Source organism: Panicum hallii, chromosome 7 (assembly GCF_002211085.1).
Source record: "Panicum hallii strain FIL2 chromosome 7, PHallii_v3.1, whole genome shotgun sequence".
Classification (NCBI taxonomy): Eukaryota; Viridiplantae; Streptophyta; class Magnoliopsida; order Poales; family Poaceae; genus Panicum; species Panicum hallii.
In genome coordinates, this window is record NC_038048.1 from 14530353 (window position 1) to 14602441 (window position 72089).

Consider the following 72089-nt stretch of genomic DNA (forward strand, 5'->3'; position numbering starts at 1 on the left):
TGGAGCAGGTCCTAGCCGCTGGAAAACTGAATCCCTTGCTTCTGACTTCATTGGTCCACACTCTGGGCAATCCCTGATAGTAGGCAGCCGGCTCATACCTGAATCCCAATAGTACCTGAAGAACGGGCAGTGCCAATGATCACGGGCATCTTCGTGCTTCCTCAGGCGCTTTCCGGTGCGGCGCTCATATTCCTCTTCCTCAGATTCCCGTTGGAGGCGCTGCTGGTACTGGTATTCATATTTCCTGAGAAGATCAGAGGAAGTTGGCCGTTGATTCCTTACATACCTTACTTGTTTTCTGTGACGTACTCTTTCTTCTCTTTTTGGGGCCGATCGCTGGGATCAGCCTCTCTGTTCTTGCCCTGGCGGCGTGATGTCACCCCCGCCATGTTGATGCCAAGTGCGAAGTCCAGTTGTCGCCTTGCAGACCGGTCATAATTTTCCACCATGTTGACACCAGGGAACGGCTGAGTGTCGACTTTCATGGCGGTCTAGCCTAGGATCAATCGGCCCTGCTCAATACCCGATTGGATTTGCCGACGGAGCTCCTTGCAATCACTAGTGCTGTGGGTAAAAGAATCATGCCATTTACAATATGATCTTCCTTTTAACTCCTGCGCCGTGGGAGGTTTGTATCCTTCTAGAAACTTCAACTGCTTTTCTTTTAATAACAAGTCGAAAATTTGTTCAACTTTACTCACATCAAAATCAAACCCCTTCGCCGGCCCAGTTTGCTTTACCCACATGCATGGTACGGGATTTGCACCACGAGCCCATTCTGCAACTGATACTTCCATTTCTTCCCCGGAGTCATCGGCTTCTTCTGTATCAGCTAGCGCTACTTGGCGCTTAAATTTTTCTTGGTACAGCTCAGGGTGACGCTGCTCATGCATCGTCAACTTTTGGACTAGATGCGCCAAGGAAGTGAACTCCAATTGAAAAGCCAGATCTCTGATCAGCTTCAGTAATCCCAATGATGCCAACTCGACAGCTTCCTTTTCTGAGATCCGTGTTGAATAACACCTGTTCTTCATCTCCCTGAAGCATCAAATGAACTCTGCCACAGTTTCTCCATGCTTCTATCGGAGCTGCGCCAGATCAGCAATTCCTGCCTCTGCAGCTTCTGAATGGTACTGAATATGGAATTGTTCTTCCAGCTGCTTCCGGGTTCGGATGGAGTCAGGACCTAATGACGTATACCACCCAAAGGCCGGTCCTGTGAGCGATTGCGAGAAGAACCTTACTCGCAATGGATCTGATACAGAGATCATACCCAACTGTGCCAAATATCGGCTCACATGTTTGATAGAACTAGAACCTTCTGCTCCACTGAACTTGGTAAACTTAGGGAGCCGATACTTGGGCGGCAATGGGATTAGATCGTAGTCACTTGGATACGGCTTAGTATAGCCGATCACTTTCCTCTTTGGTAATATGCCAAACTGATCCCTCAGAATGGCGCTGATTTGCTCCGCTGTTTGTAATCCAGGGGCCGAGTGCATACTGTCATGACTTGGCCCGGTAGCATAAGTTGCTAGCCACGCTTGCTTGTCTGCGTTGGCTCCAGAAACCCCTCCAACTACTTTTTGTGCGGAATGTACCGGGTTATTGCTGTCCGGTATGTATGCACACATGTAGCCATGTGGGATTTTCTTGGGTGGCTCGCTGAAGAACTGGTGATCCATGGGATCACCTCCCACTTTATAAACCACATAAGCTGGAGCGCCATGTGATTCTGCAGCTGCAAGTGCATAAGGCAATGGAGGTCTGGTCTGGAATGGCAATTCTCCCTTATGACTTCCCAAAGTAGGCCCAGTTGGAGAATGCTAATGCTTCATAATTTCTTGGACCACTCGCAAAGCTACACGCTCAAAAGCGTTGACCAAACTTTCAGAATGCCGGTGCAATGAATGAGCCACTGTATAATTTACCTCCTGCCGCAAAGCTCTGGTACGATCTTCAGAAGGGGTAGACAGATCTACTCCATGAAGAGCACCCTCAGGTGAAAACCCTCTCCACCTGACACCGTGGTTGCGAGTCCTTTCAAAAGAGCCAATGAGGTCGGCTTCAGATTGAGCCTTGATTTTGTCGTATCTTTGCCTATGCTCAGCAGAGAGCTCTTCATAAGTGATTGGATCGTCTCTTGCCATTCTGCCGTCCGCGGTTGATGAAGTCAACGGTGATGATGAAGTTGATGAAGATGGTGATGACGAAGTCGATGAAGATAGTCCCACTGGGCGTGCCAGAATGTGTTGTCGGCCAAAATCCGCCGGTGGGCAGTGACTGGCAACACGAGGAGCCGGGAGGCTTCCGGGACGGCTGGTGGGCCCCAGTCCCTCTATCAACGGCCCAGCGATACGGCGTGCACCCTGGCTTGAAGTCGCTAGGCGTGCCACCTGATCCTGCACCTGATCAGGAAGGTGTGACATGTCAAACTCCTGCGTGCATAGACATATGTAAAGATTAGTCCGAGCCATGATCGGCTTATCACCTCCTCCCCGGTATCGGCTATAGAGAGCCGATTGCATCAATACCGGATCGGATCTTTGGAATAGGCAACATACAAACATATATATATTTAAATAAGTCTTGCTTCATCAATATCAATCTAATCCAACCCACAATAACTAAGCCCTCACTGCATGATCGGAACATCCTACACATGATTGAGCCTAACAGATACACAAAAGCATCGGAACAAACAATCTAAACAGAGATTAAAGAAACAACCGAAAAGCCGATTCCTATAGCAACCTCTATTCAAGCTACAAGCCGATACTAAAGCGTACTGCCGGAACATTCAACTCGTTTGCAAGGCCTAATCATGCACATATCGAACCAAGCCTCTAAATAAACAGAAACTAGCCATAACAGATCGGATCTACTGATAAAGACGAAACAAGATACAACCATCGCATCCGTGATCGAACATGACGATTAAGCACAGGAGAGCAACGGACAAAGCATGATTAAGATGCAAAAAGAATAACATCACTCTATGTGTGCTAGGATAACTAATGCTACTCGCCATCTACAAGGCTTCAGAACGAGCAACATATGAACAAACGAGCAAGGGTAATGCTACCCTGATCACGCAGAGCATGATCGGGGCCGCATGGCACTTACCCAATGAAAACCCTAAAACAGGGTAGGCGATGCACCGAGAGTTGTTGATGAATGATTCTGTCTTTCTTGTTTATTCATGGTACATATTTATAGTCCGTAGACTTATCCTCTTTAACTAACTCTAACCAAACACGACATGAATCTTAACTACTTATACCTAAATTGCACGGCCTTTCTGGCCTCAATCACCTGCACAGGGTCCGATTCGCAAGCTTATCATGACTGTCTTCTAGGCCCATCTTGCTCCATGGCCCACTTCTGGCCCGGTCAGATTATGGCGATAACATCTCCACAAGGGAAACAACAACCCGCTCTCACATCGGTATGTCTCCGTGAGCTGAGAGATGACCAGTTTTGAATCCCCAAAAACTTCTACTACTTCTGCTTGAGAAGTAACTCCATACCTTTGTGCACCGCTTCATACTCGGCTAAATTATTGGTGCAAGGTGTTGGCAATCTAATTGAAAAGGAATATATTGCCCCCCGAGGCGAGACGAGCAAGATACCTATGCCAGAACCATCTCCACAGACCGACCCATCAAAATACATGTGGCAGAACCAACCTGAATTATACCGGCTCAAGTACACGAGTCCACTCCCGAGGGCTCCAACGTCCTTCAAACGGTATAATCCCTTGGCCTGTCGGGTAACGTCCCGATAAACCACCGATACACAGGATCAAATAAGGTTACCTCATACGAAGGTGAGTCCAGAGATACAATCACCATCATATTTTACATCACAGGGAATTACATTACAAGAGTTTCCAAAAGAAGTACGAAGTTTCAAACTTCGAGAAATTATTACAAACTGATAAAGTTATGGTTTTTAGCAGCGGAAAACACACGTGATGATTCACAACGCGTCGTCGAGACGGATGTCATGCTAAGCCCGGGCACGACATCACTCGGTATCATCAGTGTTGGCCGAGGATGGATCCTATTCCAAGGGCCAACCGTCTGGAAGAGCTCCGGGCCAAGACAAGGGAAAGAGTAGGGGCTTCAAAGACTTTACCTGAAACACATAACTAGCAAGACTGAGTATACTAATACTCAGCAAGGCTTACCCGGGATTGGGTATACTTTAGCCCATAACTAGACTCATGAAGGCATTGTCAAGGCTCTGGGTTTATTTTCAGCTGAAAAGCAATAAAGAGTAGATCCTTAATGTCAACTTTTAGCATTTGAGTTCTATGTGATTATTCAATCATGGTAGAAACTTTTGTCAAACATCATCTTTGATAATCATATGATTGCTCTTATTACTCAATGTGGTAAAGGGGATAAGCAGTCTCATTCATCATGAGAGGTGGACAATTCCTGAATCGAAATTCAACCTTGCAAGGATAAACCTAACTCACACGCTTGGAACACCAAAGGGTCGTTTCGAAGCAACCGTTTGCCTTTCATTCCGACTCGTGGATCAAATCCACGACAAGCGACTGCAGGACCATACGCACTTCCAAAGTGCAGGACGTACGTCTATAGCGCAACTACAAAACCCGTACTCCTGGTTGCCCTTGCAATACGTATTCCCACACGTCGAACATAAGTAACCAGAAGAAGCAAGACGAGTGGTGGGAGGTATGTCCACTCCTCGGGCCGATTGGCTACTAGGCTTACCGCTTACCATATTTCGCGGCATGTGGTTAGTACTTTCAAACACTTAACCCGCACTACCACACGCTGCGACCTTATCAAGTTCAACAACACAGACGGGGTATCATCACAACCATGATACCTCATACAACTCCCATCCGTCATCCTTATAGTGATAACTGGAATGTAAACATTACAACTCCTATATCGCGCGAGTGATAGGAAATCACCCGACTTCTACCGGTCCTATTAGCAGAGCATCTATTCGATATGACCTCAGGTGCAATACATTGGTTCCTAGGATTCATGCATCTAGGGTTTCAAGCAATTCCTAGGAACTTAATGCATAGAATACGTAAATAGATATAGATTGCAGTGTAATAAAAATAGTAGGTTATGTCCGGGGCTTGCCTTTACTGGTGGGGCTGAAGTTAGAAATGTTAAATCTTCCGAACTTTGGTTCGGGGCTTCAGTTAATTCCTTGGTGACGTTCATTTGGTCTTCAGGAACATCCTCTGCAGACTCCTAGGAGATCTTGTAGGTACCGTCTGCGGAAGTAGTCGTATCTACATGTAATGCAACATTACATTCAAGTGTGCACACAAACATATTTTACTTCACAACAAAGTTGCAATTCAACACTCATTTAACATATTACTTACATAACAACCAAAAAGATTTGAACTAAACTTAGATAGAGCTTTAAGGAAACACTAATTAGAATCGGCTATTCATTAAGGATTACAACAGAGCCGATTGGAACCAACAGAGGTTAGCTGATTGATGAGCTTTGGTCATGCCCAACAGAGGCAAGTCTATTGTGCTACCTTACTGATCTAGGATTGTGTACTTTGGTCTGGGTAGCCGATTGATAGGTACACCGGTTTGGATCGGCCGATAGCAAGAATTCTAAGATTGTGTGTGCATCTCCGATGCATCGACTATGTGCAGTCGATGTAGGACAGAACAAAAGAGTTGTATCGGTGGTAGCCGATATTAGAAAGATAACAACCGTATCAGCTAACCAACCGATGGTAGAAACATATCAAAAGAAATGCATCGGTTGATAGTTTTTACACAGAAACATCATAGACTCAAAGGAAACGGATGCTTAGTGGCTGAGCTGATAGACGATGCTGAAACATAGCTGCCGAGATGTATTAGCTGAGCAGCAGATACACACAAACTAACAGGGATCCTTTTACAAAAAGGATCTTAAGGAAACGGCAATCAAGACAAGGTTAAAGTCTTGATGGCAGGGATAAGAGCACTCATATGAAAGGATTAACTAGACATCATACATCTCTATTTAAGACATATATTCTATGGCTTACTTTTCATCTATAACACAAGCATACAATATAAAGCACAATAAAACATTCATTCCCTAACATTTGACCTAAACCACACATCAAAGACTTCAACTCAAGATCACAACATAAAACTTGTAGAGTTTGACTTAGGGTTTCAAACGAAACTGATTTTACATTTTTATGAACTTCCTACGAAAATCTATAAAATGTAGAAGTTCACTAATTTGAAATAAAGAAAGCTTTGGAAATATTACAAAGGACACCCTAGAACTTTCTAAATCAAAGCAATTAAGTCCCTGGTCCAGGAAAACAGATAACAGGAAGATAATGACGATATTCCGGCAAAGGAATCGCCGGCATTAAGAAGATTCTGTGAATCAGGGCAAACCTTGGGGTAGCCTTGGTTATGAAGGAGAACACGCAGAAAGTGAATTCCTGCGGTGAATAGGATTGGCGATGAGAAGTACTCGACGGTGATGAGATTCCGTGGGTGACGAAGAAGTTTGTCGGGGAGGGTTGCCGTGGGTGGAAGATGGCCGAAGGAGTAGTCTCCATGGTGACTCGTGGTGATAGCGGTTGAGTGATCCATGAGGGGTAAGAACTGTTGGATGTCGTGGACCATGGGACGAGACGATGGAGCCGGATCGGTTCGCTATGCCATCTCCTCCGCGAACCTCAGGGTTTTCCTGCTCACGAGTTGAACTTCCTCTGCCCACGCACATGCGATGCTAAAGCATGGCCGACCGAACATCTTTGCTCGCATAAGAAACCCTCCTTGACCTGACTGCTCCGGTGCGTGCACTGCCGGCATACTTGCGCAACCATTCGCAAGGTCGCCGCTCCCGTTCCGCTTCCACACCATCGGCCTCCAACTTGCTTGCGGTGGTCTGTTGCTCTGCATACGCATGCGCCTGCAGAAACGAGCCGAGTCGGCCACCGGTAAAACACTCTCGCTCGCATCCATGGACGTGCTAGTCCAAATTCGTTCGGACCTTCGCCTTCGCTTCGCCACCTTTCCTCTGGCTCGCCGCACCATAACCGCCCCTCCGCCTCTGCAAGGATAAAGGGAGCTCGCTGTGCGTGGCTCCTTCGAGCTCGTCGCATCCGGTCGCCGCCCCGCACATTATCGCTCTGCACGTCATCGCCCTGCAGGGTTACTCTTCTTCCTCCTGTTGCCGGACCCGCTCTCCGTTCCGGCCTTATCATGTCGCAGGTCCCTCCGTGGCCACCCTCGCTAAACTACTGCCGTGCGCGGCCTTGCTGCCCTCCGTGCGGGTCTGCTCCGAGCTGCCGCACTTCAGTTTCATCTGCGCATGCCCGAGCCGCGCGCGTTCCTTGGTCTGCGTCGCGTCTTGCTTGCACCGCCCGTGTGCCGCGGCCGCCAGCCCCGCAGCCGTTGTCGCAGCTCCTCCCGTGCGCACGCGCTTGCGCGCTCCAGCTCCGCACAGTTGCTCCTCTTCCACGCTGTTACCGAACCCGTGGCCCCGGCCTTGCCGCTCCAGCGCTCGTGCACGTGCCGGTCCAGCTCTTGCACCTGCTCACGCCGCTAGCTTGGCGCCTGTTCACGCCGCTCGGGCCACGGCCAGCGCCACCAGCACCTGCACACGCTGCTGCTCCACCCCTGCACCACCGGCCCCGCTCCAGCACCTCAGCTCCCGCGCATCCACTCCTCCTGTGCCGCCTGCCAGTCGCCCAGCGCTCGCGCGCCACCCAAGCTGCTCCTGCTCCGGCCGAGCCACTCGTGCGCACGCCGCCAACCGCGCCTCCAGCGCCCTCCGCGCCCACGAGCCGTCCTGCCTGCGCTAGCTCGCCCGGCCGCCTGTGCTTGCTCCGGGCCGCACGCCCCCCCCGGGCCCCGCTCTTGCACTGTGCCGCACGCCTGCTGTGACATCTCAGGTATATGGGAGCCAGACATAGTGCATTGAGTGTAGGATGTGCTCTTGTATGCTATTTAAGGGCAAGATTTTAGAGTGTTTTCTATAATTTTAGAAAAATATAGGGCTTAATGTGCAAAATGTGTGTGAGGGTGGATAATTTTGAAATATAGGAAGGGCTGATTTGCAATGATGCTTTTACTTTTAAACCACTATAAAAAGTGAAAACAAACCAGGGAGCTTTTTGAACTGTAAAATTCAAATAGGTTTTAAAAGAAATTTGACTAGTTGTATGGTTTTTAAAATAACTTTGAAACCTCATCTCTCCTGAAGTTGAACCCTAAAGCAAAGTTGTAGAACTTTTTATTCTCTACACGTTTTGTTTTGGGAGCATTTTATTTGAGCTCTGGTTTGAAAGTTACTCAAGCTTTACAGTGAGCTCCCTGAACTTTTGAACATTTACAACCGGGTCCTCGTCGTCCACCTCCAGCTTCCCTGTTTTCCCCGTGAGCTCCTGCCACCGCCGCTTTAACTCCGGCGAGCTGCCCCGGCCGCCACCTGCCCCCGCGCCGCTCGCCAGTGCCACCTCCACCTCCAGCGCATCGCCCCCGCCGCTTGCCAGGCCCTGGTGGCCATTTTTCCGAGCCGCCACGCCATCCCCGAGCTCTCCACAGCCGCCACGACGTCACCAGCGTCCAGCTCCTCCTTGCCGCGCCCCAGTGCTTCTCCGAGTGTATAAAGCTCTTCAGTACCTCGTGAGCAACCCCTTTTGCCTTTTCCCCAAGCTCAAATCACCCCCGGTCATCTTCCTCCTCGCGCCGCCACCGTCCAAGCCATGCCGCCGTTCGGCCTCGCCATCGGCAGCCTCCTCCAGAGTCTCCCACCTTCGATCCAGACCTCCATCAGCACCATAGCTACTCCCTGAAGCTCATCGCACCGGCCATTTTCCTTTTCCCCCACCGGAGACATCTGCCAGCGAGCACGCCGGAGTTCTTCCTCCGCCGCCGCTCGGCCTCGTCGTCGTCCCACTCCTCCAGTACTCCCCAGCCCCGGCCAAGCACACCATCAGCACCACATCATCCTCACGAAGCTCCCCAGGCACTTCTCGTCCACCCTCCAGTCCTCCGGCCACCGGAACGCCGCCACCGAGCTTCCAAGCTCCACCGCCGCCTCTGTCACCGCCGTTCCGCCGCTACAGCTCCTCCCCAGCCCAACTTCAGCCACCCACGTGACCGCCGTAAGCCCCTGAGCATTTCCCCTCACTTTGCCCTCACCGCCGACGAGCTATCTCGCCGGAATTGGTCGCCGGTGATCTACCCCGAGAGGAAAACCGGCCAGGAACCTGATTGCTTTGTTTTAAAACTTTCCAGGGGCCTTTTTGTGAAGAATCAGTATCTTTTTTCCAATTCCATTTCAGCCAGCTTTGAAAATTCATAGGGAATTGTAGAAAAATCCAAAAATGGAAAAACCAGTTCTGTTGTGTTCATAAAAATGAGATCTGCAACTTTTGTTACCAAAGTATAGTTTCAAATCAATTATTTTTGAAGTTATTCAAATGTTTCCAAAAAGGGATCTTTTGTGTATAACTTGTGTGATTAAATTTTATTTCCTGTAATTCTTGGCTACTAGTTAGCTTAAGGAGTGTTTAGTTTTGTGTGAAAAATTCAAAACCACTACAATTTTGTAATTTGAGTAATTTCATTTTTGGTCAAATTAAGTTCAAATCAAGATAGGTTTAATTAAGTAAGTTTTTGATAAAATCATGCTTATATATCTTTATGTTAGAATCTTATGGACTTAATATGACCGCTAAAAATATTTGAAGAATTTTTTTTATCCATGTTTGAATCAAGTTTTAAATTTAAATTTTAAATTTGAATAGAATTCAAATTGCTTTAGGAAATATTAGCCAAAAATTAGGAAAAATTTATGGTAGGCCTATTTATTATTAATGAACCCACTTAGATAAAATTTGAGGTTACTTTCCATATAAGTTCAAATAACTAAGCTTTGGGTATAATTAATACTAAATGTGTTTAAACCTATGATTAGGAATAACTTGCCTTAGCTTTGTGATACTTACTTAAGGATAAATACTTAGCTACTTAATGAGTTTGTCAATTTGTTGTTGATGCTGGGTGTGTGTTGATTTGTTAAATTACAACTTTATCGTGAAGGAAAGGCTTAACATGTTTGTCACTAAGCATCAACCCTTGCATATCATGTAGACTCGCCGATACTTGAAGACGGAGACTACGCGTTGATCTTGGAACCCGAACCCGGGCTATCTGAAGACTCCGTCCAAGTTACTGAGGAAGTGACTGAAGCCCCGAACCAAGGTTCGGAAGTTTTTAACTCGTCTGACCCTAGCTTCGCTTCCGAAGGCAAGCCCCGTGGCATAACCCAGTTTTCCAATTACGCACTTACTTATTATTTCCGTATTGTGCATTTAAGTTCTAGGAATTGAAGTGAAACCCTAGATGCATGTATCCTAGGAACCTTTGTAATGCTTATCCCGAGTTCTATCTCATAGATGCCTTGCTAATAGGACCGGTAGAAGTCGGGTGATTTCCTGTCGCTCGCGCGATATAGGAGTTGATTGTTTATCAATTCTGTCAATCATTATAAGGATGACGGACGGGGTTATGGTTATGGTAGAAATGATAACGGCATACCCCGTCTGTGTTGATGAAATTTGTTCAGGTCGGAAAGTGTGGTAGTGGTAGTCAAGTGTTTGAAAGTACTAGCCGCATGCCATAAAATATGGTACACGGTAAGCCTATTACCTGATTGGCCCGGCAAGTGGACTTACCCCACCACTTGATGTTGACTTTTGTTGCACGCACCGACGGGCAGGAATACGTTCTGCATGGCAGATGGGAGTATGGTCATACAGTCGCGCTGTAAGAATACGTCCCGCACAGTGATGTGCGTATGGTCCTGCAGTCGCTTGTGGTGGCCCTGTTCCACGACCCGGAATATGATGGAAACGGTTGCCCGGAAAATTGAAGTTTCCGAGCGTGTGAGTTAGGATCCCTTGCAAGGTATTGAAATTCGATTCAGAATCGTCTGTTTCTCGCGGAGATTGAGACTACTTGACACTTTTGCCACACGGAGTAACAAGTGTAACATGAGGGATACAACTCTTTGTTTGATAAAGATCTACCTTGCTTGATTAGAAGTAATGCTCACCTAGAATGGATAAAACTACTAGAATTTGATGGCTAAAATATGAAAAATTAGTTCATACTCTTTGTTCCTTTTTCAGTAAAAGAAACTTAGAGCTTCCAACCAAGCATGGTCTAGTTACTGGGACTTTTCCTAGAACCCGGTTAAGTCTTGCTGAGTATCATTATACTCAGTCTTGCTAGAACTGCTTTCAGGTATGCCGATTGAGAACCAGGTCGATAGTGCGTCCTGCCCCTTTGCTGTTCCGCCTGGTTGGTCCGTGGAATGGGATCTGTCCCCGGCCGGCATTAACCCCTCGGAGTGACACCATTGACTGGGCTACGCATGGTACTGCTGATGGCGACGTTGTAGTCGCGTTGCCTTTCCGCTGTGACTTTGATCAACGGGTGTTTACCCGTTGCTTTTAAACAACCCTTTGTTAATTGCTCCAGTCAGGGTTGGAGAAAACTGGTTTGTAATAATGCTACTTACTCTGTGGTAAAGGCTTGCACTGTTATGTACCTGGAGCTCATCTTGTATGACTATAACCTACTTTGATCCTGTGTAACCGTGGTTGCATCGGGCGGTGACCCGACAGACCCATGGGTTGTTCCGTTTGAAGTGCACTTGAGATCATCTTGCCTTTGTAGCGATGATTAGTGCGCTTGAACCGGAATAATTCAGGCGGTTCTGCCATAGCTGCCCCGACCTGGTGCCGCGCTCCAGCTCCCGCACCGCCCATGAGCCGTGCCTACGCGCCCGCGCCTGCCTGCACGCGCGCCGCCAGCGCCGACCTCCGCGCCTGAGCCGAGCCGCCCGAGTGCCCGCGCTGCGCACGCTGCTCCCCCCCGCGCGCGCTCGCTCGCCGGCCAGCGCCGAGCCGCCGCGCTCCACCTGCGCCCGGCCCGCACTGCCGCGCGCCTCCTCCCCCGCTTGCGCTGCCGCCTGGAGCCACCCTGACGCCCTGTACCAGTGGAGGGAAGAGAGAGGGAGGGGAAAAGAGGGATTTTGCTAGAGCTGCTGCCGGTGGGGAAAGGATAAAGGCGCCAGAGAGAAGAGAACAGAGGAGAAGGAGAAATAGATTTCCCCAAGGACTTATGCGCAATTTTAGAAAACTGCAGGGACCTGTTTGTAAAGCAAAATTTCCCATCAATCTAAAACTCGAATGAAGAAATGCCCAAAACGAAAGTTGGAGAGTTTTTCAAGCTCTACAATATTGCTTTAGGGCTCAAGTTCAAAAACTCAAAACTTATACCTTTACACGTGAAGTTTTGAATAAAAGTTGGATTTGAATTACTTTTGTCCTAAAGAGTGAAATTTTATAAAATTCAGGACCTAAATGCAAGCATTTATGACATGTCATAATGACGGGATAGACTCGTCATAATGATTGGATAGACATGTCATGATGACTTGCACCTTTTACATTTTGGTCCTGAGTAACTTTGAAAGTTAATTTTGTAAATCAAATACTTGCACAAAAGGACTTATACTTTTATAAAATTACATAAACACCCTTATTTTTACCACTTTACCCAAAATTTTTACACACTTCAACACACACATTTCAAATGAAACTTTTGGATAAAAATAATATATATTTTTTTATAAGGGATAAAATAAGAAAAATATGTTTACAAAACCACCTTTTACTTATTTTGAAATTACCCTAATCCAAATACTTTTTGCAAAAACAACCCTAGGTTTTTCTGTAATTACAAAATACCCCTTTTTACTTGCACTTTAAATTTTCAAAAGCTTCACATAAACACACATGAGCTTTATACAAACAAACACATACTTCACACTAATAAATATATATCTAGCATTACAAGTACACGAACTGTCACAATACATTGCCCATGCGCGGATGGAAAGCGCTGCTATGTCTGAGCTGGTCCTTTCCGCAACGAGGTCAGCTAGCGCCTGCCCTTTGACTGCTTTTGCAGGCTGGTACCGGATATCAAACTCTAACAGAGCGAACATCCATTTACCGAGTCAGCCTTTCAACACCGGGGCCGGTAGCATATGCTTGATAATATCAGATTTGCAGATGACAATTGTCTCAGCAGAAAGCAGGATGTGATGGAGCTTCGTACAGGTAAAGAATAGATAAAAGCATAGTCTCTCAATTTCAGGGCATCTAGCATCCTCCTGCTGAGATAAAAAACAACTCTCTCCTTGCCATCCTGCACTTGTTTGATGACCGAAGCAATGGAAGTGTCACCCACTGACAGATAAACATAAAATGGCTTACCCTGCTGGGGTAGGACTAACACAGGCGGCTTGGATAAATATTCTTTGATTTCTTCAAACGCCTGTTGTTGCTCTGCCCCCCAGCGGAACTCGTCATTGGCTTTAATTTTCACCAACTCCATGAATGGCTCGATTCTTCCTGACAGATTGGAAATGAATCTCCTAACAAAATTTATCTTACCAATGAGTTGTTGGAGTTCCTTCTTTGTAGTAGGTGGCGCCATTATTTTTACAGCTTCTTGACTTTTTAGGCCAATCTCAATTCCCCGTTCATGAACCAGAAAACCCAAGAACTGACCGGCCGATACACCAAAGGCACACTTCTTAGGATTCATTCTATGCCTGAACTTCATAGTTCATTCCAGAACTCGCCGTAGATCTCCTAGATGTCCCTCAGCGGATGCAGATTTTACCACTACGTCATCAATATAGATTTCCACCAGCTTGCCGATCAAATCGTGAAACATATAGTTCATGGCCCGTTGGTATGTAGCGCCAGCATTTTTGAGCCCGAGAGTCATGACCACGTACTCAAATGATCCCACTGCACCTGGTACTCTGAATGCAGTCTTATGAATATCTTCTAGAGCCATAAAAATCTGGTTATAACCAGCGTTGCCATCCATGAAACTCAACATCTTGTGACCAGCAGCCGCATTAATCAACATTTCTGCAACTGGCATTAGATACTCATCTTTTGGTGTGGCTCTGTTAAGATCTCTGAAGTCTACACAGACTCTCCATCGGCCGTCCTTCTTCTGTATAGGCACAATACTGGAAATCCATTCAGCATAACTGCATGGCCTGATGAAGCATGCTGCTATCATCTTTTCGACTTCTTTCTTGACTTCTTCTAGGACTTTGGCCTTCATTTGCCGTGCTCGTTGCTGGAACGGCCGAAATCCTGGCTTAAGAGGGAGTCGATGCTCAACAATACTTGTATCCAACCCAGGCATCTCTGTGTAATCCCAGGCAAAACAGTCCGTATATTCTCTCAGCAGCATTATCATCGCCTCTCCCAACTCTGGATTTAACCTTTTGCTGATAAATGTTGGCCGTGGCTTATCCGCAGGACCAATATCGACTTCTTCAAGCTCGTCAGTAGATGTAAACCCGTATCCTAGCTTCCCTTCATCCATCAAGTCGATACTGCAAATAAACAGAGAATATGAAGCAGAAGGATTTGGCCGATCGCAGGGATCGGCCGAATTGTTCTTTAAATTAATGTGTATTATTTTACAATCACATGGCCGGCTGCTCGAGCAGGCCTCTTTGCGATCATTATAACAATGTAACATGGATGACAAAAACAACTCGATTCTATTTTTTGGGGGCCGATCGCGGGGATCGGCCTGTCCTGTTACTTTCCCATCTACTCTGTAAGGCCAGTGGATAAGAGCAGCCTCACCCCATTTTTTGTAGCTTCCACACGGTCGCAGCCCTCCAAGCTAATCCCTGAGATCGGTTCCTGGTCCTCCGCATCCCAGACACTCATGGCAGCATGTGAAACTTCAACAGAGTCATCCGCGTGGACCACTTCTACTTCATCTCCGTCCCATTGAATCAGACACTGGTGCATTGTTGACGGGATACAGCAATTGGCATGGATCCAATCTCTCCCAAGCAGAATGGTGTATGAGCCCTCCTACCATCAGATCCACGCTGAGGACTCCTTGCGCCTCTGAAGTTTGTCCGTTGAAGTCACTTAGCATGATGTTGGTTTTGATCAAGTCCCCAACAGAATGCCCCAACTTGCGCAGCACTAAATACGGCATTATATTAACCGCTGCTCCTGTATTGACTAGCATCCTGCTGACAGGCTGGCCGTTTATGTACCCCTTGAGATATAACGCCTTCAGGTGCCTGTAATTCTTTTCTCGGGGCTTCTCGAAAATGACTGGTCGTGGCCCCAAGTCAAGCTGAGCCACTGGCACCTCCTCATGTCTTTGTGCATGAAACTCTGCAGGAAGAACAAACACCATGTGTGCATCAGCTGATGTCTTCATATCGGCTTTCGACTTCTTGGTTCGCCATACCTTCTTGGAAGAACTCTCTGTTTTTTGAGGGTTGTGGACCTTTTCCGCTAAATATGGCCGCGCCTTCCTTAATGTTTCTAAGTATTGGGCCTCGGCTTCCTCCAGGCTGCGCAGCCGCTGTACCCTCCACTTCTGGGACCGGTTGAGCCCATCATTACACCAGCGTGGTCGGTGATATTTGTCCTCCTCATCTTCTGAGTTTCCCGCTGTATGTGTCGACTTGTCTTGTTCATGGCGGGGTTGCCCTGGTCCTAAATGTTGAAAAACCGAGGCGCTTCTTGTATCTTGCTTCTGAGAATTGCATTCTGGGCAATCCTCAAGGGTAGGTAGTCTTTTCATACCAGAATCCCAGCAATATTTGAAGAATGGGCAATGCCAATGATCTCGTGTATCCTCTCGCTTCCTGAGGCGTTTCCCAGTGCATCGCTCGTACTCTTCTTCCTCAGTCTCGCGTTGGAGACGCTGTTGATACTGATATTGGTATTTTCTCAGAAGATGAGAGGAAACCGGACGTTGATTCCTAACATGCCTGACCTGTTCTTCGGTGATATAGTTTCTTTCTTCTTTTTAGGGCCGATCGCGGGAATCGGCCTCTTGCCTCCTTGTATGTTGACCTGATATATGTCCTGCCATGTTGATACCGAGCATGAATTCCAGCTGACGACGTGTTGACCGATCGTACCCTTCTACCATGTTTACATTCGGGAATGGTTGAGTATCGACCTTCATGGCGTACTGCCCCAAGATTAATCGGCCTTGCTCAATAGCCGATTGTATTTATCGCCGGAGTTCCTTGCAGTCATCGGTACCGTGGGTGAAAGAGTTATGCCACTTGCAGTATAACCTCCCCTGGAGATCCTAGGCTATTGGGATCTTGAATCCTTCAGGGAACTTCAGCTGCTTTTCCTTCAAGAGTAGGTCGAATATCTGCTCGACTTTGCTTACATCAAAATCAAAACCTTTCAGAGGGCCCTGTTGTTTCACCCACTTGTAGGGCACGGGCTTTGCCCCCCGTGCCCACTCCACAACTGCGATCTCTTCGTCATCCTAAGAGTCTTCGGAATCTTCAGCGTCAACCATTACTACTTGACGCTTAAGCTTGTCTTGGTATAATTCTGGGTGACGTTGCTCGTATACTGTCATTTTCTGCACCAAATGTGCCAAAGAGTTGAACTCCAACCGGAAAACCAGATCACTGATTGGCTTTACCAATCCCAAAGTTGCCAATTCAACTGCCTCCTTCTCTGAAATTCGAATCGAGTAGCATCAATTCTTGACTTCCCTGAAACGCTGGATGTACTCTGCCACTGTTTCTCCCCGTTTCTGGCGGACCTGTGCCAAATCAGCAATCCCAGCTTCTGCAGCTTCTGAGTGATATTGTATATGGAACTATTCCTCTAGCTGCTTCCAGGTGCGGATAGAATCAGGGCCCAATGATGTATACCATCCAAAAGCCGGCCCTGTGAGAGACTGCGAGAAGAACCTTACTCGCAATGGATCCGACACCGAAATCATCCCCAACTGCGCTAGATATTGGCTTACGTGTTCTATGGAGCTGGATCCTTCTGCTCCGCTGAATTTGGTGAACTCAGGTAGCCAATACTTGGGCGGTAGAGGAATCAGGTTGTAGTCGCTTGGATACTACTTGGTGTAGCTGATCGCTCGCCTTCTTGGGAGAATGCTAAATTGATCTCTCAAAATGGTACTAATTTGATCCACTATACGAATTCCTGGGGCCGAGTGCGTACCTTCATGACTCGGCCCTGTTGCGTAGGTAGCCAGCCATGCCTGTTTGTCGGCATCGACTGCAGATGTTCCTCCAGTTGCTCTCTGCATGGGTTGCGCCGGGTTACCACCATCTGGTATATACGCCCAAACATATCCATGTGGTACCTCCTTGGGTGGTTCACTGAAGAATTGATGATCAGCAGGGTCACCTCCCACCTTGTATATGACATATGCTGGAGAATTCTATTGCTCTGGGGCGGCAAATGCGTAAGGCACTGGTGGTCTGGATTGAGAAGGCAACTCCCCTCTGTGACTTCCTAAAGCAGGTCCTGTTGGAGAGTACTGGTGTTTCATAATTTCCAGCACCACGCGCACCGCAACGCGCTCGAGGGTGTTCACCAAACTCTCAGAATGTCGATGTAATGAGTGAGCCACCATGTAGTTGACCTCCTGGCGGAGAGCTCGCGTACATTCCTCCGTAGGAGTAGATAGATCCACTTCGTCGAGTGCCCCTTCAGATGAAAATCCCTTCCATCTGATGCCATGGTGGTGAGTTCTTTCAAACAAGCCGATGAGATCGGCTTCAAAAGCAGCTTTTATTTCATTGTACCTCGGCTTGTGCTCATCGGACAACTCCTCAAAAGTAATCAGGTTCTCGTCCGGCATCTTGACAACGGAAGTCGATGAGCCGAAGAAGATGATGCAGCCAATTGTAGTCGATGTAGTCGAAGTAGTTACTGGAATAGCTGATGTAGTCGACGCAGTAGTCGATATAATTAGTGAAGTCGATGAAGTAGTCGATGAGGTCCCACCAGGCATGCCAGAATGTGTCGTCGGTCAAAACCCACCGGCGAGCAGCGACAGGCAACACGAGGAGCCGGGAGGCTTCCAGGACTGCTGGTGGGTCCCGATCCCTCGGTCAACGGCCCAGAAGTCCGACACACGCCCTGGCTTGGTGAAGTGCTAGGCGTGCCACCTGACCTATAACTGATCAGGAAGGTGTAGAAGTCATTCATCAGCTATTTTCTGCATGCACAGCCATATCAAATATTAGTCCGAGCCGTGATCGGCTCTTACAACGATCCTGAGATCAGCTAAATAAGCCGACGGAATCATTGTACTAGATCGGTCCTTCGGGTACCTTTCAGAATCGGCTACAAGAAGCCGATTGCCACACTTAACAGATCGGATCTACTAGCATGTGAATGTTTTGTATGAATCCGATAGAAAGATAAAAGCATGCTCTGTAACTGCCAAGCTAATCCAATCTGCGACGGTAAAAGCCTTCACCGCATGACCGGAACATCCTACGCGTGGTTAAGCCTAACGAACATGGAAGATAACAATACGCTAACCCATAGAGAGGCTTAAAAACCAACTAACAAGTCGATTCACGGAACAATCCCTCGTTAGGTTATCGTAAGACACCAAACATGCAGCCGGAACATTTAACCCGTTTGAAGGGCCTAATCATATGGATATTAAACCAATTTCTTGTAACACAAAGAACTACCATAACAGATTAGATCTACTAAGCAATAACAGAGCAAGGCGCTACCCTTGCACCTGAGATCATGTACAAGAGCAGCTAAACGATTACGAACAGCAAACACAACATGGATTTACTATTCAAAACCAATGCAGCATCATAATCGTTTAAGATAACTAGTGTTACTCGCCATCAAAAACGCTTCAGTAGGAGAAACACAAGATAAACAGATAAACGCAACACTGCTCCGACCATGCAGAACATGATCGGAGCAGCATGTCGATTACCTGGAGAATGCCCTTGGGGAAGGGGTGGCGATGCGCCGAGAGTTTGTTGTGAATGATTGATTGATTGTTTTATTGAATCTCACGATACATATTTATAGTCCGGAGACTTGCTCTTTTCTAACTAACCCTAGCTGATTACGATACAATCTCTAACTTACTATATTTAAACTATCCTTAGATACATGGCCATCCTGGCCCTTGACACGTTTGCACAGAAGCCGATTTGCAGACTGTTACCATGCTTTCCTTCAGCCCATGACACTCTCGGCTCATCCTTTGGCCCAGTCAAATTATGGCGATAACACCTTCCAACGAATACTCATGGGCCTCAAGCAACCCCTAGAGTGAAGAATTATGTCCGTCTCAATTAGAAGTGCAGTCATCCGACGGGCAAAGAACACCAAGCGTGCTAAACGTAGGCAGAACGCACAGGCTCATGCATAGAACCCACCTCACCACAGAAACCTAAATGATGCATTCGTCGTAGCCGATGATCGCCTGTACAACACTCTGATTGGGAACATCGCTGAAGCGGCCTTGCTAATTCACCCCCCAAAAACCCGGAGACCGAGAGGTTGCTATAGTTAACGCAGCACAACTGCTCAAGATCCGAGCGAGACCCCATGCCATCACTGCAGCACAACCGCTCAAGATCCGAGCGTCACGCCAGCTTCGTCCCCTAGGTTAGTCGCACCCCAGTAGGAAGACCCAACCCTCAAGGGAATGACAACCGCCAGCACAACCAAGACAACCAGGGTGGCCACGGTCACCAGCACGCCCAGCACTTCGCGTGTGGCCATGCAGACCAAGAAGTCCAACAACCTCCACGACAGTCGGGCAACCACCAGGTTGTGAGGCCTTGGGCTGGAGGTCACTCTGCGGGGGGCCAAGGCCACCACAGAGATCTTCGTGAATTGCCCACAGTCAAGCTGAGGCAGAAAATCAACAAAGGCCGTGACGCTCGAGACACCATCGACTTGAGACGCCACAAGTGTGGTGGTGATCTCCACGATATCTACGATAGTGATTGCTTCCTAGCATTCACTCGCAACATCAACACTCGTGATTAGCTGAAGGAGTTCAAACCAGTCGGCATCACCAAGTACGATGGCAAACAAGACACACGGAAGTGGATTCATTACTACTCCACCACCATTGAAGTGTTAGGCGGCTCCAACACCACCAAGGTTGTTTACTTCCTGATGGCATTGGAGTCTGCACCACTCACCTAGCTCAAGAGTCTCAACGAAAACTCCATTGACTCCTAGGAGGATCTGAAGAAGGTTTTCATCGACAACTTCCAAGGCTCCATGCTCTGAGCATGTATTCATCATGATTTATCCCAGGTCGAGGAAGAGGAAAATGAGACCTTGAGGTCATACACCTGACATTTCTTCGAGATGCGCGCCACCATCGCTAAAATTACCGACGAGGATGTCATCCACTGGTTCTAGAATGGCCTCGCCACAAAGAACATCTACCGTGACTTCGGGCCCAACCACCCCAAGGCTGCCATGGAACTCCGCAATATGATGCAACGATGGGCCGACCAAGACGATGAGGAGAATGTGCGCTTTCCCAAGTGTAACAACGACAAGCACAACAGTGACCACAGCTCCGACAAAGGTGAGCTAAACTACTTGGGATCTTCTTGAAAGCACAAACTAGACAATGAAGTTGTGGTTGTTGAGCGCAACCCGCGCGGCAAGAAGTCGGGGAACCAGCAGGACCAATACGAAAAGATCTTGCACAAGCAATGCCCGATGCGCCCGAAGTCCAAGCACACGCTCTTCCGGTGCATCACCCTCTGCAAGTCCCTCAACACACCTCCCATCAATCAGGACGGCGAAGGAGGATGACCAGGGAGACAAGTCGGGGGCACAAGGTTTCCAAGACCCTAGAAACTTCATCAACGTCATCTTCGGTGGTGACAGCAGTTTCCCCACCAAGCGCGGGTAGAAGCTTACTCTGCATGAGATCCTATCTGTTGAACCAGCCATACAGCAGCCTCTGAGATACAGCGAGGTCTTGATCTCTTTCTCCCGAGAGGATCGGTGGACCAGCTTCTCCAAGCCAGGAAAGTTCCCGCTCGTTCTGGACCCTGCAGTGGCGCGCTCACAGCTCCCCTATGTACTCATCGATGGCGGGAGTGACCTCAACCTACTTTTTGCGAGTACATTGAAGAAGATGGGGCTGAACATATCCGAGATGCTCACCCCCAGAAGGCTCCGTTCTACGGCATCGTCCCAAGGAACGCGGCTACAGCGATTGGCTCGGTGACCCTAGCAGTTACCTTTGGGACCAAATAAAACTACCGTACGGAGTACATCAAGTTTGAGGTGGTAGACTTTGAGTCATCGTACCACGCCATCCTCGGCAGGCCCGCTTTAGCCAAATTCATGGCCGTACCCCCACTATGTCTACTTGCTCCTCAAGTTGCCAGGCAAGACAAGGGTGCTTACCTTTCGCGGTGATTCAAAAAAGTCATACGACCATGACCAAGAGGCAATTGAGTACTCCTTGACAATCGTGTGCTAGAACCTTCAGGTGAAGTCTTCACGGCTGCGCAGCCGCTCTCTCAATCGAACATGGAGATTCCAACCATACATCAGAAAAAGGAAACTAAGCTAGTCCACAGTGAAACCCAACACTAGTGATGTCGGCCTAAAGACCATCCAACTACAGGAGGGCAACCCATCCAAGACGGCTCTAATCGGTGCAGGGGTGGATGACAAATAGGAAAGCATGCTTATCGACTTCCTTAGGGCTAACCGAGACATATTCGCATGGAAACCAGTGGATATACCAGGGGTGCTCAAGTAGTTGATTGAGCATTGCCTAAAAGTCAATCCAAAAGCCACCCCAAAGAAGCAACGACTATGTCGGTTCACTCCAAACAAGAGGGAGGCTATCAAGAAGGACATGGCAAAACTACTCGCAGTAGGTTTCATTAAACAAGTTTACCACCGAGAGTGGCTAGCTAACCCTGTAATCATTTTGAAAAAGAATAATAATGAATGGAGGGTGTGTATGGATTATACTGATCTCAATAGGCACTGCCTGAAAGATCCCTTCGCACTTCCATGCATTGACCAAGTCATTGAATCAATGGGTCGCTGCGTGCTGCTCTCATTCCTTGATTGCCCTCAAGGAAGAAGACCAGATCAAGACGGCATGGGTTTGGGGCATATGCCTACATGACTATGTCCTTCGGATTAAAGAACATAGGAGCCACATACCAGCGAGCCATCCAACTATGCCTCGCTGACCAGCTTCACCGCAATGTTGAAGCCTACATGGATGACATGGTCATCAAGACCAGAACCCACGACGAGTTCATCTCTAACCTCGAGGAAACCTTCAACAGCTTGCACAGATTCCGATGGAAGCTCAACCCGACTAAGTGCGTCTTCGGCATACTGCAAGGGAAACTACTCGGTTTCATCATCACTCACCGAGGAATTGAAGCCAACCCGAAAAAGATCACCGCCATCACCGACATGAGGGCTCCACAGACGATCAAGGATGTCCAGAAGCTCACAGGGTGCATGGCGGCCCTCAATAGATTCATCCCACAGCTTGGGGAACGAGGACTACCTTTCAAACTCTTGAAGTGGCAAGACAAGTTCCAGTGGACAGAGGAGGCGGAACAAGCACTAGAAGACCTCAAGCATCACCTTCAGTTAACCCCCATCCTCACGGCTCCATTACCAGATGAGAACCTGCTACTCTACATTGCCGTGACTATTCATGTCATCAGCACGACCATCGTGGTGGAGCGCTACGAGGAAGGCCATGCCTTTGGTGTGCAGCAGCCAGTGTATTTCGTTAGTGAAGTCCTTTATGAATCTAAGGTTCATTACCCATCATTTCATAAACTTCTCTATGCTATACTTATCACATCCAGGAAGCTTCGCCCCAACTTTGACGAGTACAAGATCTCAGTTGTCACCGATTTCCCACTGGCGGATATACTCTACAATCGGGATGCCACTGGACGTATCTCCAAGTGGGTAGTGGAACTAGGAGCTCTCAGCATCAACTTCAAGCCTTGCACAACCATCAAGTCGCAAGCACTAGTTGATTTCATGGCAGAATGGCGAGAAAATCAAGTTGCAGCTCCAGCTAGCATGCCAGAGCATTGTGCTCGAAAGTGGTGGCACAGGAGTCCTCTTCATCTCACCACAGGCGAACATCTCAAATACGTATTTCAGATACTATTTGAGGTCTCCAACAATGAAGCCGAGTATAAGGCGTTATTGCACGGGCTATGTCTAGCAATCTCCCTTGGCATCAAATGATTGCTTGTCTATGGCGACTCCTTGCTGGTAGTCCAACAAGTCAACAAGGAGTGGGATATCAACAAAGAAACCATGGACGAGTATGTCATAGAAATCCGCAAGATGGAGAATAAATTCTCGGGTTCGGAAATTCTCCAAGTGGCCCAAAACCACAATGTGGGGATTGATATGCTCTCCAAGCTAGGCTCCGTTGGAGCAAATGTCCAACTAGGTGTTTTTGTTCACGAGCTACACCACCCGTCCATCAAAAAAGAAGATCCAATGATCATCGACCAAGCTCCTCAAGAAGCTAGTCGAGAGGTCATGATGATCGAATTTGACTAGCTTTCATCTACTTCATCAAAGAGCAGAAACTACCCCCAAGCGTTGATGAGAAGAGCGCCGAGGCTGCACATGCCATTAGGTGGAGCAAAGGGTACATTCTGATCAGCGATAAACTCTACAAGCATGGATCAGCAACAGGCGTCCTTACGAATTGTGTCCAAACTGAGGAGGGTAAAGCAATACTCCAGGAAATTCATGGAGGAACCTGCGGTAACCGCGCAGCGTCTAGGACACTAGTCGGAAAGGCATCCAGATCAGATTTTTACTAGCTGACGGCTTTGGCAGACACCAAAGAACTCGTCCACTAGTGAACCAACTCTTAGTTCTTTGGTAAGCAAGCCCATGTCCCGGCACACAACCTCATCACCATACCACCTTCCTGGCCATTCGCATGCTTGGTTCTTGACATGATTGGGCCTCTAACAACAGCGCTAGGAGGTTTCACTCATATGTTGGTAGCTATCGACAAGTTTACAAAGTGGATCGAGTACAAGCCGATTACATAGCTCTCTACAGACCGAGTAGTCAGGTTTATCTGCGGTGTCTTACATTAGTTTGGCTTCCCCAGCACTATCATCATGGATCTAGGATCCAATTTCCACTCGCATGAGTTCTGGGAATTCTGCGAGAGAAGTGCCATTGAGGTCAAGTATATTTCGGTGGCTCACCCGTGGGCTAATGACCAGGTTGTGCATGCTAACGGCTTGGTCCTTGATGGATTAAAGAAAAGACTCTACGACAAGGACAATAAAAAGGGAGGCAAGTGGATACATGAGTTACCACTAGTCATCTAGGGCTACGCACTGAACCAAGTAAAGCCACAGGGCAGTCACCTTTCTTTCTTATCTATGGGTCAGAAGCTATCCTTCCAGTAGAATTCATGTGGGAGTCTCCAAGACTGGAGATGTATGAAAAAGGCGAAGTAGACGAGGCAAGACAACTTGAACTTGACTCCACAGAAGAGGTCAGATGCAACGCCTTGATCTAGTCAGCCCGCTACATGCAAAGCATTCGGTGTTATCATGACCGTAACATCCAAAAAAGATGTTTTAATATTGGCGATTTAGTCCTCCATCCCATCCAAGATGAGACTGGGTTACATAAGCCTCGTGATGGGAGGGGCCCTTCATCGTCTCAAGAGTTACAAGGCCTACACTAATACCTGACTACATGGTTCACCAGAACCAATAGCACAAGTCACTACGATAAAGTCGAGGAGGCTCCCGCGACTACTTCAAGGTATCGCACGACACGAGCAAAACCAACGATTACCTCCAGAAGTGTTGCCTTCCTGGTAGCTGTAGATGGGCATCTTGAGCATTGAATCTAAGTCCTACAATTACCAGTACTACTCAAGCAGTCAGCATTTGAGTACACCAAATAGGAAATATAAACATATGTACATTCCCCATAGCTGGATGGATTGTTTAGTGGTTTGTCCATTGTTCTTACTCCTGCCCTAAGCTATCAACTAACTGATGAGCCACTGGCTTCACTTCTTACAAACTCTGAGAATTTTTCCTCAAAGCAGTCAGCAGACATACCGTCGACCAATGGACTCAGGTTGGCCTTGGGCCAATAGGACTTTATGAGTCCTAGGATGTGCGCCACATATGTCTTGGTTTTGGAGATATAGCTGGTGATCTTTTGAGGGGCTTCGCAAAGTCACTCCAATAGCATCTCGTCACTAACCACCCCTTCTTCTGGAGGATCCACCATATCGATGACTACCAGTGCAGCACTCCTGAGCTCTTCAAGTTCCTTTTCTCTTGTTTCTTTTTCCTCTGCCATGTTCTTGATCTGCTGCAGGCACTCTACAAGTTGCACATTAGCATCTTCAAGTTGTTTCACTAGAAGCACCACGTCATTTGTGCAACGGTACAACAGATCTTCTTCATATCTTATTATATTATTGAGTTCTACGGGAAAGCGGCAAGAAGAAGCACCCATGCGAGTTCAGAAAAAACACATGGATACACCAAAACAAGGCAAAGTAGTCGATATTTTGTTACCTTGGTGAGTTTTGGCCAGAGCTTTGTTCTTGTTTCACAGATTTTGTATCTCCTGCTTAAGGGTGTCCAATTCATTTCAAAGCGCGACATTTTTCATGGTTTGCTCACAAATATGGTGGTCTTGCTCCTGCAATTGGTGGGCTCCATCTTCTATTGCCCTGAGTTTGTCCGACTTGATTTTGGATCAATTAGCCAAGGTCTGTTCGATAGAAAAAAGCGGTCAGAAAACAAAATACCAATCGGCAAAGTCAGATATCATCAGTACAGGACACTTGCTGTGGAAAATTTATACAATTCCTAGTATTTTGAAACTCTGTCAAGGTCGCTAATGACATCGTTGGATCTTCAATAAGATAGTAGGATGGCTTACTACCACTTAGGAGGGGTCACCAGGACTCCACCTGAGGAAGAGCCCGCAACACCTTGATCTCCAGGGGCCTGCTGCTGTTGCGGGTTACCTGTCACCTTGTACTTTGTAAGCAGTTAGGTTACAGGCAGATTTCTACCTGCAGGAGGAGGCGGCCTGATGGGCTCACCTGCAAGCATCTCCAGGCATGCATCTCTAGCTCCTATTTCGATCCTGCTGGTTTCAACACCGATAGGGGTTGGTGTTGGTGTTTAACCTCCAAGCCCACCGAGGGATACTCCCGAGGTGGTAGATTGTAGGTAGAGTGTCACCGAGATCAGGAACTCGAAACTGCAAGCAACACAAAACTTTAGACAGGTTCAGGTTATAATATGTGTAATACCCTACATTCTGTGTGGTGGTTTGTATAGCCTTAGATGTGGATTGTTGGTTGATGCTTTTGAGGGGTCCCTGCTCGCACTTATATAGTCTTGGGGGACAGGGTTGCATGGAAATCCTAGCCCGATACTAGCTTAGGAGTCCTACCCGAGTATTACTCGAGTAGTTTCCTTCCATTCCGACTAGTCCTACTACTGTACAAGTAGTTACAATTGGTGTATGGTGCGGGCCATGTCCCATCCCTTATCCTAGAATATGTATGCCATGAGCGTAGTCCCGTGGCCCCGGGTCTAAGAATCCCCCGAGCTCTTCATAGTCAAGTACTGCAGGCTTCTGAGTACTTCCGAAGGCGTCTTCGAGTTCTCCCGATCTTCCCGAGTACTTCCTTGGCTACTTTGAGGCTTTAAGGTGCTCATGCCCCAAGTAGTTTTCAAGTCTTCTTTTATATGGGGTGCGATGAAACTCGTACTCCATGTGAAGTAGCTTCCGAGCCTTAGGTTGAATCGAGGAAATGAAAGTAGAAGAAGTTATCGAAACTCGAAACCGCAAGGGAGTCTAAAAGGATAAAGATGGCATGAGACAATGCTGTAGATGAAGGGAAAATGAGCAGCAACGCTGCAATGAGGAGAGAGGAGCAGTGAAGGGCATGGGAAAGAGCCATCTTATGTTCATGTACGCTGCAAACTTGAGACATCTCTGAGGTCGCATATATTCCCATGTAGTGGGTGCTGGCATGCAAACTGTGCCTTGCATATGTTGCCTGTACTGGCTGATGTACCTTTAATCAGTAAGTCCTACCGAGAGGGGTTCGAATCCCCTTAGTGGACAAAAAGCAGAGTGAGAAGGAAGGGTTCCCCGATAAGGAAGGTTGACCCGATACCCATAACCTACAGAGAGCGAGTTCAGTATCCGCCTACAAAGAAGCAACTAAAATCCTGACTGACAAGGTTTGGGGCTATTACTCAACTCATCAAGTATGTCATCCAAACAAGGAATGGGATAGCGATATCGAATGGTATTGTTATTGACAGCTCGACAATCAACACACATGCGCCAAGTGCCATCTTTCTTGGAACCAAAAGAATAGGTATAGAACAAGGACTAAGGCTCTCATGAATGTACCCACGGTCCAGAAGGTCTTGGACTTGTCGCTGAATTTCCTTAGTCTCATCGGGGTTGGTCCTGTAGGTGGCACGGTTTGGCAAGCTCGCCTCTGGTATCAAATCAATCTTGTGCTCAATGCCTCACACATATGGTAATCCGGGGGGTAGCTCCGATAGAAAGACATCCATATACTCCTGCAAAAGGTTAGCAACAGCAGGTGGCAAAGCAATGGACGCGACCTCAATGGAATATAAAGCATGTTTGCACACTAAAGCATAGCAAGGTCCAGTAGAGGCAGATAACTCATCAAGATTAGATTTAGTTGCAAATAAAATAGGATTGTTTAACTTAATAGGTTGCTGATTTTCAAAATTGAAAATACCCTTTTGTTTAGCATTATTCTTTTTCTCATTCTCAAATTGCACAATTTCAGTGGGAGTCATTGGCAGCAACACAATTTTCTTGCCCTTATGCATGAGAGTATACTTATTAGATCTACCATAGTGAATAGCATCAGTATCAAACTCCCAAGGACATCCCAACAAAAGAGAGCAAGCATCCATAGGCATCACATTAAAATCAGCAAAGTCATGGTAAGACCCAATTAAAAAATGTATCCTTGCTATTTTTGTTACCTTTACCTTACCGTTGTTGTAAACCATTCAATGTGATAAGGATGTGGATGCTCCCACGTGGTCAAGCCAAGCTTCTTGACCACCTCAACATTCACCAAATTGTTGCAGCTACCTCCATCAATGATTGTATGTACACGGCAGTCCTTGACGACAAGAAACATGTTGAAAAGGTTGTGACATTGGCGTTTGTCATCCTCTCCCACTGTGGCGCTTAGAGCTCGGTGCACAATTAAGGTCCTGTAGTTGTTCATCGCAGATGTACCAAGAACCTCCTCAACACCATCATCGAAACCTGAAATGTTAGCTGCAATAATATTTTCATCTTCAATATCAAAAGCACTAACATACCCACAGTCAGCAGTAGCAATGATTGCCCGTTTGCTAGGGCAATCTCGCTGCATATGGCCAAATCTCTAGCAGCGGTGGCACTTGATGTCGGATGTGCGACTAGTGGAAGTGTTGGGCACCATAGCCTTTGCTGCAACACCAGGAGGCGTCTGGGACTTGCTGCTGTCTTGTCCTTTTGATGTTGAAGGTGCGGTGCTGCGTACAACACCAGTGGAGAAAGGTGTGGCTACACGTACACTCAAGGAGAGTGCGCCTTTGGCTGGCGCCGGAAGCTACCGTGGCATGAAGGTGTTGTTCCGCCGCTGCTGTTGGTGACCCTGCAGTTCTTTTCTGCCAACATAGCAAGTTGAAACAAATGCTGTATAGAATGATATTCCTTATAATCAAGTATGTCCTGGATCTCATGCCGCAAGCCCCATAAAACCTAACAATCTGGTCTTTCTGATCCTCAACTACCCCACAACGAAGCATACCTTTCTGCAACTCTTGGTAGTACTCTTGGACAGACATTGTCAAACCTAGGACTACGGGACTATGTACATAATGTAGTTCATACAGGAATAGGGGATAGGACATGTCCTATACCTTATCTTTGTTATACTCTACTCGCATGCGAAGTAGGACTAGCTGGTGCAGAAGGAACTACTCGAGTTGTACTTGAGTACGGTTCCTAGGCTAGTGTTGGACTAGGATTCATGTAACCCTGTTCTCCCAGATATATAAGGGCGGGCAGGGACCCCCTCAAAACATAACATCAACACCCAAGGCAATACAAACTACCAAACAGGATGTAGGGTATTACGCACATCACGGTCCGAACCTGTCTAAACCTTGTGTTGCTTGCACCTTCGAGTTCCTGATCTCGGAGTCACCCTACCTAAAACTTACCACCTCGGGTATACCCCTTGGTGGGCAGGCGGTAAAACACTAACAGTTGGCACACCAGGTAGGGGTGCGCATCGAAGATCCACCAGCGAACTCGATGGCATCGTTCAAGTTCACCAATGTTGTGCCCCCTCAGGGCACGACATTAGTTTTTGGCTCGTGGGTTTGCATCGCAGATGGTGCGGGAAATTTTTGTCGATTCATCATCGACATGAAGCTGAAAACTCTTGCAGCGAGTTTCCATAGCGACCTCGACGAGTTCGTCGACAATCTCGATGACTTGCTGGCCCATGGTTCCGCAAGGAAGACCGTGGAGGAGTCTGTTGTCAATGCGACTCCACCCAGCGCTGCAACAACCTCCCTCGAATCGGACCCACTCCAATCTGAGGACTTGCGTAACCAATCACGACTCGGTCTACGCAATTCGGCCACTGAACATCAGGAGGCCAACAACTCTGAGTCCCTCTCTACATTGGAAAAGGATTTGGACTACTTACTCTAAATCGGAAAGCCCGAAGCCACCGCACGTCGGGGGGCTGCAGGTTGTCTTGGTGACAACGGTCTGATGATCACCTCCACTCCAGAGGGCCGTTTCATGCATTGGAAGGGCATGAAACTCTCTGATCTACTCGAGGATGAAGACCGACTTGTGGCACACCTTGAGCCCTTACCTTTTCAGGAGGGCAGGCCATTAGCCACCATGGTAGAGGAGTCGACCGAGCTAGTCGAAGCGAGCTCTGATGAGCTCATATCACGCTAGGTGCTGATGGCGGAGGAGGGCGAGGATGATGGCATCGCACTCAACAACGCACTTGACATGATATCCGAAGATGAGGCCACAACCAACACCGACGATGAAAATGACGCTGATCGTGAGGCACGAAGGGCCAGGAACAGAGCCCACGCAATACGGTGAAGGAGGGTCAATGAGCGCATGTGATCTATGCATTGTGAGCTAGACGCCGAATTCACCGCTGTGAGCGAGCGGGGCTTCAGAACTCCTGTGGCCAACATTGCCAGGGTAACCGCTATACTCGAGCGAAGTAACGATCCAAAACTGCAGCAAGCACTTCACTACACGCAGAGGGCATGGATTCAGCTCGATCAACAAAACCCGGCGTCCATCGTCAGAGAAGAACACGTGGGCGAAAGCCGCAGCCAGGCTCACAGTCGAACGGCAAGCGGCTATCCTCGATCTCAGCGCAGCAATAACAACGACAACGCTCGTGGGAGTCAAGCCACTGGCGAGAGGCAGTAGCCACCTCCAGGAGGCAACCCGCAACAGGCCAATCATCAGAATCCTCCAGAAGACCTGCGCCAGCGAATTAATGAAGGACGCGATGTGCGATCCATAATTGATTCCAGGCACAGAGTGCATAAAGTAGCCGAGACAGTGGGTACCGACTGCAGCGATCGTTTTCCAGCGTTTACCCCACGGTTCAGCAGTTACAAGTACCCTGAGGGCTTCAAGCCGATTGGGATCACCAAGTATGATGGCAAGCAAGCTCCTTAGGAATGGCTACATTGTTACTCCACCGCCATTGAAGTCGCAGGAGGCTCCAACATCACCAAGGCCATCTACTTCCCGATGGCTTTGGACCCTGCGCCGCTCACGTGGTTGGAGAGCCTCAGCAACAACTCGATCGACTCCTAGGAGCGGCTCAAGAAAGTCTTCATTGATAACTTTCAGGGGGCGATCACCCGTGCAGGTACTCATCACGATCTTGCTCAATGTAAACAGGAACGTAACAAGCTTCTATAGTCCTATACATGCCGTTTCTTTGACATGCGCGCCACCATTACGAATATCTTGGAGGAAGACATCATCGACTGCTTCTTCAACGGCATCACCGACCCAGGCATCTACAGAGACTTTGGGCGGAACAGACCGAAAACTATTGTAGGGCTTCATGACATGATGCATGACTGGTCTAAGTAGGAGGAAAAGATGTAGGAGCGGTTCCCGAGGCGCAATGATAGCAACCTGAGGCACCCAAATGACAACCGTACCGACAAGAGCCAGCGGGACTATTCGGGTCCATCCCGAAAGCGCAAGCCAGATAACCTCGTCGCGGCTGTGGATCGTCCTTCGCGAGGCAGGAAGACAATGACGCAGGAGGAGTTAAAAAATGTGACATTCAGGTAATTACAAATATAGACTTTAGTGTGAAAAGTGTATGCTTGCTATGGTGTATGTGTGTAGTATAAAGGAATAGGGGTATAATTGTAATTCTGTAAAATATAGTCCCTTTAATGATAATTGGGTAAGAATGGGAGATAGCATCAAAACCTAGGAGAAAAGTGACACTAGGTGTCAAATTTATATCACCATAGGAAAGAAAGTGCAAAAGATAGGTTAAATCCTAAGAAAAATAGGTCTTTATGTGAAAGCAGGGACCTAGATGTGATTAATGTAAAAATATGGGTCCTTTTATGCAAATGATTGAAGTATAAGAGTAACTTTCAAAGTTTACTTAAGGGCTAAAATGTAAGAATACAAGTCATCATGACATCCCATGAAAATATACAAATGTGTCCAAAATTACATGAAATCTACCCCAGTAAGGACAAAAGTAATTCAAATACAACCTTTGTTCAAAATTAAACATGTAAAGCTATAAGCTTTGGGTTTTTGAACTTGAGCCCTAAAACAATATTGTAGAGTTTGAAAAACTCTCCAACTTTCATTTTGGGAATTTTCTCATTAAACCTCTAGGTAAGTGGGAAATCTTGCTTTACCGAGAAGTCCCTGGAATTTTTAAAATTTCCAAATAGGCCCCCCGGATCCGTCCCCTCTCTTCTTCTTCCTTGGGCACGTGCTGCTCTGCTCTGTTTCCTCCTACCACCGGCGCAGTGCTTCGCCCCTGGCCGCCGCTCTGCTGCCGCCACTGCTCCACCTTATGCTGGGATGACCCCCACGCGTCGTCCTCTCCCTACCCCGGCCCTGTTCCCCTCCCCTGCTGCCCTCCTCCACCCGCGCCATGACTTCCCGAACCACCGCCGGCCGCCACGCACCTCGCCACCGTTGGCAGCTCCTGCTTGCACCCGTAGCACCGCTTCTGGTCTTAAAACATGCCCAACAACTACTCCATGATCTTGTTTACTCGTGGCCGCACTTCTTTTCCACCGTATTTCCTCTTCCCCGAGCTCACTCCCTCCCCGGACCTCCGCCGCCACCACTGCCCACCGTCGTCAGCCGCCCCCATCGCCTCCGAGCCTCGATCCTATGTTACCAGAGCACCACCATGACCCACTGATGCTCTCCTGCCCGTTCAATTTCATCCTCCCGCATCCGAGCCTCATCTTCCACAGCTCCGGCCAGCACAAGCTCCGCCGCCGCCTCCTGCTCACCGTGGACAGGCCGCCTCAGCCAACCCCGCACCACGACAACCCCTCAGCCAGTTCCCTTGTAACCCCGTGAAGCTCTGCGACCCCTCAATTGGTCCCCTAGTGCATCACACCAGCTCCCCGACGTGTGCCGGCGACCTCCACCCGCCGCCGCTTTCTGCTCGCCGTGGGACACCCCTCTTCGACCCTCCTCGACCCGAATTGCCTCTACCCCAAGCTTCTCCACACCGCCTTGAAGCTCCCCGACCACTTCCTCGCCACCCCCGACCACCGGAACACCGCCCCCGCCGTTCACCTCCACCGCCGGCTGCACTGCCCTTGTCGCGCCGCCGCTACAAGCCACCCCGACCCGATCCCTACCGCCCCCACGTGCGCGAGAACTCAGTGATGCTTACCCACCCCTCCACCCTCACCGCCGGTGACCGCCGTCGCCGGAACAGGACGGTCAAACCCCTGCCTCCCCCTCTGACCACGGCTAAGGACCAGGGGTTGGAAGACTCAAAAGCCTAGGGGGCTGTCTGCAAAGCGTGTGACTCAGAGGAATAGTGCCATTAAGGACCTCTTTGTTATTTCTGCTGTCAACTTTAAAATTCCATATCAATTCAAGAAAAAATCATAAAATAGCAAACTAAAATTTGTTGTATTCCTTATTTTAAGATCTACAACTTTCCTTATAGATTGACTTTCAGTTTCTGAGTGATTTGTGCTGTAATTTAAATGCTAAATTAAATTAGTTGTAGGCTAAGAAAATACATAGTAAATAGCAGAAAAATAGTAAAAATGTGAAACCAATTGAGTTAATCTTGTTTTGACATGTAGTACTTAGGAAAAATACTTAACCTACTGTTTATATAATACTTTTATAATGTATAGGTTTAAACTTGAATAAAGCTTAATTGATCTAATGCATTTAATATGTGTAGTTTTAAATGCTCAAAAATCATGAGATTATTTTGAAATGCTGGATTTGAGTAGTGTAACCTGTACACAAAAAGCGAGGATAGAGTCTTGCATGTGTATATGGATCTAAATAATATTTAATAAGTTAGCTTTATTATTAATTATCCTTGTAGCATAATTCCTATAGGAATAAAATCTTGATAAGTTGACAGTAACTTGAACATAACATAATTAATAGCAATTTCAATTCAATGCCATAGTAATTTATTTGGACATGTTGCCTAGTGACGCTAACTAAGTTAATATACACCTGATAAATGACTGCCCAGTAGAGAAGTAAATAATATGTGTAATAAGTGAATTATATTTTTGTTGGATTGAAACTTTATCGTGAAATAAAATGAAAGTATATGCACCCCTTAAATTATAACTTTGCATATCATGTAGACTTGACTACTCTCGCCGACGGAGACTACGAACTAATCCCGGAACAAGGAGTGGAATAAGCTGAAGACCCCGGGAACGCCGTCGGAGATCTAACTGAAGCTCCGAACCAAAGTTCGGAAAACTTTGACACTCCTGCCCCCAACCCCACTCAAGACCCCTACTTTATTTACATTGCAATCTATATTATTTATACCTATCCATACATTACGTTCTTAGGAATTGTATGAGAAACCCGAGTTACATTTTCCAAGGAACCAGTGTATTGGATACTAGCACTTGAGTTCGAATAGCCGCTCTGCTAATAGGACCGGTAGAAGTCGGGTGATTTCCTGTCACTCGCGCGATATAGGAGTTGCAATGTTTACATTCCTGTAATCACTATAAGGATGACGGATGGGATTTATGTGAAGTATCATGGTTGAGATGATACCCCATATGTGTTGGTGAATTTGATAATGTCGCACTGTGTGGTAGCGGTGGTTAAGTGTTTGAAAGTACTAGCCACATGCCGTGAAATATGATAAGCGGTAAGCCTAGTAACCAATCGGCCCGAGGAGTGGACATACCTCCCACCACTCGTATTTGGTTTTTCCTGTTACTTGATTCGACGTGTGGGAATACGTGTTGCAGGGCAACCAGGAGTACGGTCGTGTAGTCGCTCTACAGCTGTACGTCCTACACATTGGATGTGCGTATGGTCTCGCAGTCGCTTGCGGTGGATCTGGTCCACGAGTCGGAATGAAAGGCAAATGGTTGCTTCGGAACAATCATTGGAGGTTCCAAGCGTGTGAGTTAGGTTTATCCTTGCAAGGCTGAAATTCGATTCAGGAATCGTCCGTTTCTCACGGAAATTGAGACTGCTTGATCCCTTTGCCACATAGAGTAACAAGAGCAACTTTATGGTTATCAAAGATGATGTTTGGCTAAAGATTCTACCATGCTTGAATAGTTATAGGTGCTTATCTAGAATGATTATTCACATAGAACGTGGAAGCTAAAATTTGAAATTAAGGATCTACTCTTTGTTGCTTTTCAGCTGAAAATTTTACCCACAACCATTAAAGCCATCATAAGTCTACTTACATGGCTAAGTATACCATGAACGGGTATGCCTTGCTGAGTATTAGAATACTTAGTCTTGGCTTGTGACTTTTGTTCAGGTAATTCCCTTGACGACTCTGCTCTGCTTATACCGTGGCCTTACCCTCAGCCCGATGGTTGGTCCGTGGAGTGGACCCGTCCCCGGCCAACACAGATCCTACGTAGTGATATCATGTTAGGGCTAGCATGATATCCGTACCAGCGACATGTACAGTGCCCGTGTTTTAAACTCCGCTGCCATGACTTGAAAACTTAAAACTATTTTGTAATAATTTCCATTAGTTGGGAACTGATGTTACTTTTAAACACCCATGTAATATACCTACCTGTGGTGTAAAATGTGATGGCAATTGTATCTCTGGACTCGCCTTCGTGCGAGGTACATTGTTTGATCCTGCATTCGGTGGTTTATCAGGACGTTACCCGACAGGCCAAGAGATTATACCGTTTAAAGTACGATGGAGCCCTCAAGAGTGGACTTGTGTACTTGAGCCGGTGTAATTCTGGTTGGTTCTGCCACAGCTAGTATCAGAGCTAACAAGTGTACACTGGAGATATGAAATGGCTTAAAAATACTTTTAGTATAAAATTTGACTAACCAAGTATTTTGCAAAACTACGTTGGGTTCGTTAAGGCTTGTGCTTAGTACGTAAAGCCCTAGGGTGACATTTAAGGGAATTAAAGGTGGCTATAGTATATATATAACTCTAACTCCCAGCATTACTTTTCTATCCAAAACTTAAATTTATGCATAACCCAACTTTACATTTTGTAATGACATCTTCGATGATGAGGTAAGAAGGTAAGGATCCTCAGCTAACTGGGAAGTTAGCCTTCCCATCGGTGATGCGAACCGAACGCTGTTTCTCAAGCAGTGGCTTACGTGAGATGCTGCCAATATATCAACTTAGATTGGTTATATTGGGAGTAGATGGTTTGGCGCAGGGTATGGCGATCGCTGTTCATACCCCCGCATTTTGCAGTACCCCCGTGAATACGTTGTTTCGATAACGTATGTTAACGTTGTCTGTACGGCAGTAATGATACAGATGCTATTTCTATAGTGAACAGTAATGATTGGGGCCACTTTCATGACATGCTGGCGTGAAAGGTTCATTGGATATATATAATGGTTTTCTGCAGGTACACTAACTAAGATTACGAAATCAGAACGGATAGGACTTATTGACTAGTTATTAGTAAGAGACGTATGTATTATACCACTGAAACTAATCACGTAAGTCCGGAGATATTCGGCAATTGTTTTGGTTGTGAGGTCGAATAGTACATGCATGCATAATACATTAACCAGCAAAATGAGTGTTTAAATTTGTTGTTTTTCTAAGGATAGGTAACATGATGTTCATTCTTAGTATGGGTCCAATAAAATCTTTAGTTGAGTACCTTAAGTATCCATCTGATTTCCAGCCTTTGCTGTTATCAGAATCGATTATCTCATTCTATTTACCTTGTGAGTTCTTAGCAGGGTAAATATATCTTACCATTTGCATTCTTGTCGCAGATGGCTGCTCCTTTGAACGTCTCTTGGGATCATGCAGGGCATCTTCACACTAATGCCTTGCATTGGGAAGGTTTTCCTCATCTTCTATGGGAATCATTAAGTTTGTTCCATTACACTGAGCCTCCCCAATACAACGGAGTGGAGTATCGAGAAGAAGGTGTTCCTCGATGCCGAGTCAAGATGATAATCCCTCAACATCCTTTCCATTCCCAGTGGCACCCCATAGAAGTTGATGTGGTGGGGTATCGTCTGGTTGATACCATCGAGATTGCTGCTTTGGAGGCTATCAATATCTTTTGCAATCAGCATCCAATGGAGGTTGCCGGGTATCCCATTGGTCTGTTCCCTGCTATAGACTCTAGTGATCCGGAATGGAACTTTCGGATAGACCATATTGGTCACTTGTTGGGAGATCTGGCTGAAGAAATGATCAGTAGTATCACCAGGTTCATGAATGTTCAGCACCATTATCAGATTTTGCTGCTTCGTAGCATGGGTCAGTTGACTGGTGTGGCTCAAGGTCACTATCAGAATACTGACCGTCAAGTCACTCAGATAGTGGAACTTCAAGCCTTGGTGACTCAGAAGGATGAGATCATCGCAGCACAAGATGAGACCATCCTTCATCGAGAAGATTAGATCAACGAGAGTGATGCTATCATCACTCAGCGCAATACAATCATTGAGTTCCTCCAGGAACAAATCCACGATCTGATCCTTGAGGCTGATGATGCCCAGGCTCACATTGAAGAACTGCAGCAGCAACTGGTACCTCCCGCTGCACCCGTAGTACCTGAAGGTGGGGAAGAAGATCCGGAAGAAATTGAGGGAGTCTCAGATCTTGACTCGGAGCATGAAGATCCAGAGCCCAATCCTCAGCCAGATTACTCTTCTTCTGGCAGTCAGTCTTTTGTAGGCAATCTCGGTGATTTTTAGTTTGTCAAATCGTCGACTCTCTAGATGTAACTCATGTAAAGTGTAGTGACTTAGGCTTACTCCAACCGAGTAGGCAGCAGGGTACCCAAACCAAAAAAAGGTGCTGGAAGTGCACTGTAGCAGGACCTATCTCTCTCCAACCGAATAGGTAAACGCGATACGCATTTTAGGCTGAGGGGTACTGGAGATGCAGAAATGGGTCACTGTACGACCAACTACCCTCGCCCAACAGGCCAAGTGCCGGAAAGAGCGGCGGCGGCAAAGCACAAGATCCGGCGTGCTGGTGCGGCCAGGACTCGCCGACGGACGGGAGAGCGGTCGCCGGTAGCGGCGGAGGCTCAAGGTAAATGAATCTGTCACCCTTGTTGTGGCCTATCGATTCCCAGGATGCCTCCCCCTCTCAATGGATGAACTCGTAGGTAGAGCGGATGAACTCGTTGGATCTTGCTGCCCCCTTTGCTGATCCACAATTGATGTGCCTAGCTTGTTTGGAATGACGTAAACTTGTTAATTTGTTATGTACTTCCAGTGATTGTTAACTGTGGTGTAGTTCCAGTGAATGCTTATTATTGACATTGTTTATTCCCTTTTATGTGTCTATGTGTTGTATTGTTGTATTATTGCAAGTGATTTTTGTCCATCAATAGGATGGACCTCAATGGTACAGGTTCATCAAGCATGATGCAGGGGAGCCACAATCAAGAAGGTGATGGAGCTCCACAACAATTATACCCACAAGCCGTGGCAGTTCAGTTTGCACAGGGTCAGTTCATGTATCCAAATGATCAATGGAACTTCATGGTTCCTGGTAATGTGCAAAACTCGGCCGCAAATGAGGTAAAGTGGCAAGGCTAATTCTTAACTTACCTTCACATGTTCATAGTGTGATATATTGTCTGGTGTTGATAACTGGAGGGTGATCTTGTAACATATCCAAGTTGGGGAGGAGCACCCTCAACAACTTAATGGCCATGACGATTTAGTTACCCATATTACAATAGAAGAAAATGCTATGACATCCAAATCTAAGATACCAGCTAAAGGCAAGAAGGTTGCCAGAAGGGGATCAGGGTTCTCAAAGGAGGAGGACAAGATCATATGCTCAGCCTTTCTGAACATTAGCAAAGATCCAATAACAGGTGTAAATGGCATTCTATTTATCCAATTTTGTGGTCTATTTTAAAAGCACTCTGAGAATCCTTTGAACATGTAGGAGTGAATCAAAGCAGTGGCGGGTACTACAAAAGGATTCATGACTACTACAAGCAACACAAGCCCGAGGGATCAGAGAGAAGCCAAATTGCTATTCAACATCGATGGGCTGCCATCCAGAAAGCTGTCAACAAATTCTGTGCCTTCAAATCAGCTGTAGACCGCAGGGATCAGAGTGGCACGAACGAACAAGATAGGGTAAGTGTTCAGATGGGCAATGAACTTAATATTATGTGATTGATTCTGATGGTTCTAATAATGCACTGAATATATTTCTATTATGTATCTAGATCGATGAAGCTATCAAGATGTTCGAAAAAAATGAACCTTTCACCTATTTACATTGCTGGAAGTTGTTGAAGGATGAGGTAAAATGGTGTGACAGAATGGTGGAGTTGAATGCAGCTGCATCCAAGCCACCACAGGCTGCAGCTGAATCAGGCAGCAACAATGGTCAACCTACTCAGCCTGAGGGTAGGGATGCTGCTAAACACCACAAGACAGACGGTGGTCCTGATTCATCAGCTTCAAGCACTGCCTTTGCTGTGCTGCAGCAAATGAATGACAGGTGCGAAGAATCAGGTCAACAGCAGGAAGCCCATACGCAGAAGATTTTAGGCATGAAGGAAAACAAGATAGCACTAGAGGAGAAGATGTATGACCTGCACAAGCAGGATGTAGAGAGGAGGACTACGCTGAAGGAAGAGCAATTGAAACTCACCAAGATGGACATTGAGGTGAGGGACAAGCAAAGTGAGGCTCAGCTTCTAACTGCTGAGATTGGTATCATGGGTGCAGCCTTAGAGAAGCTTGCACCTAATGTTAAAGCGTACTACCTTGCTATGCAGGCTGAGATTATGAAGCGTAGGGGAATTAGAAGCCCTACCAGTTCTGATATGTGATGTTCTGAGAATAATTTATGTGCTGTTACCATGTAGACAATGGTTTGTATTTCATTTGAAATCTGTAACTTATGTGTGCAGACAATGGTTTTCCATTGTCTTGAGACTGTTATTGTATCACACCTTAAATGTTTGGTGTTGAGGAAATGGGATCTCCCGAAATGTGAATGTTGCCGTCAAGCCTTTGTGAATGTTGCCAACTCGTGTCTGAGCTCTTTGTATCATCCGATGAGAGGTCGGCCGCTGGTCGGCCGTGCAGCTCGGTTAGGTCTGGGGCGTGCAGGTCGGCCAGCTCGGGGAGGTCGGCTGTAGGTCGTCCATAGGTCGGCCTCTCGGCCATACTCCTGAAATGCATGCATACATACTCCTGTATACAATCTCCTGAAATGCATACATACTTTATGATCTTCTGAAATGCATACATACTTTGTGATCTCCTGAAATGCATACATACTTTGTGATCTCCTGAAATGCATACATAATTTGTTTCGCATACAAGACAACACCCATGTTTAGAGTAAAACTAGTTACTGCAACCTGACATTGTTCTTTCATACATTGAGGGAAGGCAAAAAACTGTAAGCCTCATGCATGAACAACTATCCGGTGAAGCAAAATAACATGGCTTCTTCCAATAGCTTGTCGTCACAGCTTCTAGCACCTGTCATCAGTCTGAACAAAAGTATGACATGTACAAAAGACTTGCATCCTCATCCCTGTGCTGATGGCTTCTTCCAGTACCTTACTGTCTAGTTGTCCTAGCAAATGGACCAGAGTTAGAACCATAAAGCGTCCACATGTGCTCAACCAGATCAGATTTGAGAGATCGTGCAGTACTCTGGTCCTGGATAATCGAGTATGCATCTATTAGCTCATCAATGCTAGGAATATTAACAAGATGATGTAATGGTGGATTGTCCCGGCCAGGCCACTCATTGCGACCAACTGTAGGTAACTGAACATTACGCTCATCTTCAATGACCATGTTATGGAGGATCACACAAGCTAGCATTATAGCATTCAGGTCTTTAGCCTTCCAAAGTCTTGTTGGACCATGCAATATCTTCCACTTAGCTTGTAGCACACCAAATGCTCGTTCAACATCCTTCCTGCAACTTTCCTGTTGTTTAGCAAAGACCTGCTGTTTATTGCTCACAGGTGCACTAATGCTCTTCACTAAAGTAGCCCACTCGGGGTATATTCCATCTGTCAAGTAGTAACCCATACAGTAGGGGTTACCATTGACAGTGAAGTCCACAGGAGGAGCATTCCCATTAGCTAAATCATCAAACACTGGAGAACGCTGCAACACGTTGATGTCGTTGTGAGATCCTGGAAGCCCAAAAAAAGCATGCCAAATCCTAAGATCCTGGGTCGCCACAGCTTCAAGAATTAGAGTTGGCTTGCCTTTGTGCCCCTTGTACATTCCTCCCCAGCCACTAGGACAGTTTTCCCACTCCCAGTGCATACAATCTATACTCCCAATCATTCCAGGAAAACCACGTGCCTTATTAACAGCAAGGATATGTTCCAACTCTTGTGCATTTGGTTTCCTAAGATACTCTGGGCCATAAATAGGGATGATAGTGTACACAAATTCTTTCAAGGACTTAAGAATTGTTGATTTGCCATACGTTGTCCATCATCTAAAGCATCTACAATTGACCCATAAGCAAGCATCTTCATTGCAACCACATATTTCTGCTTTGGTGAAAAGCTTAGCCTACCAGCTCAATCACGCTTAAGCTTAAAGAAGTCATTAGCCGCTGTCAGATCATCAACAATTTTTAGGAACAATGACTTTCTCATATGGAACCTGGATCAAACAAACACATGTTACATTTCCTCGCTACAAGGCACATGGAAGCATTGTGAGCTATATAATCACAGAAGGATCAATGAATACTATATTGAATTTTACCGGTGATGAAACATTTCCTCGTTGTATAGTGCATTAGGCCCGAAGTAGTCGTTCTCCAACCTAATTGCAGCTGCCGCACGCTCGCGGTCATAGGTAATGTGGCCTCGAACAGATCCGCCCCATTTGCGCTTCTTCCTCGCCGATGCAAGGGCATACGCAGCAACAGCGACTTGAAGAACTTGCGAAGATACTACATCTTTCCCCCAACTTGTGCTCCCCGTGAACCACGACCCCATCCTAAGCCAACCAATGACCATGCCGAGGTAAAGCTCCAATGGAGCAGAAACAAATCGCGCCGCATCTTCAATCGTGGCTCAAAGAGGAAGAAATTCAACCTGACGCGGATGAGACCTGGGCTGCTGCTTGTCGCCGGCGAAACCCTGTCCGAGAGAGTCCGAGAGAGGCAGAGCCGGATCGACTTGAAGAACGCGGGGATGCGGTAAAAAGGAAGGTGGGGAAATTTCACGGTTTCCCGCGAACCAGGGTCCAACCTGCCCACTATGCTTTTTACCTGCTCGGGTTTTTGCCTACCCAGGTGCCCGTCGTCCATCTCCTGGCCACAAGACCTATACAGCAAAATGGGTCTCAGTTTTTTGCCTACTCGGTTGGAGTAAGCCTTAGGTAGTAATTAGCTTATCCAGATCTTGTGCCATTTGTTGTAATATAGATGGCCTGCGTATGGATCCTTTTAATGTACGATGTTAAGGACAACCAGAATCTGTGATGTAATATAAGCCTTGTGTTTTATCATCTTGTCCAATATCTTTATGTTCTGAAATGAGTTGATTGAATGGAGTATATGCATTGCTTATCTAAGTGGTGTACCTTCTGAAATGGGGAGTAAGGCTATGCAGTTAATAATGGATATCTCCTTTGTTTCCGATGGTTGGAGCCATGCGCGGAACCCCGGAAGGCTTCCAGGTAGATCAGGCCAGCGGTTCTCAACAACCATGACCGCCACCTCCAAATCTAGCCGAGGTTATGGCTCGGCAAACCGAACTTCTCAGTCTGCTGGTACAAGCACAGCAGAACCAACAGCGCCAGCAATCACGAGGAGGTCATGATGAACCTCAGGTGGCAAACTACCAGGATTTCTTCAGTACCCAGCCCCCGCTGTTCAGTAAAGTGGAGGAGCCCCTTGATGCCGATGCTTGGCTTCGCACCATTGAATCCAAGTTCGCTCTTCTTACGATTCCATGTGCAGACTCTAGCAAGGCTCACTTCGCTGCCCAAAAACTACGCGGAGCTGCCCGTATCTGGTGGGATAACTATTGTGCCATGCAAGCTAATGGCCATGTTATCTCCTGGGAAGAGTTTCAAAATGCTTTCAGGGCACATCATATACCCGAAGGACTGATGGAGCGGAAACTGAATGAGTTCTTGGCACTTACTCAAGGCACCCCCACTGTACTGCAATATGCACAGGCTTTTAATCACCTGTGTCAGTACGCGGGCTATCACGCGGATAGTGACATCAAGAAGCAGGACCGTTTCTGTCGGGGCTTGAGCACTAAGCTCAAAGAACGTCTGAACCTTATAAAGGCAAATACCTTCAGCGAGCTGGTTAACATGGCCCTTACCTAGGAGGATTGCATCACGGCACACCGTGCGGAAAAGAAGCAAAGGATTTCCACTGGACCCGCGGGCGTTCAACCCTCGCGGTATCGATTCGTTCAGAATGCACCGCCTAGAGCGCCACAGCGGAATGCTCCGTTTTGCAGACTGGTTTTTAGGCCGCCTCAACAACCAGGAGGGTATAGACCTCCCGTACCTCCGCAAGAACCACAACAATCTGGCCCATGGCCAAATGTTCAACAAGTCCAACAGAGAAGCAGCACTTATCGCTGTTTCAATTGCGAGAGTGCGAATCACTTCATCAGAGATTGTCCGCGGCCCAGGAAACCTAATCAAGGATAGAATTCTAATCAGGGTAATCAGATCAAGGGCAAGAGGCCGATGATGCAAGTCCAGCAAGGGCGGGTTAACTTAACCACCCTTGCAGAACTTCTGGATGGAGCTCCCGTCATGTCGGGTACATTCTCTATTCACCACAAACTAGTTGTTACATTATTTGATTCAGGACCAACTCATAGTTTTATTAGTAACAACTATGGTACCCGAATAGGACTTGATCTTTGCCCTACCCAGGGGTCATATATGATTTCTACCCCTGGAGGAAAGATCACTTCTAACCAAATGGTTAAAAGTGTGCCAATTCAGTTAGGTAGCAAAGTAATCAAAACTGACTTGGTACAGTTAAACCAAGAGGGTATTGATGTCATACTTGGGACAAATTGGATGACAGCACATAGAGTACTGCTAGACATCTCTTCCCGAGTTATTGAGATTAATTCACCACATCAAGGAGCCACTACCCTCTATCTGCCTCAGCAAGAGTATCTGCACTCTTGTACTTATGCCATCACAGGCATCAAAGTAAAAGATATTCCTGTAGTCTGTGAGTATCCCGATGTCTTTCTAGATGACTTGCCTGGAATGCCACCAGACAGAGACATCGAGTTTATTATCGAACTTCAACCTGGCAGCGCTCCTATTTCAAAGAGGCCGTATCGTATGCCTCCAAATGAGTTGGCCGAGCTAAAAACCCAACTCCAAGATCTTCTTGACAAAGGTTTCATACACCCAAGTGCTTCACCTTGGGATTGTCCTGCTCTCTTTGTAAAGAAGAAGGATAATAGCCTAAGGTTATGTGTCGATTATCGTCCACTCAATGCGGTCACTATCAAAAATAAGTACCATCTTCCCCGCATTGATATCTTATTCGATCAACTAGCTGGAGCTAAGGTCTTTTCTAAGATTGACTTACGCTCTGGTTATCATCAGATTAAAATCAAGCCTTGTGACATTCCAAAAACGGCTTTCTCGACCAGATATGGACTATATGAATATCTGGTTATGTCATTTGGGCTTACTAATGCGCCGGCATATTTCATGTATCTCATGAATTTAGTCTTTATGCCGGAACTCGACAAATTCGTTGTGGTCTTCATCGATGATATTCTGATATATTCCAAGACTAAACAAGACCATGCTAATCATGTACGTGTCGTTCTTCAACGACTATGTGATCATCGCCTTTACGCCAAATTCTCAAAATGTGAATTCTGGCTGGATAGTGTGAAATTTTTGGGACATACTATCTCCAGTGAAGGCATATTGGTTGATCCAACCAAAGTCCAGGAAGTTATGGATTGGAAGCCTCCAACTTCAGTCCATCAAATCCGAAGTTTCCTTGGATTGGCGGGATACTATCGCCGATTCATTCCAGACTTCTCCAAGATAGCTAAACCCATGACTGAACTACTTAAGAAAGAGGTTAAGTTCCATTGGGACGACAAGTGTGATGAAGCATTCCACACCTTGAGAAAACTTCTAACAACCGCTCCAGTGCTAGCTCAGCCAGATAATACCCAGCCTTTTGATGTCTATTGTGATGCCTCTGGAACTGGCCTTGGTTGTGTTCTTATGCAAAACAATCGGGTCATTGCTTATGCATCCCGAGCACTCCGAAATCATGAGCAAAACTACCCAACCCATGATCTTGAATTGGCAGCAGTTATTGATGCTCTCAAGATCTGGAGACATCATCTCATGGGCGCCAAGTGTAACATTTACACCGACCATAAGAGCCTCAAATATATCTTTACCCAAGCTGACCTGAATATGAGGCAAAGACGTTGGTTAGAACTGATCAAAGACTACAATCTTGAAGTACACTACCATCCTGGCAAGGCCAATGTGGTTGCAGATGCACTTAGCCGCAAGGCACATTGTTATTGCTTATCCATAGAAACTTTCAATGACACTCTCTGCAATCAGATGAGAAAACTTAATCTAGAGATCATTCCTCAAGGTAGTCTAAATCTATTGTCTATCGAACCTACTCTTCAAGATAGAATCATCATGTCGCAATTACATGATGAAGGTATCAAAATTATCAAGTTAAAATTATCTCAGGGAGAAGCCAAATATAAGTGTTTTCACACTGATCATCAAGGAGTTCTATGGTTCAACAATCGTATTGTTGTACCCAAAGATCATCAACTTCGTAAACAAATCCTTGATGAAGCACATCTATCTAAATTCTCTATTCATCCTGGTAATACCAAAATGTATCAAGATCTTCGACAAAATTTTTGGTGGATCAGAATGAAAAGAGAAATTGCTAAATATGTATCCGAGTGTGATACTTGCCAGAAAGTTAAAGCTAGTCATCTAAAAGCATCTGGTACACTTCAACCACTACCCATTCCATCATGGAAATGGGAAGACATTAGTATGGACTTTATTGTCGGTCTTCCTAACACGTCCCAAAAACATGATTCCATATGGGTGATCATTGATAGACTTACTAAAACTGCTCATTTTCTTCCCGTGCGTACCACTTATTCTGCTAAGAAGTATGCCGAAGTCTATCTTGATCAAATTGTTCGATTGCATGGTGTCCCTAAGACTATCATTTCTGATCGAGGGGCCCAATTCATTGCATGCTTCTGGGAACAACTACAGTATGCTCTTGGAACCAAACTCATTCGAAGTTCTGCATATCATCCTCAAACTGATGGACAGACTCAGCGAGTCAACCAAATTCCTGAAGACATGCTCCGACCTTATATTATCCACTATGGTGCAAGCTGGGACAAATGTCTCGCCTTGGCTGAGTTTTCTTACAACAATAGCTATCAATCTAGTCTTCAAATGGCTCCCTTTGAAGCATTATATGGTCGAAGATGTTGAACTCCTTTGAGTTGGTCTGAGACCGGCAAACGTAAAATCCTTGGGCCAGATCTAGTCATCGAAGCCAAAGATAAGGTCAAGGTTATTCAAGCCAATCTTAAAATAGCCCAGTCTAGACAAAAGTGTTATGCAGACCAAAGAAGGAAACCTCTGTAGTTCCAAGTACGAGATTTTGTCTATCTTCGAGTATCTCCTACCAAAGGTGTTCAACATTTCGGCATAAAAGGAAGTTAGCACCCCGATATGTTGGACCCTTCGAAATTCTTGAAGTCTGTGGCCCAGTGGCTTACAGAATTCGCCTTCCATCTCAATTGGCTGCCATTCACGATGTCTTCCATATCTCTCAACTCAAAAAATGTATTAAAGTACCTACGGAGATTGTTGAAGCACCCACCATTGAGATTGAACCTGATCTATCTTACACCGAACAACCTATCCAAATCCTAGATACCAAAGAGAGAGTCACTAGAAGTAAAAAGATTAAGATGTATAAGATCTTATGGGATCATCACACCGAAGAAGAAGCAACTTGTGAAACGGAATCCTATGTTCAACGAAATTTCCCAACCTTCCTTCCAACCCATTCCCAAATCTAATCATCCGATTCTATTCTGCTTCAGAATCTCGGGATGAGATTCTTTTTAGGGGGAAGGCTGTGACATTCAGGTAATTAGAAATATAGACTTTAGTGTGAAAAGTGTATGCTTGCTATGGTGTATGTGTGTAGTATAAAGAAAAAGGGGTATAATTGTAATTCTATAAAATATAGGACCTTTAATGATAATTGGGTAAGAATGGGAGATAGCATCAAAACCTAGGAGAAAAGTCACACTAGGTGTCAAATTTATATCACCATAGGAAAGAAAGTGCAAAAGATAGGTTAAATCCTAAGAAAAATAGGTCTTTTTATGCAAATGATTGAAGTATAAGAGTAACTTTCAAAGTTTACTTAAGGGCTAAAATGTAAGAATACAAGTCATCATGACATCCCATGAAAGCTTACAAATGTGTCCAAAATTACATGAAATCTACCCCAGTAAGGACAAAAGTAATTGAAATACAACCTTTGTTCAAAATTAAACATGTAAAGCTATAAGCTTTGGGTTTCTGAAATTGAGCCCTAAAACAATATTGTAGAGTTTGAAAAACTCTCCAACTTTCATTTTGGGCATTTTCTCATTAAACCTATAGATCAGTGGGAAATCTTTCTTTACTAAGAAGTCCCTGGAATTTTTAAAATTTCCAAATAGGCCCCCCAGACCCCTCCCCTCTCTTCTTCTTCCTCGGGCACGTGCTGCTCTGCTCTGTTTCCTCCTGCCGCCGGCGCAGTGCTTCGCCCCTGGCCGCCGCTTTGCCGCCGCCGCCGCTCCACCTCCTGCTGGGATGACCCCCACGCGTCGTCCTCTCCCTACCCTGGCCCTGTTCCCCTCCCTTGCTGCCCTCCTCCGCCCGCGCCACGACTTCCCGAACCACCGCCGGCCGCCACGCACCTCGCCGCCATTGCCTGCTCCTGCTTGCACCCGTAGCACCGCTTCTGGTCTTAAAACACACCCAACAACTACTCTGTGATCTTATTTACTCGTTGCCGCACTTCTTTCCCACCGCATTTCCTCTTCCCCGAGCTCATTCCCTCACCGGACCTCCGCCGCCACCATTGCCCACCGTCGTCAGTTGCCCCCATCGCCTCCGAGCCTCGATCCTGTGTTACCAGAGCACCACCGTGACCCACTGATGCTCGCCAGCCCATTCAATTTCATCCTTCCGCATCCGAGCCTCGTCTTCCACAGCTCCGGCCAGCACAAGCTCCGCCACCGCCTCCTGCTCACCGTGGACAGGCCGCCTTAGCCAACCCCGCACCACGACAACCCCTCAACCAGTTCCCTTGAGACCCCGTGAAGCTCTGCGACCCCTCAATTGGTCCCCTAGTGCATCACACCGGCCGCCGCTTTCTGCTCGCCGTGGGACACCCCTCTCTGACCCTCCTCGACCCGAATTGCCTCTACCACAAACTTCTCCACACCGCCCTGAAGCTCCCCGACCACTTCCTCGCCACCCCCGACCACCGAAACACCGCCCCCGCCGTTCACCTCTGCCGCCGGCATCACTGCCCTTGTCGCTCTGCCGCTACAAGCCACCACGACCCGATCCCTACCGACCCCATGTGCGCGAAAACTCAGTGATGCTTCCCCACCCCTCCACCCTCACCGCTGGTGACCGCCGTCGCCGGAACAGGACGGTCAAACCCCTGCCTCCCCCTCTGACCACGGCTAAGGACCACGGGTTGGAAGACTCAAAAGCCCAGGGGGCTGTCTGCAAAGCGTGTCACTCAGAGGAATAGTGCCATTAAGGACCTCTTTGTTATTTCAGCTGTCAACTTTGAAATGCCATATCAATTCAAGGAAAAACCATAAAAATACAAACTAAAATTTGTTGTATTCCTTATTTTAAGATATACAACTTTCCTTATAGATTGACTTTCAATTTCTGAGTGGTTTGTGCTCTAATTTAAATGCTAAATTAAATTAGTTGTAGACTAAGAAAATACATAGTAAATAGCAGAAAAATAGTAAAAATGTGAAACCAATTGTGTTAATCTTGTTTTGACGTGTAGTACTTAGGAAAAATATTTAACCTACTGTTCATATAATACTTTTATAATGTATAGGTTTAAACTTGAATAAAGCTTAATTGATCTAATGCATTTAATATGTGTAGTTTTAAATGCTCAAAAATCATGAGATTATTTTGAAATGCTGGATTTGAGTAGTGTAACCTGTACACAAAAAGCGAGGATAGAGTCTTGCATGTGTATATGGATCTAAATAATATTTAATAAGTTAGCTTTATTATTAATTATCCTTGTAGCATAATTCCTATAGGAATAAAATCTTGATAAGTTGACAGTAACTTGAACATAACATAATTAATAGCAATTTCAATTCAATGCCATAGTAATTTATTTGGACATGTTGCCTAGTGACGCTAACTAAGTTAATATACACCCGATAAATGACTGCCCAGTAGAGAAGTAAATAATATGTGTAATAAGTGAATTATATTTTCGTTGGATTGCAACTTTATCGTGAAATAAAATGAAAGTATATGCACCCCTTAAATTATAACTTTGCATATCATGTAGACTCGACTACGCTCGCCGATGGAGACTACGAACTAATCCCGGAACAAGGAGTGGAATCAGCTGAAGACCCCGGGAACACCGTCGGAGATCTAACTGAAGCTCCGAACCAAAGTTTGGAAAAGTTTGACACTCCTGCCCCTAACTCCACTCAAGAAGGCAAGCCCCAGACATAACCCCTACTTTATTTACATTGCAATCTATATTATTTATACCTATCCATGCATTACGTTCTTAGGAATTGTATGAGAAACCCTAGTTACATTTTCCAAGGAACTAGTGTGTTGAATACTAGCACTTGAGTTCGAATAGCCACTCTGCTAATAGGACTGGTAGAAGTCGGGTGATTTCCTGTCACTCGCGCGATATAGGAGTTGCAATGTTTACATTCCTGTAATCACTATAAGGATGACGGACAGGATTTATGTGAAGTATCATGGTTGAGATGATACCCCGTCTATGTTGGTGAATTTGATAAGATCACAGTGTGTGGTATCATGGTTGAGATGATACCCCCTACAATGGATGGATTTTTGGAGGTGGGTTGCGGCTTTGCTCGAAATAGATAGCAGAAAAGATCCCAATGGGGTTCAATTCCAAGGAAAGCTTCGCAAAAATGGATGAAGATAGCAATGTGGCAGATCGAATTCGGGTTGAGGTGCTGGAGCTCAAGCCTATAGAACAAAAGAAGGCCACGGAAGAAAGAGCAAGTGGGGAGAGCCAAACCCCGTTCAAAAAAATGGTAAAATGAGACGATTTCGTCTACATTTTCCATGGGAAGAAGTTTGCAAAAAGAGGGGTGCCAGTTGACAAGACTTTTCTCCTGAAGCAAACCCTCGGAAACAAGATTCATGAGTTTGTTGTTGGAGCACTTACTGTAAGTCCACTCCCTAGATGGTGGCTGCGACTCTTTCCCCTTCCCATCCTTCTCGTTGGATCTCTTGGGCGCCATTTCTAGATCTGCTTGCCACGAGTTGCTCGGGGGCTGCAGAGAAGGGGCAGAGGGATTCGGCTAGTTTGGGGGCTTGACAAAGGGGGTGAAGGCGGAGCATAGATCTGACTGGGGATTCAAAAATTTCTCGGCGGATCGAAGATTGGAAGCACGGATTTTACCTTAAGTTACCGCGGGGTTCAATAACCAGCGGCCAGATACAGGTTTAGTGTTCCGAAGTTGAAGAGTCATCTTAGGGAATATTCAGAAGATGAGGGGTCATTTGGTGGATTTTTTAGATAACTTATTCGATTAATTATTTTTTTAGGGTTAATTGTCCCAAAAAAGGGGGTTTTTCGAATTCCAAATCTAACTTCCATCATCTGTATCATCACACCAATTATCTCCCAAGGGATTTTTTTAACTGCATGCCACGACTTTTGGATCCTTTTTTCCAAACCTGAGAGATTTGGATTCAAGGCTCCGGGGCTGTGGGATACGTGGCATCGACTATTTATTTTTCGAATTTATTCAAAAAGTAAGTGAGGAAGATTCAAGACTACTGTGACCTCAGCCTGATTCTTCGATTCAACCTAAGGCTCGGGGGCTACTCCATATGGAGTGTGATTTTTTATCGCACATGATATCAAAGAAATAATTCGGGGCATGAGCACCTCATAGTTTCGGTGCAGCCAAGGAAGTACTCGAAGAAGAACTTCAAGACAGAGCTTCAGAAGAAGCCAAAGACTACTTCAGAAGTACTCGAGAAGCCTGCAGTACTCAGCTACAAAGAGCTCAGGGGCTTGTCAGATCCGGGACTACGAAACTGTGTACATAATGTAGTTCATACACGAATATGGGATAGGACATATCCTATACCTTATCTATGTTGTACTCTATTGCATGCGAAGTAGGACTAGCCGATGTAGAAGGAACTAGTTGAGTTGTACTTGAGTACGGTTCCTAGGCTAGTGTCGGACTAGGATTCATATAACCCTGTCCTCCCAAATATATAAGGGCGGGCAGGAACCCCCTCAAAACATAACATCAACACCCAAGGCAATACAAACCACCAAACAGGACGTATGGTATTGTGCACATCACGGTCCGAACCTGTCTAAATCTTGTGTTGCTTGCACCTTCGAGTTCCTGATTTCGGCATCACCCTACCTAAAACTTACCACCTCCGGTATACCCCTCGGTGGGCAGGCGGTAAAACACCGATAGACATGTCACCCTGATCAAAGCGTTGTAATTTCTTACGAAGATCATGTCTATATGATGGAGGAACAAACCTAGCGTGCATCTCTTCTTTTAAGGCAGTTCATGTCTGTGGGGCATTACGTGCATTGACAAGATCATTCCACCAAATGATAGCAAAATCTTTAAACTCACTAGTGGCTTGTCTAACTCTATGATGCTCAGGAATAAGATGGGAGCTAAATTTCTATTCTACCGTCATCTCCCAATCCAAGTAAGTCTTAGCATCATAAGCTCCATAAAATGGTGGAATGGAAAACTTTAACTTAGCATAAGGATCATTATCTTGCTCACGAGCATGAGAACGATGTCTACCATTACCTCTCATACCTTGACGATGATGTAGAAGGCGACGGCGCTGCTGTGCATCAACCTCTTCATCGTTGAACTCGTCCTCTATGTTGTTGTGAGCAAGGCTGCCGGTAGCAGGGATGATGGGGCGTGGAGCATTGTGGGGAAAACGAGCCTCCACCACATCCAGCCGTGCGGCAAGGCCATCAACACTTGTACGAATTCTCTGAAAGGTGGCTGTTGTAGTGGTCTGGTACTTGTTGAAAGCGTCAGTCATCGCATGCATCATATCTTTTAGTTCCATATGGGACACGCACTCATTATCATCTGGAGGTGTAGAAGGAGAGGCCTCATCCATCGGCGCCTTTCCTGTTATGGTTAGAACAAAAAAGAAACAAAGGCAAAACATTGTGAACCCTACGACTACACTCTCTGAAGTGGAAGTGGAAAACAAGCAGTAAGATCCGTCTTACCCTGCTCTTACAAGTGCCTTACCAGCACTGTAGGTGGCAAACGGTGACCAGTATGACAACACGAAGAGAGTGGGTGTGATTGCAAAGGTTACCTGTTCTACTCGGGAGAAGGTGGAGCTTGGGAAGGCTCAAATGCAGTATATGTATGTGGCACACAAGTTAGCAACAGATAGCAATGCTGAATAAGTGTCCAAAGAACTTGACCTAGTTGCTAGCCTAAAAGTGTATTAGAATAGTTGTGGCAGCAAGCAAGGGACAAGATGAAAGATGATAAACAACAAAGGCAGTATCAGCAAGTATCCAGCAGCTCACACAGAAAAAACAGCAAATTTGCCCCCTGTTTTGTCTTTTAGCACTAGTAGGAACCAAATTTTTGTTTTTTGATATTTTTTCTCAACCAGGGGCACAAGAATAGGAACAGCACCAAATATCAGCTCAAACCGATGAATATGTGATCGGTACAAATTCAGGAGCATTTGGAAAAACTGGTGCTGGAACTTAGGAGCCTTCTTGATTTTTTTTGAATTTTTTGAGAATGCTCTACCTAGTGTAGTGGGGGAATTGTATGTGCAATTTTTTGAGAGCTTTCCAGGAAAAAAATTCAGCTTAATCGGAGTTCCGAGCGAAAAGTTATACCGTTTTAAGGAGGATCCTCCGAATTAGGTTTTGTGGCGATGGAAACTGAATCGGATATGAATTAGTAGATCGGTGGATGGAAAATTTTTTGTAGATTGATTTTTTTTGTAGTGGCAATGGATGGAAGAAACAAAACTGAACTAAAACAAATCTAAACCAGCAACCAAACTCAACCTAGGACACGAACTTAGAACTACGGACTCCGAAACTAAATTGTGCAAAAGGCTGACCGAGGGTTGTAGGTTGAAACGAGTAAAAGTTTTTGTGGTTTTTTTGTGGACTATAGGATGGAAACAAAATAAATCTAAAGGCACATGAGTATACCACACAGGCAACCTGATAACTGATACCACTTGATAGGAGAATGTGTCCCGATCTTCCGAGAGGTATGGTAAACTTGATTGGTGGAGAACTCAACGTTGATGAACCAAGGCTTCGAACAAACAGAACCTCGCAATCACTACACCACTGCTCTATGGGTTATCACCCGTGTCACATGAATGACCTCACCACGAAGGCTTATCCCTGCAAGCGCAATCAAAAACACAAGCAAGAATAGGAGATTCAACCAAACAAACTTGATTACGAGATGGAGTCTCACAAATTGATGAACAGCGACACTGTTTGATAACAGATTGATCTAAGCAAAACCCAAACCCTAATACGATGACAGCTATTGAATAAAAAGGATTTAGGGGTGTGCAAGTCCCCTGGACGCAACCCTAATGGGTTCCAACACGGTACACGGGCCAACAAACGGTGACACAGCACCCTGATAGATTCTTGATGCCCACTTGTGTCGACGATTCCCATCCACTCAAAAGGAATTTTGAGGTGGGACTAGTGCCATTGGAAGATCTATGAAATTCTGGTTCCAACCATATATAGAACATCCAAATCCGACTCCATATGTGGCCAGGGCGTCAATTTTGGTGAAGTCAGGTTCTGGAATCCGAGGTGGAGTCGAAGTCGAGTTGGACATGGACTCCTCCTTGGTGCAGACGTCCTTGCTCCTCCTTGACTCCTTGCCTTTTTCCAAGTCCTTTCTGGTCCACTCCATTGTTCCTAATCAATAAAACTTGCATGGAACTAAGCATAAATTCAAAAAAACAATTGACAAGGTTAGAACATACTTGGAGATCGAACTGTCGTGCACGTGCTCTAGTGATCGGTCCTTGTATTGTATGCAAAGGAGAGATGTCCTCATCATCAAGAATTGGAGCATCAGATGCATTCTCTAGCTAGGGGGCTGAAATACCCGCAGCATCCCTAGATTGTTTGAAGCCTAGAGCAGAGGATGGTCTACACACAAGAAAACAACAATGAGAATTGTTACCTACAACGACGAACCTACAATATACAAGTAGTCGAGTACTTATAGTCTGGACTTTTTCACTGACAATTTCTTCTTTTTTAGTACCCTAGGTGCTGGAGCAGCACCTAGAGCACTTGCCGACACCGGTTTGCCAGCCTTGGGCAGTACCTACCCCGGCGAGGCAGCCGTGATGGTCACCATCATCTTGGTAACAAACGAGGGTGGTGTTTGCCTCGGAGCAGCCCTAGTAGAATCTGATGACGGGTCCACTATGATGGAGGGCCTATCCTGCTCCCTCATAGTATCATCCCCAACTACTTCGCCAACCTCTTGCCTCGAATGCTTGGGGTTTGGGGAACTAGTATCAAAGATTCAAGAAAAAGAGAGAAAGATCAATCCGAATTGGTGATTGCAAATGAGTAAAAGAACTCGCAAAATTAGGCAAGCATCAATCTGGGTGTTTCATCTCCATCATCACATGGCGAGGCGCTCGCCTTGCACTTCCTACTAGCGACTCTTGGCTTCTTCAAGTGGCTAGGAAGGTCACCACTAGAACAGGTCATGCCTTCCTGGGAGGTCCTTGTCCTCTTGCTTTTAATTACCTCCGCCAAGGTACAATAATCATCAGTACCCTCATCTTCCTCCCTGCTAACTGGATCAATAGTGGGCCAAGAGGTTTTGGGCGCCTGGAACGCTGACGGCATCATTTGGTCTGGACGCTGAAGGTCCGGCATTGGAGGCATGCTCCTATATACATTTATATCATCCTGTAGTAAGATTTCAAGATCTGTCAGTACTAAATTAGAATAAAGGATATCAGAAGTATTCGACAGAAGCATACGGCACGGGACAAAAGTATCAGAACCCTACCTGTTTGGGAGGATTCTTCGCTGAATACAGGCTCGGGACATAAGTCACGGTCTCAGCACCCATGAGTACTCGGCTTACTCGCAGCATGGCTTCATTTTTCTCTATGCACTCTGCAGAAAACCGAGATGGATCTGAGATGCCAAGGTACTCGAAGCCAAATCATGCACGCTTCTGCAGTGGCTGGATTCACCTACCCACACATGAGTACATCACCGACGCTCCAGTGACTCCTGCATCTCTATACCTCTGGATCATGCGGAGCAGATCTTCAATTTGGCTCATGTCCTGGCACGCCAAGGTCCACTCGCCAGCAATTCTGAGCACTCAAGCAGTCCTCTCGGGAAGCGAGGGCTCATGGTTTTCAATATAGAACCATCGCTCCCTCCACCATGACAGACTAGTCGGGAACTTGTAGGGGATGTGCTTCTTTTCCATCCCTTGCCGCAATTGGATTCCGGCTCCACCGACTTCATACATTTTATCCTCGATGGGTTGTGGCTTGAGATGAAAAAGGTAGCAGAAAAAATCGAAGTGGGGTTCTATCCCTAAGAAAGCCTCGCAGAAATGGACAAAGATGGCGATGTGAAGAATTGAATTGGGGTTGAGATGATGGAGCTGGATGCCATGATGGAAGAGAAGACCGTGGAAGAAATCAGAAGTTGGGAGTGCTAACCTGCACTCAACAAAGTATTGAAACAAAACTTTCTCTTCAGCCTTCTTGTACGGCTTCTTATCACCAGTGGCAAGGCGCCACCGGATAATTTCCTTGGGCTAAAGAAAGCACTTAAGTACCACTCTTTTGAGTTCAGCCTTAGAACACTTGTTCTCCATCCATCGCTCGCTGTGGCGGTGGGTTGGGAATCTTTCCCCTTCATCTTGGTGGCGACCTTTCTGCCGGCCATCCTTGTTGCCATGAGTCACTTCACTCACATGCTCTCGGGGGCTGAGGATTAGGGCAGTAGAGAAGCGCTCTTGAGGAGGAGGAAAGTCTTGGCGATTACTCCTAACAGGAGAAGATCAACTACGATTGGCTTGGATCTGAATCTGAAGGAGGTGGTGGCTGCGAGACGGAGGAAGATGAAGGGATAGAGCAGTGAAAGCACAAGCAAAAGGGTAAGTAAACCCCAAGTCATTGCACGGTTAATGATGAGGACATTGCCACCAACGATACATCCACACCTACACTAGTATCTACTTCGAAAACACCAATTGGTCCTATTACTCACGCTCGTGCTCGTCAGCTTACCCATCAAGTAAGTTCACTCTTAAGTTCAGGTTCATCATATTTAGACAATGGAGACACGTGCACTCTTGTTTTACTCAGAAACAATGGATTGGATCAAAAGGGAAGAGGCATCGCCCAGGCTGGATTCGGACTGCAGGACAGACACAAATTATGACAGCCGCCACGACTTCATCCGCACTCCATTGTGGTCGTTCAAGTACTTCCTGGAAATCTTATCAAATCTACTTTCCAAAGGATCTGGAATCACCTCCATATCATTTCGGATTCAACCGCAATCCTCGATTTACTACAGAGTCCTTTTCAGCCACGATGCTGCGTCACCCTATTTTGGCCCAACCTGCCGTGTATCAAGTTGAGTCCAATTCGGACGTGTCCTAGGGTTGGAACACGACCCCAGCACCCTTGTGATCATTCTCCCACTTCTTTATAACCTTTAGCCACCGCCAAGAATAGTGGGGTTTTATTAGATGCAAGTTTAGCTTTTGCTACTTCCTTGTAGGCACGCGTGTTGATCTAGCCTCCTGTCTACTTGTTTCGTGAACCCCACCGTATTGAGATTCAGTTTGAGACCTTCAGTTACATCTCGTACTTTCAGTACTTGTTCTATTGTTCTTGCTAATTCTTCGATTGCTTGCAGGATGAATGCCCTCGTGGCCGGGTATCACGCTCCACAAGATCGCGGCAACCATAGGAGGTGGTGTATCGGTTGCTAAGGCATAGCATCCTTGGAAGACTGTAGTCGGGCTGCGAACATCATCTTGTTCATCAATCAAGTTATCCCATGCCTCTCATCGAAAGATCAGGAATATACCCTAGCGGGTTTTCATCAGTTGGTAATCAGAGCAAGGTTATTCGGTGAGAGACTTCCAATCCTTCGCTATTTTTATTTTTCTACAGTCCATAAAAAGCCAAAAATAGTAGAAATCCCCCCACCGCAATCCTATAGACCCTTTTGAGCCTTTACTAGTACTGCTTAGTTAGGGCTTGTTGAGTTTTCGGTTGCATCAGTTGTGTCGAGTTGCTGGTTTTAGTTGTAGTCCTTTAGAGTTTCAAGTTTTTGCCACGTTTGGCCACGTACGCTGCCTTTTTAATCACTGTTTTGGTCGAATCAGAATACACTTTGGCTGTCAAGTTCAACTTGGAATCGGTTAAGCGCATGTTGCCCGAGACCGACTTGAATTTGGGTAGCCTGTTCATCTCTCGGTTGCCGAATCTTAGTGCCTCTTTGTTATCAAGTCCGAGTTGAAATCGGTGCTGGTTGAGTCTGAGTCCGAACTGTGCAATAGAGGCAATAACACTTCACATATATATTTACCTGTATACCCCTACTCTTTCTGGCAAAAGCGTGCGTGGTGACTTGCTCACTTATATTCCTTTGTTCATAGCATCTGTTTTTGTGATTCCCCTGAAAAAACAAAAAAGAAGAAGATGAGTGTAAAAAAAGAAAAAAAAGCAAGGGACTAATTCATTGCGTTTGTTTTTCTCTTCTGTTGGGGGTGGTGCTTTGTGACTTCCTTTTGTGTCCGGGCTCGCGTCTCCAGCACGTTCTAGACTAGGACCAGCACAGTACCACCATTGAATGATTATTCAGCTTGCTTTTGTGGCAGAACCAACCTGAATTATACCGGCTCAAGTACGCGAGTCCTCAATGAAGGGCTACCTCGCACTTCAAACGGTATAAAACTATTGGTCTGTCGGGTAACGTCCCGATGAACCACCGAACGCAGGATCCAACAAGGTACCTCACACGAAGGTGAGTCCAGAGATACAATGCCAAAATAATTTACACCATAGGCAGTTATATTACAAAAATATACAAAATAACATTTGTTCTCACTGAGGAGAGTTTATTAAAACACAAGTTTGAGTTTTTGGTTAAAGCAGCGGAATTTGAAAAGCGGAGTTAATATACACGGCGTCATTACAGATATTATGCTAGCCCTGGCATAATATCACTCGGCGGGGTCTGTGTTGGCCGGGGACGGATCCCATTCCACGGACCAACCATCAGGCAAAGGGTAAGGCCATGGTGTAATGAACGCTGGCTCATCAGAAGGATTACCTGAAGTAAATCAACAAAGCAAGGCTGAGTATACTAATACTCAGCAAGACTTACCCGGAATTGGGTATATCTTAGCCCATAACTAGACTCATGATAACTTTTAGCTTTGGGTAGGGTTTTTAGCTGAAAAGCAACAAAGAGTAGATCCTTAATTTCAATTTTTAGCTTTCAGATTCTAGTTGATTAACCATTCTAGGTAAGCACCTATAGCTATCCAAACATGGTAGAATCTTTACTCAAACATCATCTTTAATAATCACATAATTGCTCTTGTTACTCTATGTGATAAAGGGGATAAGCAGTCTCATACATCGTGAGAGGTGGACGATTCTGAATCGAGATTCAACCCTTGCAAGGTAAACCTAACACACACGCTTGGAACACCACAGGGTAATTCCAAAGCAACCGTTTGCCTTTCATTCCGACTCATGGATCAGATCCACCACAAGCGACTGCAGGTCATATGCACATCCAAAGTGCAGGAAGTACGTCTGTAGCGCGACTACAAAACCCGTACTCCTGGTTGCCCAGCAACACATATGCCTACACGTCGAACAAAGTAACAAAAAGAAGCAAATACATGTGGTGGGAGGTATGTCCACTCCTCGGGCCGATCGGTTACTAGGCTTACCGCTTACCATATTTCACGGCATGTGGCTAGTACTTTCAAATGCTTAGCCACCGCTACCACACACTGCGACCTTATCAAAATTCAACAACCCAGACGGGGTATCATCTTGACCATGATACTTCATAAAACTCCCGCCCGGCATCCTTATAGTGATAGCAGGAATGTAAACATTACAATTCCTATATCGCGCGAGTGACAGGAAATCACTGGACTTCTACCGGTCCTATAAGCAGAGCAGCTAGTCGGACTCAGTTCTAGTGTTCAATACATTGGTTCCTGGAATAATGCAACTAAGGTTTCCAAATAATTCCTAAGGACCTAATGCATAGAGATATATATGAATAATATAGGTTGCAGTGTAATAAAGTAGGGGTTATGTCCGGGGCTTACCTTCGCTGGTGGGGTTGGGGTTAGTCAAACTATTATCTTCCGAACCTTGGTTCGGGGCTTCAGAAAAATCTGCGACAAGAGTCCCGGGGTCTTCTGAATAAATTTCTTCTTGTTCCGGGATTAGTTGATAATCCCCGTCAGCGAGAGTGGTCGAGTCTACATGAGATGCAGAATTACAAGTTATGGAATGCCTTTACTTTTATTTTACTTCCCGATAAAGTTGCAATCCAATATAAATAACATTTTATTTTGATGCATTTCCTAATTACCCTGTACTGGGCAGTCATTTATTGAGCACTAATAAGTTTACTTAGATTCATTAAACAACAAATTTAGCTAGGTTAAGTGTTCAATTAATAGCATGGGGCAACAGGTGGTGTGGTTTCCATTAATATTTATATTAAAAGCTTTACATATTAACCTCTCAATTTTTAAGTTACCATTACCCTATAAATCTAATATATTATATCTAATTTAATTAACATCTAAGTCTTGGTTGAAAATTTTAATAACATGCTATAATATTACAAAACAGGACCTTAATCTATTTTCATGATTTTAGAACATTTAAAACTGTATTTATTAATTATATTAAGGAAACTACTCCTTATTCCTAATAAAATTTATACAACAAGAAAATAATACTAGAGTATAAGGCTAATTATTTTTCTTCAATTCTACATGTTAAAAGAAAATTATTGGCACTGGTTTTACTAATTTATCATTTTTCTATGAATTATTATGTATTTCTTAAGTCTACAAGCAATTAACATTGGTATTTAAATTAGGTCATCAAACATTCAAAAATTGAAGTCGACCTTTAAAGCAAAGTTGCAGATCTTTGTCTAAAGATTCTAACAAAATTTAGTTTACTATTTTATGATTTTTCCTTGAAGAGATATGGTATTTCTAAGTTGACAGCAAAAATTACATAAGGAGGTCCCTGGGCACTATTCCTCTGAGTCTATGGCTTTGCACTTAACCCCCTGGATTTCCTTTCCTTCTAACCCGAGGTCCCTGGGCTGGGAACCGAACAGAGCAAAGCGGTGGCGGCCGTGTTCCGGCGACGGTGATCACCGGCGATGAGGTCTGAGGGGAGGAAAAGGAACAAGAGCTCACGAGGGTTCTTATGCACCACGTGTCGAGAGCTGAGGTGGTCGGATGGGTAGAGTTCGACGGAGACCCGAGACGATGGCGGCGGGGTCAACGTCGACGGTGAGGCTCCGGCGATGAACGTGGGCCAAGATCCTGCGCACGAGAACCAGTGAGTCGTGGGGAACGTGTACGTGCCATCAATTTGATGAAAACATGCTGGATCGAGGGAACTCGACGGAGACCGATGCGGCGGCGGCGAGGAAGAATGCCGGCAAGCGTCGGGAAAGCACTGTGATGCACTAAAGAGCCAAGGGAAGGGTCGTACAGCTTCAGGGTGATGATGTGGTGCTGGCTAGGGTGTCGTGGTGGTGTGAGAGTACCTGGAGCGAGCTGCCCACGGTGGAGGCCGAAGGCGACGGCGGCGGCGCTCGTCGAGGACAGGGTTCCAGTGGAAATTGGGGAGGATCAGGGGGTCGTCGAGCACGAGTAAGTCACGGGGAAGCTGGTGCGAGAGTTGGCTGGGGCGGAGGAGGTCCGGTGTGGGCTGCCCACGGGCGTGCCGTGCGCGGCCGGAGTGGAAGGGAACGACGGTGGCGGAATGCAGCTCGAGTACTGGAAATTGGACGCTGGGGTTAGCAAAACAGCAGGTGGGTGTGGATGTGGTGCTGCTGCGCGCGAGAGAGAGGGAGTTAAGGCACCAGGGTGGCCTGTCCACGGTGACCAGGAGGTGGCGGCCGGCGGTAGCCTCGGGTTACCGTGGCGCGCGCGCGTGAGGCCAGGAAGAGAGAGGGAAGAAGTCGAAACCGGGAGGGGATGACGCGTGGGAGGTTGTAGCAGCTGGAGGTGGCGCTCGGGTGGTCTGCGCCGGCGGTGAGCGGCGGTGGCAGGGCGGAGCAGAAGGGAAGCGGCGCGTGCCAGAGGAAGACGAAGCAGGGAGATGTCAGGAGGACTAGTTCGTAATTTCCAAAGAGTTCAGGGACCCCTCTGTAAACTAAAGTTTTCCCACTGCTACAAGGGTCAAATGGAAAAGTGCTCAACATGAAAGTTGTAGAGTTTTTCAAACTCTACAATATTGCTTTAAGGCTTGGGTTTAAAATCTCAAAGGGTATGGTTTTATTTTGAGTTTTTGAACACAATTCAAATTATAAACTTTGTCTTGTAATTTAAACAAAATGCTTTAATGCTTAGGGTCTTTTTGCAAGTTTTTCTGCAGTCATCATTACTAGTTCTTTTTACACTTTAATCCTTAGGTAAAACTAAGTTTTACTTTTATCTTTTTACCATTTCACATGTAAGTCCTTATATGTTTGTATTAATTACATAAAGGTCCTTAATTTCATATAAAGTCTATTTCCCTTAGTGTTTATTTAACTTTTGCTCTTTTCTTTTCTATAGCCATCTAAAATTTGACACTTAGGATCATTTTCACATACTTGCACATGAAACTTTATAAAACTTATAATTTACAAATGTACCCTTATTACTTTGTACAACTTGTATACACTATATCCTGCTTACATATATTACACCCAAACTTAGTATCTAGTTGTCTAACTACCTGGATATCACAGCTTTTGTGACTAACGTGGTGCTAGTACTTCCTTGTTCCAGCCCACCTACAGCTCCACATATTCGACTACAGCTCCGCAGGTCTTGTTGCGGCAGCACTGATACACTTTATTCCACGGTTGCGGACTTGTTAGTTGCCGTCCCCTCCTGGCAGCAAGGTAAGAATTGGTAAGAGCTTGTGCAACAGGTTGAGAGTGAGCGCCTTGCAATAGCTACACCCTATTAGCTGTAGGGATTTTACTCCTTCACTTGTTTTTCTTGTTGTCCTTATTTTTCTCACCATGGCAGGCTCCGAGGAGGAGGATCATAGCTTGCGGTAGTCTCCACGTACCAGGGGCATCATACAACATTTTGAAAGGCAAGTGCAGCGGCACACAGAGAGACTTGATAATGATATGCAGGTGACGAATGATAAGATTGGACAATTGGAGGCTACGCAGATTGCCACCAACACCAAGCTTACGGGCTTGGAGATAGCAGTCAGAAATATTGACAAGAGTCTCGCTGCTCTTTTGCGAAGACCAACGAACAGCGTGATGATTGGGTAGATGAATATATTGCTGATACTGAACAAGATGAATAAGACGCTCACCATCGCCGATGGCTATGCACTAATCGTAGAGGTATGGGTGGTTTTCTCCAACGTGAAGTACACAACAATGATGATGCTTTCAGCAAGATTAAATTTAAGATACCTCCTTTTGATGGTACATATGACCCTGATGCATACATTACTTGGAAAATTGCTGTTGATCAAAAGTTTGCATGCCATTATTTTCCTGAGAATGCACGTGTTAGGGCTGCTACTAGTGAGTTCACTGATTTTGCTTCAGTTTGGTGGATAGAACATGGCAAGAAAAATACTGATGACATGCAACAAACTTTGGATGCTTTGAAACGGGTCCTGCGGGCCAGATTCGTTCCTTCTTACTATGCACATGATCTGCTACATAAGTTACAACAATTGAGGCAGGGCACTAAAAGTGTAGAAGAATATTATCAGGAATTGCAAATGGGTATGCTACGTTGTAATTTAGTGGAGGGTGAGGAACCTGCTATGGCTAGATTTTTGGGAGGGTTAAATAGAGAAATTCGGGATATTCTTGCATATAAAGATTATACTAACGTAACCTGTTTGTTCCATCTTGCTTGTAAAGCTGAAAGGGAGGTGCAAGGACGACGTGCTAGTATGAGGCCTAATGTTTCTGCAGGTAAATCTATATCATGGCAGCCATGCATGAATACTTTTATGGGCGGACGTGCACCTGTACCAACTCCTGCACCGAGTCATGCAGCAGCACCTTCTCCATCCAGCGACAAGCCACGTGCTCCTCCCACCACTTCAGCAACCAAGACTGTCCAGAAGCTAGCAACTAGTGCTTCCTCAGTTGCATCCACAGGTGGAACAAGAGATGTCCAGTGTCATCGTTGCAAGGGCTTTGGGCACATGCAGCGTGACTATCCTAGCAAGCATATTTTGGTGGTCAAAGATGATGGTGCGTATTTCTCCGCTAGTGATTTTGATGAGGATACACTTGCTTTGTTTGCTGCTGACCATGCAGGTAACGAGGGAACACCAGAAGAATATATTGATGTAGGTGCTGCCGAACACTACGAGAGTCTCACTGTGCAGCATGTGCACAGACGGAGCAAAATCAGCGGCACACGCTGTTCCAAACCAAGTGTGTCATTAAAGAGCGTTCCTGTCGTATGATTATTGATGGAGGTAGCTGCAATAATTTGGCTAGCAGCAACATGGTGGAGAAGCTTGCACTCACCACCAAACCACACCCACATCCGTATCACATTCAATGGCTAAACAACAGTGTTAAGGCTAAGAAAACGAGGCTGGTGCGCATTAATTTTGCAATCGGATCATATCATGATGTTGTTGAGTGCGATGTTGTTCCTGTGCAAGTTTGCCATATTCTGCTTGGTAGACCTTGGCAATTTGATACAGATTGTGTGCATCATGGTAGATCAAATCAGTTTTCGCTCTTGCACCATGATAAGAAAATTGTGCTGCTTCCTATGTCTCCTGAAGCTATTGTGCATGATGATATTGCTAGAGCTGCCAAAGCTAAAAGTGAGAACAATAAAATTGTCAAGTCAGTTGCTAATAAGCAAGATGAGATACGATTGAAAGGAACTTGCTTGCTTGCTACTAAATCTGATATTAATGACTTGATTGCTACCACTTTTGTTGCCTATGCTTTGGTGTGCAAACATGCTTTGATTTCCATTCATGATATGCAGCACTCCTTGCCCCCTGCTGTCGCTAATATTTTGCAGGAGTATTCTGATGTGTTTCCAAGTGAAATACCAGCGGGGCTGCCATCAATACGAGGGATTGAGCACCAAATTGATCTAATTCCAGGGGCATCGTTGCCCAACCGTGCGCTGTACAGGACCAATTTGGAAAAATGAAAGAGATTCAGCAACAAGTGCAAGAACTACTCGACAAATGTTATGTATGTGAGTCCCTTAGTCCTTGTGTTGTTCCGGTTATTTTAGTCCCCAAGAAAGATGGAACGTGGCGTATGTGTGTTGATTGTAGAGCTATTAATAATATCACAATTTGATATCGACATCCTATTCCACGTTTGGATGATATGCTTGATGAATTGAGTGGTGCTGTTGTGTTTAGCAAAGTTGATTTGCGTAGTGGGTACCACCAGATTCACATGAAATTGGGAGATGAATGGAAAACTGCTTTCAAAACTAAGTTCGGGTTATATGAGTGGCTAGTCATGCCTTTTGGGTTAACTAATGCACCTAGTACCTTCATGCGATTAATGAACGAGGTTCTGCGTGCTTTCATTGGAAAATTTATTGTTGTCTACTTTGATGATATATTGATTTACAGCAAATCCATGGAGGCACATCTTGATCATTTATGTGCTGTTTTTAATGCTTTACATGATGCATGTTTATTTGATAACCTTGAGAAGTGCGTATTTTGCACAGATCGAGTATCTTTTCTTGGCTATATCGTTACTCCACAGGGAATTGAAGTTGATCAAGCCAAGATGGAAGCTATTCAGGGATGTCCTATACCAAAGACCATCACACAGGTGCGAAGTTGATCAGCACCTTTGCGGCACCGTTGAATGCACTTACGAAGAAGGGGGTGCCTTTTTCTTGGGGCACTACACAAGATAATGCGTTCACCATGTTCAAAGATAAGTAGACACATGCACCTCTCCTCCAACTTCCTGATTTTAATAAGACCTTTGAGCTTAAATGTGATGCTAGTGGAATTGGTTTGGATGGTGTTTTGTTACAAGATGGTAAATCTGTTGCATATTTTAGTGAGAAATTAAGCAGACCTATTCTAATTTATTCTACTTATGACAAGAAATTGTATGCTCTTGTGCGCACATTAGAAACATGGCAGCATTATTTGTGGACCAAAGAGTTTGTTATCCATTCAAATCATGAATCTTTGAAACATATTCGTAGTCAAGGCAAACTAAACCGTAGACATGCTAAGTGGGTTGAATTTATTGAATCTTTTCCTTATGTCATCAAATACAAGAAAGGGAAAAAGAACGTCATTGCTGATGCTTTGTTTAGGTGATATACTTTGTTGACACAACTTGATTGCAAGATTTTTGGTTTGGACACAATTAAATCACAATATGTGAATGATGCTGATTTTAAGGATGTCTTGCTGCATTGTAAGGATGGAAAAGCATGGAACAAATTTATCATCAATGATGGGTTTGTGTTTCGAGCTAACAAGCTATGCATTTCAGCTAGCTCCGTTCGTTTGTTGTTGTTACAGGAAGCGCATGGAGGTGGCTTGATGGGGCATTTTGGAGCAAAGAAGAAAGAGGATGTACTTGCTGGTTATTTCTTTTGGCTAAAAATAAGAAGAGATGTGGAGTGATTTGTTGCACGCTGCACTACATGTCAAAAAGCTAAGTCACGTTTAAATCCACATGGTTTGTATATACCTTTACCAGTTCCTAGTGCTTCTTGAGAGGATATTTCTATGGATTTTGTGTTGGGATTGCCTAGAACTAGGAAGAGACGTGATAGCATTTTTGTTGTTGTGGATAGATTTTCTAAGATGGCACACTTTATTCCATATCATAAAACTGATGATACTACACATGTTGCTGATTTGTTCTTTTGAGAAATTGTTCGTCTGCTTGGTGTGCCAAACACAATTATTTCTGATCGCGATGCCAAATTTCTTAGCCACTTTTGAAGAACTTTATGGGCACAATTGGGAACTAAGCTTCTATTTTTTAGCACTTGTCATCCCCAAACTGATGGTCAAACTGAAGTTGTTAATCGAACCTTGTCTACCATATTAAGGGCTGTATTAAAGAAGAATATTAAGTTGTGGGAAGAATGTTTGCCTGATGTTGAGTTTGCTTATAATCATTCCATGCATTCTACTACAAAGATGTGCCCTTTTGAGATTGTTTATGGCTTGATACTTCGTGCTCCTATTGATTTAATGCCTTTGCCCACTTCTGAAAAATTGAACTTTGATGCTAAGCAACGTGCTGAACTGATGTTAAAACTGCATGAAACAACTAAAGAAAATATAGAGCGCATGAATTCTAAGTATAAGCTTGCGGGTGATAAAGGTAGAAAGTAATTAATTTTTAAACCTGGTGAATTGGTTTGGTTGCACTTGAGAAAAGATAGGTTTCTTGCTTTGAGAAAGTCTAAATTGATGCCTCGGGCTGATGGACCGTTTAAAGTGCTAGAGCGAATTAATGATAATGCATATAAGCTAGACCTGCCTGTAGATTTTGGGGTTAGTCCCACATTTAACATTGCAGATTTGAAGCTATATTTAGGAGAGGACAATAAGCTTGAGTCGAGGATGACTCAAATGCAAGAAGGGGAGGATGATGAGGACATCGCCACCAACGATACATCCACATCTACACCAGTATCTACTTCGACAACACCACTTGGTCCTATTACTTGCGCTCGTGCTCGTCGGCTTACCCATCAAGTAAGTTCACTCTTAAGTTCAGGTTCATCATATTTAGACAATGGAGACACGTGCACTCTTATTTTATTCAGGAACAATGGATTGGATCAAAAGGGAAGAGGCATCGCCCAGGCTGGATTCGGACTGCAGGACAGACACAAATTATGACAGCCGCCACGACTTCATCCGCACTCCATTGTGGTCGTTCAAGTACTTCCTGGAAATCTTATCAAATCTACTTTCCAAAGGATCTGGAATCACCTCCATATCATTTTGGAGTCAACCGCAATCCTCGATTTACTACAGAGTCCTTTTCAGCCACGATGCTGCGTCACCCTATTTTGGCCCAACCTGCCGTGTATCAAGTTGAGTCCAATTCGGACGTGTCCTAGGGTTGGAACACGACCCCAGCACCCTTGTGATCATTCTTCCACTTCTTTATAACCTTTAGCCACCGCCAAGAACAGTGGGGTTTTATTAGATGCAAGTTTAGCTTTTGCTACTTCCTTATAGGCGCGCGTGTTGATCCAGCCGCCTGTCTACTTGTTTCCTGAACCCCACCGTATTGAGATTCAGTTTGAGATCTACAATTACATCTCGTAGTTTCAGTACTTGTTCTACTTGTTCTTGCTAGTTCTTCGATTGCTTACAGGACGAATGCCCTCGTGGCCAGGTGTCGTGCTCCACAAGATCGCGACGACCATAGGAGGTGGTGTATCGGTTGCTAAGGCACAGCATCCTTGGAAGGCTATAGTCGAGCCGTGAATGTCATCTCCTCCATCAATTGAGTTATCCCACGCCTCTTATCAAAAGATCAAGAACATACCCTAGCGGGTTCTCGTCAGTTAAATAACCTGCGGTGGCTTGGCAATTACTATGCGGAATACGAAGAGTTTTTGTCAGAATAAGATTTGTTTTGAGTGGTAAATTTGGGTTACTTTGGAAAAGTTATTTGCTTAATAATTTTTTAGGGATGCTATCCCAAAACAAGGGGGATTCAAATTTCTGAAGCAATTTACTCATTTTAACTATCAAATCAAATTGTTAATTTTTTACACAATTCATGCCACGACTCTTTGGATCCTTTTTCCAAACCATGGGATTTGAATTCAAGGCTCGGCGGCTGCAAGACACGTGTCATGAATGGCTTATTTTTTAAATTTTTGGAAGATAAGAGTAGAAGATTCAAGACTAGTTTGATCCTCGGCCTAATTCTTCGATTTAACCTAAGGATTGGAGGCTACTCCATGTGGAGTGCGAGTTTCATGGCACCCCAGATAGAAGAAGACTTGAAAACTACATAGGGCATGAGCACCTCACAGCCTCGATAGAACCAAGGAAGTACTCAGAACATACCTTCAAGGTGAAGTTCGGAAGAACTCAAAGACGCCTTCCGAAGTACTCGAATGCCTCCAATACTCGACTACAAAGAGCTCAAGAGCTTGTTAGATCCGGGGCCACGGGACTGCGCACATAGCGTACATTTTCTAGGATAAGGGATGGGACATGGCTCACACCCTACACCAGTTGTAACTACTCGTACAAGAGTGGGACTAGTCGGAACAAAAGGAAACCACTTGAGTAGTACTTGGGTAGGACTCCTAAGCTAGTATTTGGCTAGGATTGTCTTGTAGCGCTGCCGCCCTAGACTATATAAGGGCGGGCAGGGAATCCCTCTAAATGGTCCATATCTAACGCAATACAAACCACCACACAGAATGTAGGATATTACACATACTGCGGCCCAAACCTGCTAAAAGTTTCATGTTCCTTGCACCTTCCTGATCTCGGCGACACCCTACCTACAATCTACCACCTCAGGGATATCCCTCGGTGGGCTTAGAGGTTAAACACCGACAAAATATAAATAAACTATTATCATGATTTAGTATCATCCAATTCTGGGAACTGACACCTAGAAACAAATTTACCTAACAATTAGGCATGTAAGCTCGATCTCTTATTATGCGACTTTGTTGTCCTTGCTGTCCCATAGGTGTGGTTGTACCAAGAGCAGGGATGTCCACATCATTAAGATAGGTAGATTGGACCGAAATTCAAAAACCCCCTTTCTTTGGGATGAAATCCCTGAAAAATAGTTTAACAAATAACTTCCCCAAATAAAAACCTAAATTACCGCTGAAAACAAATCTTATCCTCAGAAAAACTATTTAGCTTCTATGGAATGACCTATGGCTCGCCGCTAGCTATTTAGCCACGTGGTGACTTAGGGTTACCCCATGCTTGCACATTCACTTCTTCGGTCTTTCACCTTCCTCTATTCCAAAGCCGCCACCATTTCCAGATCTAGATCTACGCTGCCTTCACCTCCTCTTCCCACCCGCCAAAAGTAGTCGCTGGCACCCCCCCCCTTCTCTCCACGTCTTTCCCTTTCCCCCCTTCTCAAGACCCCAAGCGCACGTGAGTGAAGTGGCTCATGACATTAAGGATGGGTGGCAAGAAAGGTAAATTTCTTGCAGCAACGAAACGGTCCAAAACGCCCCAAAACATGAGTTTAGGGTCCAATGGGGTGGATCGGATGTGTTCGTTGTGAAAAATTTAGACATGACTTCGTGGCACGAACTTATGCACTAATTGCACCAATTCAGCCCGTTTTGCAACAACTTCCGTGCAGTATCGAAACAGTCCAAAATGCCCCAAAATATGAATTTAGGGTCCAATAGGGTGGATCGGGTGTGTTCGCTGTGAAAGATTCTGACATGACATCATGGCACAAACTTGTGCACTAATTGCACCAGTTCGGCCCGTTTTGTGCCGACTTTCATGCAGTAATAAAACGGTCCGAAACGCCTAAAAACATGAGTTTAGAGTCCAATCGGATGAGTTCGTTGTGAAAAAATAGGACAAGACTTTGTGGCACAAACTTGTGCACTAATTACACCAGCTCGGCCCATTCTGCACCTACATTCATGCAGTAATGAAATGGTCCAAAACGCTCCAAAATATGAGTTTATAGTCCTATTAGACCTGATCATGGGCTGCCCAACCTGACCCGCCCGAAAAAACCCAACCCGACCCAACTCGACCAATGTATGGGCCGAGCTTGGGGCAAAATTTTTAACACAAAACCCGAAAAAGCCTAACCCAACCTGACCCGAAAATTATACTTAAAAAATCCGGTTTTACCAGACCCGAACCTAACCCGACCTGACCACATGTCGGTACGTTCATTGTGAAAAATTCCAACACGACTTCATGGCATGAACTTGTGCATTAGTTGCACAAGTTCGGCCTGTTTTGCATAGAATTTCTTGTAGTATCGAAACAGTCCAAAACACTCCACAACATGAGTTTAGGGTCTAATGGAGTGGATCGGGTGCATTCATTGCGAAAGATTCCGACACGACTTCGTGGCATAAACTTGTGCACTAATTGCACCAGTTCGGCTCATTTTGCACCAACTTTCGTGCAGTAATGAAACGATCCAAAACGCCCCAAAACATGAGTTTAGGATCCAATCGGGTGGATCGGATGCATTCGTTGCGAAAAGTTCTGACAAGACTTCATGGCACGAGCTTGTGCACTAAATGCACTAATTCGGCCCATTTTGCAGCGAATTTCTTGTAGTAACAAAATAGTCCAAAATACCCCAAAACATGAGTTTAGGGTCCAATGGGGTGGATCTGGTGCCTTCGTTGCGAAAAATTCTGACATGACTTCGTCGCATGAACTTGTAAAATACTTGCACCTGTTTGGCCCGTTTTGCAACAACTTCTGTGTAGTAAAAAAACATCCGAAATGCCCCAATACATGAGCTTAGGATCCTTTGGGGTGGATCGGGTGCGTTCGTTGCGAAAGATTCTGACATGACTTTGTGGCACGAACTTGTGCACTAATTGCACCAGTTCGGCCCGTTTTGCATCGACTTTCATGCAGTAACAAAACAGTTTGAAACACCCCAAAATATGAGTTTAGGGTCTAATCAGGTGGATTGGATGGGTTCATTGTGAAAAATTCTGACAAGATTTCATGGCATGAACTTGTGCACTAATTGCACCAGTTCGGCCCATTCTACACCTAATTTCATGTAGTAACCAAATGGTCCAAAACGCTCCAAAATATGAGTTTACAGCCCAATGGGGTGGATTGGGTGCATTCGTTGCAAAACATACACGACTTTATGGCATGAACCTCGGCATCAGTTGCAGGCCCATTTTGCACCGAATTTCTGGCAGTGATGAAACGGTCCGAAACGCCCCAAAACATGAGTTCCAATCAGGTGGATCGAATGCGTTCGTTGTGAAAATTTTTGACAAGACTTCATGGCACGAACTTGTGCACTAATTGCATCATTTTAGCCCGTTCTACACCTACTTTCATGCGGTAACAAAACGGTACAAAATACCCCAAAACATAAGTTTATATATAGTCAAATGGGGTGGATCGGGTGTGTTCATTGCAAAAAAATTCTGACGCGACTTTCTGTCATGAACTTGTGCATTAGTTGCACCCGTTCGGCTCGTTTTGCATCGAATTTTTTGTAGTAATGAAACGGTCCGAAATGCCCCAATACATGAATTTCTTGTTGCAAAAAATTCCGACATGACTTCGTGGCATGACCTTGTGCACTACTTGCACCAGTTGAGCCTATTTTGCAACGACTTTCGTGCAGTAATGAAATGGTCAGAAATGCCCCAAAACCTGAGTTTAGGGTCGAATAGGGTGGATCGGATGCGTTCGTTGCGAAAGATTCTGACACGACTTCATGGCAAGAACTTGTGCACTAATTGCACCAGTTTGACCTATTTTGCACCAACTTTTGTGCAGTAACAAAACGGTCTGAAACACCCCAAAATATGTGTCAGACCCGAGGTCACTGGACTGCGCACATAGCATAGAATATTCTGGAATAAAGGATCCTACCTTTGTAATTTCAGATTGGTTATTATCTCCATATTTGCAATTGAGTTGCTTGTTCTTCGATTGC

General features: G+C 45.6%; 1 protein-coding gene across 1 annotated transcript; it reads right to left on the reverse strand.

Annotated features, from left to right (window-relative positions):
- Positions 1 to 40339: 40339 nt before the first annotated feature.
- Positions 40340 to 41775, reverse strand: LOC112900497. Its single transcript, XM_025969358.1, has 3 exons — positions 41519 to 41775; positions 41232 to 41320; positions 40340 to 41160 (listed from the first exon to the last, which is right to left on the reverse strand). The coding sequence occupies exons 1-3, from the start codon at positions 41773 to 41775 to the stop codon at positions 40340 to 40342; spliced, it is 1167 nt and encodes a 388-aa protein (XP_025825143.1).
- Between the last annotated feature and the right edge of the window lie 30314 nt (positions 41776 to 72089).

Bases quoted from the DNA above. Each gene is read 5' to 3' on its own strand.
- LOC112900497 (XM_025969358.1), bottom strand. From the start codon at position 41,775: ATGGTCATTGGTTGGCTTAGGATGGGGTCGTGGTTCACGGGGAGCACA. The intron at 41,321-41,518 runs GTAAAATTCAAT...TTGAGCTGGTAG, and splicing joins GAGGAAATGTTTCATCACCG to GCTAAGCTTTTCACCAAAGC. The intron at 41,161-41,231 runs GTATGGCAAATC...TTTATGGCCCAG, and splicing joins TGCTTTAGATGATGGACAAC to AGTATCTTAGGAAACCAAAT.